Source organism: Nicrophorus vespilloides, unplaced genomic scaffold, assembly GCF_001412225.1.
Source record: "Nicrophorus vespilloides isolate i.1.1-1 unplaced genomic scaffold, Nicve_v1.0, whole genome shotgun sequence".
In the NCBI taxonomy this organism is placed as follows: Eukaryota; Metazoa; Arthropoda; class Insecta; order Coleoptera; family Silphidae; genus Nicrophorus; species Nicrophorus vespilloides.
Genome location: NW_017096297.1, coordinates 106477 through 178565, shown reverse-complemented (window position 1 = coordinate 178565; position 72089 = coordinate 106477). Strand labels below are relative to the sequence as shown.

The 72089-nt window shown below is 29.5% G+C and overlaps 1 protein-coding gene across 2 annotated transcripts; it reads left to right on the top strand.

Annotated features, from left to right (window-relative positions):
- The first annotated feature begins 37525 nt into the window (after positions 1-37525).
- LOC108556572 (homeobox protein abdominal-B-like) lies at positions 37526-41574 on the top strand. 2 transcript variants are annotated; one of them, XM_017912743.1, is made up of 2 exons: positions 37526-38404; positions 41101-41574. In XM_017912743.1, exons 1-2 carry the CDS (start codon positions 37597-37599, stop codon positions 41511-41513), a joined length of 1221 nt encoding a protein of 406 aa, XP_017768232.1. In that variant the 5' UTR covers positions 37526-37596; the 3' UTR covers positions 41514-41574. The 2 variants fall into 2 exon arrangements, with proteins under 2 accessions (XP_017768232.1, XP_017768231.1); XM_017912742.1 differs by having other exon boundaries at positions 41062-41574.
- The last annotated feature ends 30515 nt before the right edge of the window (positions 41575-72089 follow it).

Here is a 72089-nt window from a genome sequence, read left to right as displayed (position 1 = left end):
ATTATTATTATTATTAAATCCGAAGAGGAGAGTCTGGCTTTTGTACTAAATAAAACCCGCTGGATGCGTGTAATCTCGGTGTTTTTATCTTTTGGTGAATGTCGTTGCTCCACACCACACCGAGCGCGCTCGTTCAAAGTATCCAAAGAGTTGAACACATTACCCGTCAAGTGCTGCAATAATATTACAACTTTATGTGAGCGGCCTCAAGGAGGAGGAGGAGAAGAAGAAGCGGCCAGACGCAAACTATAAATGTTTGAGGATGGTGGTAGGAAAGATGAAGAACGAGAAATGGAGGAGGCGGAGGAATGGAATGCCGATGGCAGATAGCTTTTTCAGAGATGAGATGAAAGAAAAAAACTAAACATGAAGGTTCATTAATTAATACCAAACATAAATCAATGGCAATTAAAGCTTCGATTTCGGGAAATTAATTAAGCTAATCGATTCTTCCTTGAGCTTACAGTATATTTTGTTTCTTTGTTTTTTTTTAGAGCGTTTTGGGGAGTCCGTGAGGATGGAGTGAAGATTATAAATAGCCGCCTTAGTTTATCTGACATCTGCCCTTGCGTTCAGCCATCTTAGGTGAGTAGACATTTTGTTGTTCTTCCTCTTCTTTTTTTTTTGATATGTGTTTGGTTCATTCTATATCTTTTTTTGGGTTCTTCCTTTTCGCGTTATCTCGGGTTAATTGGAAAGGCAAGGCGGGGCTCCGGCCTCGTTGACATATTTATTCGATCCAGCCGGTTCTGATCCTTCGAGCCGGTTCTGGTTTCACAAGGCTTCTTTATATGTGTGTTTCTGTCATGGCCCGTCTTCATTAACTCCACTATCTAATGTGATCCTCAAAGGAGAACCTCCAATATATACAGTTTTTTTTTGACATCCTTTTTTTTGTTGCTGTTGTTGCTTGTTGGTTGGGTTATACTTGTGAACGAACCCCCATCTTTTATTCTCCGGATTCCATATTAAGTCGTCTCAAGCCCGAGGCCCCCCCGAAGATACTTAATGAGATTATAAAAATGAAGAATGAAGAATGATCGGGGTTGGCCCACGTCCATTAAATTAATTACCGCTCTTTTGTTTACGATCCGAATCTTTGTCGTACAAAATTCTTCAGTTTTTTATTTCTGTTTTCCACTTTTTGGATGCAAACTTTTCTATTTTATGATATGGTACGTTTCATTTCTCATTTAAAACAAAATATCGACAATTTTATGTGATAAATATTTAACAAAATTTATAATAAATCAAGAACAAAAGTCATATTGAAGAAACTTAAATATTATGCAAATATTCATTTGATTCTTTTTAATTTGTCTATATTTAAAAATATTTTGTTGTATAAAAATTAAACAAAGAAAAAATAATATATAGAAGACATTTCTAATAATTAGTAGTTTTTAGATGTTTTATTTTCATATTTTTCATGAGAACCTTTTGTTTTTTTCCAATTTGTGTATGGGAAAATTTAATTTCAATGTTTTCACCTTTTTGGTTTTTCAAAGTAGAAAACTTATGTATACGAAACTATTGACTTATTCATTAACTTCTCTATTTTGAATTTTCTGCATTTAAAAATCGTTTGTTTTCTGGCTTTTGCAAATTAAAAAAGTGTACTTATTTTCTATTTTTCCATTTCTTCTAGTTTTGAAACTCTCATTTTTTTTTCTTTATTGAATGCAAACAAATTTATATACGAAAACATTGACAACTTTTCTATCTTTTCGATGTTAAATTTCCCGGATGTAAGATTTTCTTTTGTCTTTTCTGTTTTCAAATGTCAAAAATAAATGTACTTATTTTCTTATTGTTTTCTTTTCGTCTTATTTTGAATCTCTCGGCTAATTCGACTTTTTTTAATTTTTTTAATATTAAACATTTGTTTAAAAGTATTCATTAATTTTTCTATAAATTTCCAGAATTTTCTAACTTTTTTCAACTTTCTGTTTTCGAATTTAAAATAAATATTATTCACTTATTTCATAGTCTTAAATTTCTTGGATTTTCAAAGTAAAACATTTCATTTTCACGTTCTAGACTTTACAGATGCAAAATGTCTTGTATCTAGAAAAAAAAACCCGAAAAGTCCACCCTTATTTTTACGACCTTCGTCGTTGATGCAAGGCTATGCATACGTATCGCTCGCTTCTTTGTTTGTCCACCCTTTTGAATATTACGCAAGGATATTTAAATGACCGTAGAGGAATCCTCTCAATTTTTTTTTCTACTCTGCCCTTCGTCCCTTTTCGGAACGACAATATGTATATAGTAGTAGGCCGGTGATTTACGGGCGACTTTCGATTTTTATTGCGCCTCAATTTTTTTTTTCGCAAGCTGCTCGATCCGTACGTACTTTTTTTTGCTCTCGAAAACCCATTTTCGTCCTTCGACGCAATTACGTGTATCAGCATGAAAAGAAACTGAAAGTTAACCAAGGACATTTCAGAAACGAATAATATATTTCTGTCTAGAAAACAAGTATAAGAGTAAATTTCTTATACATTTTTCGAATAAATTCATAAAGATGATATTTTATAAAAATTAGTTTAAAAATTTGATGAAAAAATATAGAAAAAAGTTGTTTTAAAATTAAAAAAAAACATATTGATATAAATCAAAGCATATTAATACAAATATATTCAAATCAATACTGACAATTTGAAAAATTGACCATAAAATGTATAAATTAAAGATATTTAATGATTTTTTAATGAATTGAATTATTTGATTCAAATAAACAAAGATAATATTTGTTTCTCTTTGAAATAACCAAAGACATTTTATATATTTGTACGTATATGTCCTTGGCAAAGGATTATTAATTTACAAAATTTGCATACGCTATTGAAACGTTTAATAATGTTTGTCATTACTGTGCTGGAATATGCATGAAATTAGTTGAAATTGTATATTTATAATTTGCAGTTTCTTCCACATTTATTTGTACTCAATTCTATTTTTCCATGTTTCTTTGCATATTCATTTCTTGATAATTAAAAGTGATGCTTTTTTCTTCTTAACAACTTCGTTTCTTCATTAAATGAAAAAGGGCTGAAAACTGTATGGATAAAAACCAGTTTGAATACTGTTTAATTAATATGCATATTTCGGTTTTGATACAGATGCTTTTGGGTGGTCTTTCAATTATTGCTTTTCCTTTTTTATAACTTGATTGCATTAATGGAATGTTCATCTTTTTTTGTGTTGGTTCGGGATTTTCGTGGGAGGTTTTACGTACAGATCCCTGTATTACATCACTTGTCTCTCGACTGGGTCCGAGCTCGGCGAGTTCATAAGATTTTAACGGGATGGCGCTTTTCAAAAAAAAAGTTAATGTTATATTTGAGTTTCTTTTTATAAAAATATGTTATATTTGAGTAAAAAAGATTTAAATTAAGATTTTATAAATTATCATACAATCATGTAAAACTTAAAAGAACATTACAGATGTTTTAATGTTTGATTAAAATATGGTTTTAGATTATACTAAATTATTTTATTATATATAAATTATCAATTTTTTCAGTCCGGTTTCAAACAGTGCGGAATATTGACGTTTAACCGCAGTATTCGAGGTATTGCTGTAGGTTTTTAAATTTAAAATATTTCAATAATTATTTTTTACTTTGTGCTAATTTATTATCATGTAAAACATATATTTGCGAATAATAGTAAAACAAAACTTGTTATTGTATATATTTAATTAAAGTGTGAAAATTACAGTTTTGAAACATAATAAATATTGAACATAACGACGAAACTATTCGTATTTGTTATCATAATGGAAGGAAAATATGTTTAAAGGTATTTTTTTCGAAAAATATTACAATTTTGCTATTCGAAATGATTACATGATAAAAAAAAGAAATACCAAATATTTTGCAAAACTTACGATATTTGCAATTCTAACAACGTAATAACGAGTATCTACTTAGTAGTTTTATATTGTTTTCTTACATTTTTCAATTGAAATTAGAAAATAATTGAAACAATTGAAGAATTTACATTTTGTTAATGAAAAAATATAAGAAAAATATTGAAAAATTATATTTATAGCAAATATTACATTTAAATAAAATATAGAAAATTTATTAATTTAGAAACGCAAGCAAAATATTTAGTTATTACTAAAATATAGAACATTTTTTTGGAGCAATATTTTTACAATTTTGTTACAAATTTAATTGTATTTATTAGTGTTAAAAATTAAGTTAAATGTTTAGTGTATTTATTGGGAATACATTGATTTATTGAATGTTATATATTTCTACAAACAATTTATTAAAAAAATCATATTTAATTTTTGTAAATGTTATTTGGGTTGCATATTTTTGTTTTCAATTGATTTAATCTAAAAAATAATTTAATTTGGAAAATGTAACTATTATTAGAAAATCCAAAAGATATTTAAGTTATATTATAAATTTGATGCAGAAATATATCAAATATTAGACATATTTAAATTAGTTGAAATAGTTTTAAGCATATTTTAAACTAGTATTAAACTTTTAAAATGTGTTTACATAATGTCTCATGTATTAATCATTCATTGATTAAATAATAAAAAAGCATACATAATTTAATTCGTTTATATTTTCATACAAAAAAAAACTAAATTTTATTCTACAAAACTTAATTAAATACTTAAATTTTCAATACATATAATTTGGATGTATTATAAATTTGTTATAGTCAATTTAGAAAATGCTTTATTTTCTCAAAACGTTTTGATTTTCTAAAAAAAACTTAAATTTTGTCTAGAAATTTAATTAAAACAAAATAGTAAATATGCTTGTATAAAGTACATAATGTAATTGGTTATAATTACCAAATTTATAGGGAAAATACGAAAAAACATACTTGATTCGATCAAATCGTTTGTATCTTCCTAAAAACCTATCAATGTTTAACTACAAAATCACATAAATAGAAAAGTCTGAATGAATGAACATTAACGTTTTCAAGAACAATATTTACGAGAATATCAATGGCTTTTTACATTAATTTAGCTTTTTTCATAAGAATAATTATTCTTTGCTGAAATATTTTCTTATTTATATAAAAATCATTAACAAACGCAAATATAGGCTATAACATAAAGCTTACTATACTTTACTGTATTAATGTTGAGTAAGAATGCTGAAGAAAATCTATTTTTCTTTCAAATAAAGTTGTCTAAATTAACAATTTTTTGTCATTTAATATACAGTGAAACCTCGCATAACGAGTTGAATTCTTTCCAAAATTTCCGAATTTTTACTCGTATAGTGAAACATATTCAAAAATACACTTAATATGTGTACACAAGTTTTAAAAATGATGTAAAAGGCAAGCAATCCGGGACTTCTCTTCTCATCGTTACTCGATATGTGAAATCGCTCGTTAAGCGAGTCATTTTTCTTACTATTATTTTTTCTCGTTAAACGAGATTCCACTGTATATTGAATAAGTAATAAGTTTTTTTTTTAATACAAATGATTCACAAATAGAAATAAAGGCGTCACATAAAGTCCTCTAAGTTTGCAATTATTTACAATAATAATGTGGAAATTAACTAAGCAAAAAAAAAATGTTGATTTTTCTTTTGTATAATGGAATAATTTTACGGTATTTACAAATTACGTGTCGATTTATAATCGATGCGCTGTGTAGTATATCATTTGATGACTATTTTTCAATTGAATTTCGTTTCGTTTCTCTTCGTTCACGATGATTGGAATTGAATGGTAAAGGTTGTGGAGGCATGAACATGTGGCATTTTAAAATGCGCGGCTCGTGTTAATGCACAAGGCTAAGGCCTCAAAAAAGTAAAAATAAAGTATCCTGTCTGTCTGTATGTATTGAGTCGCCTTTAGTATTATTTCAGTACGATGTTGTCAATAATATCTCCGACAATTGTTGTTTCGATAATTGCGAATCTGTCGACGCAATCGTTTTCTCTACTCCTTCATCCATAAATGGTAAACTCATTTATATCGCCTCATGTTTATTCCGTTCCTTCGAATCGAAAACAGGATACAACATTTAAAATTGAAAATTACCTTAATTGGAAATAATACGAATGATTCTATTAGTCCAGATTTGCTATAATCCGATTTGAACATTCTTCATTTATCGTACTTTTTTATTGCATCGATTAGTCCGGTTTTCAACAGTATTGTCGAAAACGATTACCCAAACCATGCGATGTAATATACTTTGTTATACAAATAAAAGATTTATAGTTAATCAAATAATGAACACGTTTTAATTAAAATCTAGTCAAAATTTAAGAAAATATGGAAAAAAAATACTTTTTTTATTTTCTTTTATATTTAATGAAATAAAGTAGTTGCAAGTAGTAATTGCAAATACAAAAATTCAATATAATAGAAATATTAATTGAATAATTTCTGTAATTATAAGGAATGACGAAAAATCATTACATATATTTTTATTTAGTGACTTATACAGTGACTTAGATCTCATTAAATAAGATGATGTAACTTTTTTTTACTTCTACGCACGATTGATGTAATTGATTCAAATTGTAGTTTTTTTACTCAATGCATTATTGATTAACATTAACATCGTTTTTATTAAAACATTTGATTGTTTTCAAGGCAATATCGATCGATTTCATTTGTTTTTTGTTTTCTGTAAAGTTCGAGAAGTTTTTTTTTTAAACTAACATCAATTAGAAACAATACAAACATTTGGAATGAATGTGCCATTATGCGAGTTAATTGTTTAAACATTTGTTCGGAGAACAATTAAATGCACGACACGTTCCGTTATCGCATCCCATTTTTTCTTTCTTTTTTTTTTAATTTTTCACCCAACTTTTCTTTTTTATTGTTCCGAGGCAAAAATGTTTAATGATACAGCAAAATGTGAAAAAAAATGGAGAAAACACAGTGGAAATTATATGTAATTATTGAAACGAACGACAACAACAACAAAAAAAATGTACGGTTGAGCGAGGAGAGGAAAACATTATTAATACGACGGACGTTGCACGTTAGAATTTAATAATTAATATTCACACGGTCGTAAATTAACTTGCAACATTGTGTTACACGTAGGTTCTCTTTTTTGTTTTTTGCTTTTTCGTGATGCTAATTAATAAATATTTAAATTTGAAAATTTTCCTTCCTCTTGCTTGGAAATTAAATTGCATTCTTTTTTTTCATTCGATGATAATTCGAGCGAATGCTTGAGTTTATGCAATAATTGGATGCTTCCTTTTGTAAGTTTATTATGATGTGTTTATGGTAACCCACCTGCAATTATGCAACAATTCGCTTGGAAATGTAGTCTCAACCTTTATCTCTTTCCTTTTTTAGAAGATATTATATGGAACATTGATGTACTCAATTATTTCTTAAGATAATTGCTTATTATTTTAAGATTATTTATTAAATTTTAATTATGACCTATTAATTTTATTTTGCAGCATTCTGTGGTTCTTAAAGCCATGATTAAGTGAAGTATTCATACTCAAAAATGTAAATTTTGTAGTCTTCTTATTATTGAGACCTTATTATAAGTCATCACTTTAAAAGCCTTTTTTGGTAATTTATATTTTATATATCTGCTTTAACGTTTAAAATATTTAATCAACTATTATACATTCTTATTGCAATATCAAAGTTTACATTATTATATATTTTTGCTTATAGAATCAATAAGTAAACAATTTTCTTCTTTATTTTTATGTTATTCTATATACAATTTACTAACTATTTTATGAATGAATTAAGTATTTCAATATTTGTAGTTTTATATATCTGCTTTAAAGTTCTGAACTTTTAATCTACTTATTATTAACTTTTATAGCAGTATTACATTCTTATATATTTTTTCTTGTAGAATCATTAAGTATTCAATCTTCCTCTTTTTTATGAAATATTTTAGGAATTATTGAAGAATAACGTAATATACTTATAAGCTATTAACAAATTACTAAAAATATTCATGAAAAATATTGTATATTATTTTTTCATCAATGAAATCAAATACAATCGGTCTTCTAGGAAGATGAAATGTTTTACATCTAGGAATAAATAGGAAACTGACGTAATCGATGTTATTGCACAATGGTGACCATTGAAGCCAGATGCCATACGATACAAGCGTTCGTTGACAGATGGCACTGTTTTCATGGCCTTGCAATGCTTACGAAAATAGTTAAGTTCGTGTGAGAGAATTGTGTTTTTCAATATATTCATTATTTAAACATATCTTTAAACAAATATAATAACATTTTTGAAATAATGTAGATTATTTACATACAAAAATTGCCCAATGTTTTAACCATAACAATATGTGTTGATAATCTTTCCAAAGAAAAAAAATATAGTTTATTTTTTTACAATTATACGAAAAGTCTTAATCTTTTCTATAATTATCTCATTGAAAACTGTTTCTTTATTGAATAATTATTGTTAAAATTTTGTTCAAAAGAACAAATTATATAATAATGTTAAATTATTGAAAAAATGTAAATTACGCATACAAAATTAAACTTTGTAGTTTAAAAGCAGAAGAAAATATAATATAGTAAATAGAATCAAAGTAAAAACAAGTTTATTAAAGTTTAGTTTCTTCTAATAAAGTGAATTATTTAAATTATTTAAAAGGTGACTTTCCTATGCAAATTACTGATTTTTTGTATATAAATTGATTAAATTGCAATTAATTAAATTGAAAACGATTTAATTGCAGTTTCAAGAACAAAATTATGTTGAAAATATTTCATTATTGTTACTGTAATGAAGAAGAGTAAATTAAAAAAAAAGTACATTTTTTGTGTCTTACTTATTCATTTATCTTGTAGTTATTGAGAATTATGTTTTAAATAATTATGAAGACGAAAATTACAAAAATTCAGCGTTAATTAAATTCCTTTTTGAATTGTGAGCAATTTAGCAAGAGTTTACGCAAGATGTGATGATTAGTGAGTAATTCGAACAATTTCAGGTAATTCTAACGCAGCTGCACGAGGTTAAGCAATGGCACACGTGAACGCCGCAAAGTTTACGTAATAATAATTCGAAGTCATGCGAAATTTCGCTAATCACGCTTATAAATCAAATGAGGCATGTTAAGAGGCCGCATCCATTTTCCTACCATTAATTGTATCCAATCTCCACGCGTGCATTGAAACGCTTAAGAAATGCCCAACAACAAAGTTGCCTCAATTAAAAGGCATTCCATTCGTTCCGTTTTATATTAATTATAATAATTATCAAACCCGTCGATGCGCCTAATTAACGGTCTCAATTAAATTATTTATATATTTTAAAACTGAATATAAATGGACGTCTTCCAGTCGCTCTTATTTATTTCATTATTTTTTTTTGTTCTCAACAAAGCAGCAGCAAGGACTTGCATAATTTAGGGCTCAGCAGTTTACTCTACTCCACGTGGAACTAATCAAAGTGAAATTATCCTTCCTTCGTCCCGAGGAACAATGTTGTAACAAAAAGCCCCTCGTTTCATCCTCTGGTCGAGCCATTTCGTGTGTTTCTCTCCGTCTATCTCTTCGCCTTAATTAAATTGTCCTTTGCCCCTCGAGGCGAACTCTCATCCCTTCGAAATGGATCCCAGGACTGCACGGATCTGCCTCTGCCCTTTCTTCGCTCCACCCCTTGGGCCAGGTGAAACTGGAAATTGTACAAATGTTATTAAATTTTCCTCTCCGGTGCCATTAAACTAATTTTATTCTTCGCGTCTCCCTCTTACTTCACTCAACGTAGCTGCAAAGCTGAAATTAACTTTTTCATCCATCTCTGTTAGATACATCTCTTCATCCTCTGAGCCAATGAGAAACATCTCCAATCGATTGACTCGTCTGATCGAAACCAATTAACATCAATCTAAAAAAAAGAAAATAATCATACTTTTACAATTACATCCACATCATATAAATTATATACAATATTATCTCGAATAACAACCCGCATTTATAAACCAGACACATCTTCATTAAAATTTTAATAAAACTCAAATAAAAAGTACACAAAATCTTTTACAATAATTATTAGTTATTATTAAGAATCTATACTTTTTTTCTTTTTGTTAGAATTAATATTACAAATAGAAAAGAAATACAATTAAATTAATTTATAATTGCTTTAAAATTGTATCAATTTTTATTCGTATTTGAAATAAATTATATTTAATCAACATTTCATAAAAATATTTCATGGCTCCAATAAGAAAAAATGTACTTGTACTTAATTTTTGTTCTAAGAAAATAATTTCTCAGTAATACCTCGCATAGTGTTACTTCGATTAGTACGGTTTGAAAATTTCAAAATACACTAAATTTTAATTGAGAAAAACACACAAAAATCTAATGTATCAGTACACAAAATTATTTTTTATACATTTTATATTTATGCAGATTATATTTATGCAGATTTAAATTAGTCCGATTTCAAACAGTGCGATATTGCTTTACTAAATTTTCTCGATAAATTTAATCCAATTTTGTTTTGAAAAATTCCACATTTATAATTACATTATTCATTTTATATCATATTTCAAATATTTACATAAGCTACTGATAATTATTGTAATTGTAAATAATGACTGATGATAATTACAAGTTCACTAAATTAACCATTTATTTCCGAGACGAATCTTCTGTACATTATAATTTTTCTTATATTTACATATAAATTATACTTATTTGCATTTTATTAATTGGACAAAAATGTAAAATTCAAAATTCCTGCGACAGATGTTTTTGAATAAACGCGTACATGGAAGATTCGCATTGGTGGAGCGCATAAAATGGAGAAACCAGTTTTTAATCAGATTTTTTTGCACAAAAAGTAAAATGTGTTGACTGTGCACATGTTCAAAAGTCAATATATTTGCTAAGTAAATTATATAACTGTAGTTTTTTTAACAATATATTTAAATACCTTTGGCAAATGTGCACATTTTCTAGTAAAAAAAACATTTCTGTTATTTACAAAATTTAGTATGATTCATTCATAAGAATAGTTAAAATTTCATAGATTAGAAATAACTTTTTCTTTACATATTTTACATAACTTTTTTTAAATACCATTGAAATAAAAATGCTGTACTTTTGAGACTCATAAATTCTTTTGATAAGAGCAAAGACATTTAATTTTTTTCGCAATCATCGTCGGAGATTTTTCACAAAAAAAGGTATTTCGTTTTATCTTTAAAGTTAAATTAATAAAGTTCTTATCTATCCTCCTTGGCTGTACGTTTTTCGTGAAGCTCTTTTAATTTTTTCTTCCTTTCCGTATCCACCTCTCGCCTTGCGGTTGTAACAATGTTACGAGCTTTACTCGATCAAAAAAAGTAACTCTCTCACTCTCCCTCAGTTCTTCTAATTGGGTAATTTTAAAGAAAAGAAATTTGCAAGGAGATATAAAAAGGGCGCAATCGAGGCGGCGGCAACGAAAAAAAAAAGAAGGAAGAAATAAAAAAAAAGAAAGGAATAACTGCAGACGAGAAGATAGCATTCGCCTGGGTTAATTGGCTCCAGCCTTTAATTGGCCGAGCAATTAAACTTTGATAATGATATTTCATTCTGAAAAGGAGCGAGAGCAGCAGCTCGCGAAACGCAATTTATTTTACGCCCTTTAATATCCGGCGTAGGGGGCGCAATTTCCGGGACGCGCAGCTTCCTGGATTAAAAACCCGGTCGTATCGTACGACTATTCAGTAGCGTTTCGATCAATTAAATTAGTTTTTTTTTTGTTGTTTTTGTTGCAGAAAAAAAGTATAGAGGGTGTAAACACCTCCGGGGCGGTTTTTATCGTCGAATCGATCATAAAGCCGGGACTTTATTGTTTTATGATAGGACCAGGTGGTTAAAGATCAAACTGCTGCACTTCTTCCACCATATTTCTCCCATATTATTATTATTTTTTTTTGCGCGCTGAAAAATTCTCTTCTTTTTAGAAGAATTACGCCCGATGCATAAAGTCGCGAATGTATTTAACGTGTGGGCAATTTAAGATAAACAAGAACATTTCGTACGCGCAAAACGGGCATAAGTATAAATCCAAGAGTTTATTACGTTTATTGCCGGTCGCTTGTTAAGGATATTAGATTGGATTTTATTGGATTATTTCGCTGGAAGGATTCGTAAGGACGAAGTGACTAAATATTGTTTAATTAAATCCTCTCGAAACAAAGATCTGGTTAATATAATGGGGCGTTCGCGTTTTTGTTTACTCACCAGTGAAGATTTTGTTAATCTTCCAACGGAAAACCGAGACTCACAACAGGCCAACTTGTTTACACGTAATGGCGTCACACTGGGGCCCAGCCTCGGATCTTTCCAGTGCAGAGAGCAAAAAAAAGAGGCTCAGACTGAGGATGTAACAGAGTGAGAGAGAGAGACGGAAAGACCACCGCATCGAAGCCATCTTTTGATCATCTGAAAAATAACAAGTGTACAAACTATCCTCTGACATGCGGTTTTTTCTTAGACGATGTTTTTATTTTTTTTTTACCCATCATTTACAGCCACTTAGGCTCGTAAATCAGACTTAGATAATATTATCTCTCTCTCGTGGAAGAAGGCATAATTCTGTCCTGATTCATCGGTGCATTGCAGCGTTTTTAGCCCCCCGATGCCACTGACCTCAATATTTATAGAAACCTCGGCTACATACGAAGATCTCTCTCTCTCCGTGGCTGCTGCTGCTGCAGCTTCAAGAGAACACAATTCTTCTTCATCAATTTCCTTTTTAACGGTTCTTCCAGTTCTTTCGATACTTTCTTCCAGCTCGCCTGCAATTAAAGACCAACGCTTTTCCTCGTCTCTCTTCTCTTGGGCTGGAAACAAAAGCATTTATTATTTTAATAATTCATCCGAAGTAGTGGTAGTTGTGCCTCCTTTTTTATTTCAGTTTCATGCATAAATTCAACGTTTTATGTATGAATCCGCACGAAATCATATAAAAAAAGGAAAAACCTTTGTGATACTATACCCCTTTTTTTTCCTTCAGTTTCGTACGACTGAATAATAATTGAAAATGCTGCATTTTTATCCTTTTCTTTCAACGCCATTTGCATTCCGAAAAACTTAATCCCAATGTCCTTGCATGTCTGAACATCCCAGACTCTACACTTTATGCATTCTTTGAAAGTTTCCCTCATACATATTTTAAGTTTAATTTTTTTACATCATTTTGTCAAACTAAAAATATTATATTTTATACGCATTTCTTACTGATAATTTAATAATTGCAACAGGAATTAATTCAGAAACGTATATTTAAATAAATAACTAAAATATTTATACAATTTTATAATAATTAATTATGTTCTAAATTTACTTGTTAGAATTAATTATTAATTTATATGAAGTAATTTTTTTTGTAAATTATTATCGTTATGTAATAATCATAAATAAATTGCTTTATTAGAAATTATAGTAAAGAGTATTAATTAGAATTCTTGACTATATAAAGAGTTAAAAAAAAACTTAATTACGCACTCGAGAGTTAGTAACCCATAGATTATCCACTTAATTGGTGAGTTCTTCATTTACTAACTAGATTTTGTTTATGACTTGCTTATTGAAAACGTTTAATTACACGAGATTTCAGCACGTAAATAATAATAATTATTATTAAACTTACTGCACTATCTTATTTCTCTTTATTTTACAAATCCATTTATGCTTATTAGATAATCAAGAAATAATAATAAATTCGCACAGTGCTGATTCGATTAGTCCGGATTTACTATAGTCTGGTTCAAAAATATAATCTACAGAATTGGCACACATTTTTTTCTGTAATATAGTTATGAAAATTTCAAAATTTTTATTCAGCAAAATAAAATCTACAAATTTAGTACTTAACATTTCATAATACCTCTTACAGTGCGGATTCGATGAGTCCAGATTTAGTATAGTATGGTTTAAAAATATAATCTACATTATTAGTACACAAATTTTGTGTTCCTAAATGAGCCAATTAAAAATGTTAACTAATAGTACACAAAATGATTGTTCTTTTTTCCTTTATGCAGTCAAATAAAATCTCGTTTAGTGTTGTTTATTTTTATAAACTCCTCGATTAGTCCTATTACAATGCAGAACCACACTATTCGAGTTATTCCTGCATTTATTTTTAACATTTAATGTATGATTTATGGGATAATATAGATATGAGCAAATTTCCCTTTTCCGCTCTGAATCTCACACAAAACCATTATATAATTATACCCTAAGGGTGCAATGAATAAAATTGCATAATAAATTAAAAGAAATATTTCGCTCGTAAACTGCGACTGAAAATGTACAGTTACAGTTGCAGATTATTTTTTTTCTCAATTGAAATTAATTGGGTTTTGAGTTACTTAAGTCTAATCAGTTTGATGGTCGAAGTTACCATTGAAGTTATCGCCGTCGATCACAATAAGTGTGACTTAAGTAAGGCGTGGGCGACTCGAATCCGGTCCATAAATCAATGCGGCTTTTTTTATATTTCTTTTTATAGAAAGAGAAAGTAAAACCGTAAGTAATTGAACGTAAATAAGAAATAATCTACTTGTTTTCCATGAGATTTTAGAAAGAAAATAATATATTTATTTCAAGTAATGCATTTTTTTAAATTTATTTCAAAAAATTTTGTTTTCATTATTGATTTTGTATTACAAAAAGATAATCAATATTTTATTATTCCATGATTATTGAATGGATCAAAGCTTAAATGATAATATTTCCCGATGTTACTAGGAAATAGTTAAAGCGGTACCCAGTTCGTGTCTCAATTAGATTAAGCAATGAATAATGTATTCAATTCGAATCTATATCAAATTTGAATTCAAACTACCAGAAACCATAAAGATTTAATCAGAGGATTGTGCTTTTCGCTACTGTTACAACTCGTCCTCACTGCATACACACACACAAATACATTCTAAATACACACACGTTTATAAACACATACAAGCAAACGTACCGCAAACCAAACATTTTTTTGTCCTGCCTGGTTTTTATTACTGTAAATTATACGTTTACGAAATCGTTAAAGAGAAAGACACAATGAGCATTGCAATATTGATTTAAAACGTACATTAAACTTCCTTCGCCGATTAACCATAGGCTTGAAAGGATATAGGTAAAAGAAATACAGAAATTACAACAAAAATCGTCCTCATTTTTTTTGTAAGAAAGGAGTGGATTTATCAGGAATTGAAATTTTACGCTTATCGTTTTGCGCGATTCGATTAATTGGAAATTCTCCATTGTTGTAAGCAGAAATGTACTAGATTGTGAAGGTTATTCAACAACAAAATCTACACACACACGTAATCTCAGTTGTTATCAGGACTCGATTTGCAATTTGCATGTTAGTTGGAAATGTAAGTTGTTTGAAGGATATATTCAAGATATAAAAATACACGTTTTTTAACTTTTAAATTAATTTTAAAGAAGTTAGTTGCTTTATTTCTATGATATAATAAGATTTTATAATAAATGTATTAATTATAAAGGTATTTTTGTTTCATTTCTTCATATTTAAAGTATGGAAGTTCACGTTTTCTAATTTTGATATTAGTTAATTGCTTTATTACCATAAAATATTTTTTTTTAAATAATTTTTTTCATTTAAATGTATGAATTATGAACATTTTTTTTGTTTTGTTTTATGAATGGTAGTGGAAATACTAGTGTTATATGTTTTTTTGTAATAAACGTTAACATCTTATAAAACAGATGTAAAAAACTATAAAATTTAGTGATCATAAATCAGCTAAATTGCTTATGAACACATTGGTAGTAACAAATTTTATTTGGTGCCATAATTTAACACCAAACATCAATTAAATAAAAAAAATCACAATTCTACAATTACGTATTTAAATACATTTAGTTATTAAGTTATAGAAAAAGTTATGTAAAATAATTATATTTATAATTATATTCTTCTATAATTATATTGTTCTTAAAAATGAAGATATTTTATACTACACAATTAAATTTTGAACCTCTTTAACTTTTTTAAGTATGAAAATAAAACATGTAAAGAACAACATGTCAATATATAATTTATTTAACTAATTATTAATTAGTTTGTATAAATTTGATAAAAATATTTAATAAACACATAAAAATCTTAATATATGTTTACTATAATCAAAGCTTTAGTTACATCTCAACAAATTATTATATCTGTTTGCTTTTGAAGACGTTTAAAGACTTTCATCGTTTACTCTAGTTGTTGATTGATGATCAAAGAAGTGACTTCAATGAATGATGAACTAATAAAAGAAACTAATAAATTATCTTTAATAAACTCTCAATTGATAAATAAAACTGTCATAAGCACTTCAAAAGACTTGAAAAAAGTCGATATTTTAATTTATTTATAAATTGAATGATTTATTTATTGAATATTATATAAATCTTGTAGGATTTATATTTTTTTAGTTGTTGTGAATTGAGGATTAGGATTAAAATGAAAACTTACCTAAATAAATTTAAAAGAAAATGGATTAGACTTTTGTAGTTGATGGTTGGACTTCCATCGTTGATTGAATGAAGATTAAAAGAAAACGATTAAGGATAAAGATTCGTTAATAAACGTAACGCAATGGAAGAAGCGAACCTGTGAGATGGAGAAAATGAAGCAAAACAGGTCTGTGTGTCCATCTCTCCATACGATCGGAATGCATTCCGTTCCGAAAGGTCAACACTTTTGTGGTCCGCGGGAAACAGAAAAAAGAAGCGCCCTCGGCATTCCGGCCGCCTGCTGCTGCCGTCGCCGCCTCCTCCAGCACCACAACCTCATCCATGGTAATTACACCGTTCTCTTCACGTTGCGTTTTTCGTCCTTCCTCCTTCCTTGCTTGCTTGCAAACGCGTGTTAAAGTTAATAAAGGAATTATCTCGGACGCTCCAGTAAATATCTCCGTGAGCCCATAAAATCGGAATTTATAGGGTTCTCTCCTTCTTCCTTGGTCAGGAAGATACGCAGAGGAGGAAGGACACACGTGACTTGTTGACAATTCCGCTCAAGCACACGCATCCATTTGGAAGTATAAATATTTCTCGTGGATAAAAAGAGGATACGAGAGACGAGAACCATCTCTGTCTGCCTTTTGTTGTTGCGCCGATCTTATTCTTGGGATTTTATTCTCTGGAAATCGCTTGACTTACAAGTAGCGAAGCCAAAATGGCCGTGAGCATAATACATATATACATTTTTTTTTATGATATTTCTTCTTTCTCTCTCTCTTCTTCATCGGAAATTCAGACAAGCAATTTATCGGTTATGATTTTTATTCGAGGTTTGGAGGGGTTGCGGATTTTTTTTTTCTTCTTCAGGGTAATAAGTAGATTGGGGAGGCGATGCCCTTATTATCATTATTATTGTTGTCGCTGTATGTATCTTTCTCTCTCCCACACGCACACAGGATGCGCGCCTCTTCTCTATGTGTATAATCCGAAACATAAAATTAGTTTTTACGATCATTTTATGATCGACTTGTCATGTCATCCGTGGACAGCATCTTCTTCAGCGCCGACTAAAAGCCCGAACAGGGGGAGAGTGAAAGAGTGAGGGAGGAGGAGGACACACATTAATACCTTTATCGTCGCCGAACATCATTTAATATTCCATTATTTTTTCTTCCTCTTTCCTCTTATTTTTTTTTAGTTTGTTTCCAAAATCCTATAGCACGTTTCTTCTTTTATTTTCGGTGGCTGTTTCACACGCCTCCATTATTTATGTGAACCTAAAAAAATACAAAGTCATTAAAAAAAATTGAAAAAAAACTACTTTTTATCACACAAACATTTTCAATATTAATTCAGCTTAATTATAATTTGAATAAGAAAAACTTTTCAATAGTAATTGAGCTCAGGTCTCAACGATGACAATTTAACGAAAAGTTAAAGATGTTTTCTCTTGATATTACTTCTTGTTTCATTAATTTTTTTGTAAAAAGTATAAACTAGTTTTGTTTATAGTAACATTTTCTATAATAATTTAGCTTATGCTGTTTGAATCTTAAATCAATTTAACAAATATTTTCATAAATTATGAAAAATTTAAGATGCTTTCTAATTTTTTTTGCTAATTTTCATGAAAAGTTTACAATATTAATGAAGCCTCTCAAGAGAATTTCTGGTCTGAAATAAATTTAATATCAAAATTCAAAATCAATATTGATTTTTTCCATTTGATTAATATCATGAAAAAATGTACAATGTATCAATTCTGAAAAAAATGTACAAAATTTATAATATCAATAATCAAGGATTCTTCTAAATATTTTTCATTTTCAGAATAAATAGTAAATTAAAAATGACCATATTAGTAGGAAACAGGAAGTTAAATTCCCAAAATTAATACAAAACATTATTTGTTGCATTAAATTATATTTATTAGAAGTTTCTTAGATATTATTAAAATAATTGTCTCACCATTAAAAGTCCGTATAATTGTTATTATTTGCGTTCCGATTTCATACATTTTTTAATAGAATTATTCAAATTAGTCAATTAAAAATCAAATAATCTAAAAAACAGTATCAAAGAATTACAGAGCCTTCTTTCCTTTATTTATTTTCTTCTCATTAATTTATAAGCTTAAAAAGTCCTAAAAAATTGAATTTTTAAAAATAAAGTTTTATTTTCGTGACAATTTCGAGCGTTTTATTTTTATTAAAATCAGCTATCAAATTAAAAGCGAAGAGAAATTATATATATGAAGGTTATAAGACAGTTATGGAATATATTAACAATTTGCGCGCCATTTTCAAACATTTTTTCAAAGCATTATTCATTTAAAACCACAAAGAAATGAATTAAATTTGGAATTATTCAAATTAAACCTATCCAATTAAAACCACAAAGAAATCAATTCTAAGTTGCCAGTCAGTTAATAATTTACGCGCCAAAGTCAAACCTCTTTTTTTTGGTATTATTCAAATGAGAGATATCAAATTAAAAAGCGCACAAAAAAATGAAATTAAAATCCAAAATCGGAATCAGAATCAGAAGATTACTGTGTCTACTCTAGCATCAGTGGGAGAAGATGAGAGAATTCTTCTAATCCTTTTCTTCTCGCGTGCAACAAAGTTGCCTTTCGAATCCGAATCATTTAGTCCGAATTGATTTATCCTCGCTGCCCGGTAGTTATCTATTTCCAGAGGAGAGGTTATTGCTTTCGGGGCCATGTGTTCCACGTTTGTTCGCTCTTGTTAACTGCGGATTAAATATTATAAATTCGCAACGCGACCCGGCCGACGTTTCAGTTGGAAATTTCGCAATTTACAGTCCGCAGGGCCGAACAACAATCTCCGGAATCTCAGCTGTAAATTAGCATTAGTGTCAACCCCTCTCTCCGCAGACGAAACAAAATCAAAAAAAGAATATATATATATATTCTTCGCCGACACGTTTTTTTTTTATCGTCACACATACACTTCGTGCCTCTCTCATCTTGGGACTGCCTGTAAAATGCCTCCTCCTCATTCTATCTCTCAACAACTTTCTTTCTCTCTCTATCCCACCATCCCTCTCCATGCATTTAAATGCTTTGCATTACCTAACAACTGAGGGTTGCAGTAGTAGCGAAAAAGGAAATTTGAAGAAACTTGAATATTTTACATCTTTTCATCTCGGCGGTTGTAAAATATTTCTCTGGGAAATTGGTGGAGTGGAATTGGGTCAAACCCTTTTTTCACGGATCACTAACAATGGCTTTATCCTGGTTTTACGGTTCGGTTTTCTCTAGTTGTTGTTTGCTTCTTAAAGTTTTCTTTTGTTCCATTTTATTTTTAGTCTTTTTGCCAGGCGGAAATATTGAATGCACTTCGAGTGGGACGGACGTGCGCCTCTAACTTAATTACTAATTATACGAAATTACTTGCCTTCTCCTCCTCCACTTCTTCTTCTTCTTCATCCTCCTTCGCACAGAAGACGTCCGGAATTTTAAACTGATTTTCTTCTTTTTTTTCCTCTGCTTCGCCGATTTTTATTTTCCTTCTCTCCGAGGGGAAACTAAAAGAAACGAAAAGAAAATCAATAGAAACACACGACTTGTTTTTGTATTATTACAAGAAAATAGAAAACTTTACATCATTATTCAAATTAAAAACATATAATAAATAAGCAATATTCTATAGACTATTATTGAAAATAAATTAACAAAAATCGACTAATTATATGGAAAATCGTTAAAGAAATTAAATAAAAGAATATAATTATGTACATTGCATAGATTGAATAAGCAAATAATTGAAATGTTTTAGATTCAAGTAAAAAATTCAGGGTAAAAATTTATTTTACAAAGTTCTAATAAAAGTTTAAATAAAGTTAAAAGTTTCATAATTTATTAGAAATAAGATAATAATGATTGGATTATATAATTTTTGGTACATGTCAATTATTTTAATTATTTTAATTGTAAATGAAGTTTAAAAAATATATAAAATCGTATGTAATATTGGAAATAAAAAATGTCTTAGATAATTCTGGCAAATATTAAAATTTATCAAATACTTTAATTGCAAATTTAAGTTATAAATTCCTAACTTTCCGTTAAATCGTGCATTAAACTGTCACAGAAATATATGGAAAAACGCGTATTGTTTTAGTTTTTATTGCGCTCGTAATTAAAGAAAAAATAAATAAATTAAACTGTTTTCTTCCGGAAAATTACGTAATCTCATCTCGCGCTTGGGGAAAAACGGATGGGGATTTGTGCGGGTAAAAATAAGAGAAGAAATAAAGAAAAAATGTAAGAATTTTACGAGTGGAATTTATTTATGCATTTAGTTGAACTAATTAACATAAAAATCGCCGTAGGGATGAATCCGAGGGGATGGCGCGGGGAGAACGAAGAGAATGCGTTGGAAGAAGAGACGACGACGTTACTTTTTTTTTGTTCGTTTTGCGTTTCGTAATTGCGACTTGCTCGGCTGGTTTCGCGAAATGCAGAACTCTTGTACGTGCATACAGACACACAAATGTGTACGCGCTTAAGTGTATATGTAAGAGTACACGTGTGTGGGTTATATCCATACACGCGCTTACATAGGCATGCCAGGCGTTCGCCTCGTGAACCACGTGACGGAAAACACGCCTCGCTCCGCGCTGTCTCCACCTCAGCGTTTCTGATCTCCTGGTACTAAGTATGTAGGAATAGATCATACACCGTAGTAGTTCCACCGTAGTTCCTCGTAGCTTTTACTAAAAAAATGAAGAAACGAAAAGAACTTTATCATTTCTTTCTTAATCAATGCATTCAGAGAAAATTGGAAGGGACAAGGAAATTCACCCTATTGTTTAAAACATGTTTTGTTTAAATTAATTTGATTTTATTTATATTTTTTGGTTTTAATAAATTAATTAAATATAATTCTTTCGTTGTTTTCTGTAAAAGAAAGAAATTCCGTTTTGTGCGTTTATTATATAAGATTATATATAAAAAAGAACGTAGGATGCGATGCAGTTTTGTATGCAACGCGGATGCAATTTTGGCGCGATTTCTGCGGTTTTCTGCGTTTTTCTCTGGTTTTTCGGCACGCAGGAATTTCGGGTTTTTCGCCGCTCGTTGCGTCCGGTCGACAGGCGTGACGTTGCGTGCGTTCGACGCAGATCGGACCACGCACTTTTCGGTGGGGGCCCAAGTTTCGGTGATTTTAGATAAATAAACAAACCGTTTTTTATATTATTTAAACTAATATACATTGCATTCTGAATATATTTCGTGACAGGAGAGCAGAAGATGGCGAGGATAGTTGGCAGCAGACTTTGTCTAGCCTAGACGAGTAGTGTAGAGTAGAGGTCGTTCGTTGCGCGCGCGTTTCCTATGCTATACGAGGCGGATAAATCGTTAGCTCCATCCTCGGCATGGATTCCGACCAGATGCTACCATCTTTTTTCCCTTACGCTTCCATTTATACCAATGGAATTACCTACAAAGCACCAATTTTGGAAATGTAAATTGTGGGGCCATTAGAATACGTGTCACTTTAGAATTTTCTCACACTTCTCCTAAGCTTATTGTTAGTTGAGTCTTGCTATAGTAAATCTGATGAGAATACCGCATTTCACGTTTCCATCCAAATCAATGCTTTTTAAAATACGACACATGTGAAAAATTAAACCAATTTAGTAATTGGTATTTTAATTTTCTTCTAATATACTTTATTCATATAATTTTTTCAAATTAACTTAATTAACTTATTATTAAATTTTCTTAATTCAATTATTTAAATATTAATATGCTTTTAATCGTGTTCAAATAAAAACTATTCGAAATTAAGTAATTTAATAAATTATAGTTCATTACATTTCTAAAATAATTGTTCATAAAAAGGTTATTTTACAAGAATTAAAATCGGTTCTTAAATTAGATAATTGAGTTTATTTCTTATTTAGAAAATATTTGGATTAAATTCTGTAACAGCTGTTACATTCACACATAACATACCGATCAAATCAATGCATTTTTTTCTCTCAAAGTTCATAAATAACCATGAACAAAAGCGTTGCACAATCTTCCTTTTGTCTTTAACATTTTTTTCTTATTTGCGTCATTCTGCGGTTTTTCTTCTATTATATTTAATTCCTTTTTATATATGTATATATGTTTACCGTGCGAAATGGACGCGAAATTGGGTTTTTTTTTTATTTATTTTCTATACCTTTTATTTTTGGTTTTCAACAAGTTTTTAAAAAAATCCATTAGTTGCTTATGCAAATGCATAAATGAAACGCGTGTCGCCGTATCCGCAAATATGTTTCAAGGTTCGAGTCAATGCATTATAAAACAATAGACAATTGTATTTTCCCCTACTTCGATAATTCTTAAAAAAAATTAATGAAATTGATTACTTTATTGAATTATGTGTTATAAACGTGTATTAATAATAAAATTTTGACTAATTAAGTAATTGATTACAATTTTTAAGGTACATTTTCTTAAGACAAATTGAAAAATGAGAAAACGATGTTAATTTATAAAGCAAAAAGTATACAAATATAAGTTGTATCCACACTGTATGTATCATGAGACATTAAGTTTTGTCAGGCTTACCAACTTGTTTGTAAACAATGATATAACAATCTGCAAATTTGATATCTATTGAGAAATTGTTGCATAATTAATTGATAATAAATAACTCAATTATAAGATTATCTTCAAAAATTATTCTATGCTTTACAAAGAATGAACCTCAAATAGACTGTGGATGTTTCTATTATGTTCTTAATTAAATCATTATGTTATAACCACATGGTCTTTCCCTAAAAGTTTACTGATCAGGTAGATGTTACCAACTATAAAAAAGCAATGAAATGAACGTTCCACACTTTCTGTAACTTGTTATAATTTTCGCAAAATATTTTATTTTTTCCAAAAGGAAATTAGGTTTCTGGTTGTAGCAATTTCCCTCTCACGCCTAATAATAAACTGTTGCGAATTAATTTCGCGCGTTTCGGTCACAGATAAAAATAACGTTGCGCAACATTGTTGCCTGTCTGCTTGCTGTAGCTGCTGCTGCGTGTGGCCCCGTCCGAGTCGGTGTGGAATTGAGTTGAAACCGGCCGCGCACACAAATCTAATTTTTATTTTAATTTAATAAATTGAAGCCGACTGCCTTTGTGGTTTATACATGCATACGCGTATCTCCGAAACGAGTGCAACGGAGACGGAAAGTTGTGTAATCGATATGGGTTGGAGAGAGACGGGATGAGATGATCCGAAGAAGAATGCGGCCGGGACGATGCTCGTTGCTATTCCGACTCTGAAACGTATACACTGAGATCTCGCTCTCTTCCACCGATGCAAAGGATCTCTTTTTCCCTCCGAATAAGATTTAATCGTAAAATGGATGCTTCGCCTCTTCTCCTCCTCCGCCACGGCCCAATCCAATCCCCCAACTCTTTACGTGTGAGTGTTTGTGTGTGTGTGTGAGCATGCATGTATGTATATGTGTGAGTGTATGTGCAGATCTTTCGCTAAGTGCCATCAGCCTTCCAATCCACTCTGGATTTCGTACCATTCTCATACACACACTCGATCCTCTTCGGTTCTTCTCTTCTCCTTTTTTCCCTCGTTGCACTCGAACTTTAAGAAGGCGAACGCGAATAAAACGGAACTAGTTTAAAATATTTATTTTCGAACCTACTTCGGCCTTATTGAACGACTCTGCTCCTTTTATCGCTTTTCCACAATCGAATGCATTTTCAACAGGAATTTAACTCAAAGCTATTACGATCATTATTTAAACCTTTTTATCCATATAATCTTAAAAATAATTAATAATATTTCTATATTAATTATTATATTATCTAAATTAATCAATTACAAATTTAGAAAATCCCAAACTATTCATTCATATTTCTTAATTTAATTCCAATCATATTTAATATTAATTATAATTTATATTATAAAATAAAATGTATAATGTTTTTATTTTAACCATATTTTTTTTTTGTAAAGAAATTTTTCATTTTTTATGTAATTTTCTTAAAAACATTAGTAAACTACATTATTTTAAATCATTGGAATAATTTTTATAGTGAAACATTTGGCAATCAATTCTTCTCAAAAAAATATTTTTTTTTCATTATTTCCTTTAAAAGTTAAAACTTGTCAGAAATTCAGGTAAAAACCAGTATTTTTCATAATCAAATAACTATAACTAAAGTTAACATATTTAATTTGGGAAATAATCATTATATTCATGGATTTGTTAAATTTTTAAAGAAATTACTATTATATTTTGTCTTATCAAAATTAATATATTTATATATTTTTTTAATAAATTGATATGAAAAACACTACAGCAATATCCTGCACTGTTTTAAACCGAATTAATCGAGTATCAAAAAGAGACTATAAATAATTTATTTTCAAACTTGAATATACTAAATCCGGACTGATCTAATCCGCACTATGCGAGGTATTACTGTATTTTTAGAGAATTCAACAAAATTTATTTAAAACATTCTTTAGATACTTCAAAAAAATAAAATAAAAAACAGTGCAATGACTCCTGCTGATTACTAACTATACCGGTGGTATTTTGTTTTTGTTCCCTTAATAATCGATGGACTCGTGTCTAACGACTCTTATTTGTAACTTAAGAACCATAAAACCGAATGCAAACATCACGACAATGTATTATGTAACGTAACGCCGCGTTCGGAATGCGGTGATTTATTTTCGTTTTTGTGGAAGAGTCGCGCCCCGACAAGGAATTTAACAGCAGAAGAAAAAAAACAAATAAATATAGACTCAAGAAACAAACAAAAAATATAACAATGCGTTTGTTTTATTGGTTCGACGCTGAAAATTGTGGGTCCATCCACCATTCGTGTATGGTCAAAAATAAAAGAAGAGGGCGTCGCAAGATGTGATTATTTCATAACTCGAAATGAGAACAAAAAAAAAGAAGAAGGATGGAAAAGAGAAAGAGCTGATGTGTGTGTGTGTTTTTTTTTTCGTTAAGGTAAAATATATGGGGTCCTAGTCGTAAAAATCGCGGGGCCTCGCATGTGTCTTTAATTAGTTTTCCGACTACAAAGTCAGGCATTGTCNAAAGAATGAAAGAACGCTCCATTTCTATTCTTTTTTTTTTTTGGACCAACATCTTCCTCTGTCTTCGCGAACCTCCGTTGTCATTATGTTATATGATGGGGCGTATCTACTAATGTTTAATGAAATGTAAAACGTCTGTGCAAGATGAATAGAGAGAGAAAGATAGAGAGAGGGATTCAGAGGGAAGCGTGTATTTTATAGGATTCGGGAAGAAGAAAAGAGAGATCGCCCTTCTCGGGGAGCGAGGATTCAGCACAATGGAATCCTGAGGAAGGGTTAAAATTAAAACGTACCCAAGGGGGTGAACGAGAAGGGCTGCGTCTTAATGAATCCGCCCTGGGCGATATTACTGAATTATCATATTCCACCCTCTCCGCGTATGCAAGGGAGGGAATATTAAAAAAAAACACAAGTAAAATGCTATTTTCTTTCCCCTTTTTTCTTCCTTCACTTGCTCATTTTTATTTACCTGGTTTTAGGATGGAAGCTTTTGTGTGTATACTTATACCCCACATATATATATAACCTGAGGTTATCGCGTGCGCAGGAAGGCTCCTACCATAAACTGGAAACGCTCGACTCTTACCAAATCCATCTAAAGCCCTCCTTTTGCATTCAGCCATCGTATAACATGGACTTATCGATGCCACCCTAAAGCGAAAACGGGATGAGAATCCATCTCTCTTTCTCCATCCTCAACGAATTCTCGATTGGAATCAGTTAATGAACTTCCCAGCTACAAGAAATCCGACCTGATCATAAACAAAGCACAATTTTAATTTTTTTTTTGCAGAATCCGGTTTTTATGCTTAAATTTTGATCATATTTTCTTTTCTCTTTCGCAGCTTTTTTTTTAATAATGCATCCGGACGTATATTAATAGTGCTCTCTGTCCGCGCGTATCGCCGTTCGAAAATCCATATTCTATAAAGTTTAAAGCGTATAAAATACATATGTTGCTTCGTAAATATGTGACCATAAAGTTCGTAAAATATGTACACTCGCGCTTATACTATACACTAAATGTAATGCATATTTATTATTTACTTCGTATCTTTCCATTTCTGCCCCCTCTACGCCTACAACAAAAACGACTCCCCCTTTTAGTTTTCATTTATGGAGAAACCGATTCCAATTTTTGTATTTTATACAATACGTTGCATCCATATCAAATCACAATATGCACTTAAATTATTCCAAACACGAACGAAATTATGGTAAAAAAAAGTTTAGTCGATTTAAATTTTTGTGTCTTTATTTGAAAATGATTATTTTAAACATTATTGTATAAAAACAATAACTTAACACATATTTTCTTGTATCAAACAAAAAATTAATCCATTTGTAAAAAAAAATAATTAAAAATAATACATTTTGTATAAATATTCAAAATTTTATTTCTGTTTTAACATTTGCTTATATGTTTTATTATTATAATCTAATAAATGCAATCAATAATAATTAGCAAAACAATGAATTTTCATCGTAAAAATATACAATAATGTATAAAAAGGAAATTTGAGACTTATTTTCTGGTACAAACAAATAATTATACCATTTCTAAAGAGAATATTAAAGAATTTTCTTAAAAATAACAAATTTTGTATACATATTTAAAGAAGGAAATGTTTCATGTTAATTTGATAATATTTTTTGATAATCAAATGATTTATTATTTTATAAATTTTCATTCTAAAAAAATCATTTAAAAAAGATTTCTCTAGAGAATGTTAAAGGAAAAATTTTAGTGAATACATATTTAAAGGTGCTGTAAATCCTCTTATAACGCGCCATGAGAGTAAGATTTTCTTATATTACGGAACAAAAGTTGTGACAACGATTATAAAACGATTTTAATGTAATTGGTATCACAATAATCGTGTTATAAGAGTTTTTACTATAATTTTTATATACAATTACAAAATAATATTGATTAAAAACATAATAATTATAGAATTAATTTATTTTGCTTTAGATTTTAAATAATTGTAAGTAACTGAATATAATTCAATTATAAATGAAATAAATTAAATTTGTCAAATAAATAAGTTTGAGTTCTATTAAACTAAATATATACATTTTTTTCTATAATTAAGTTTAGAATTTATATTTAATTTTCTTTCGTGGAAATGCAACCTACATTGTTGCGTTTTGTTTAAACCATCGATTTTTTGTATATCGTCAGTTACCATCGCATAACGTGCATTTTTTCCTTCGGCAATATTGACGTAACTCCGGGTTGGACGTACAAAACGGAGCTCGATTTGAATAACTTGAACAAAGAACATACAAGAAGGAAAATGTTTAAACCACAATTTATATTATGAAAACAATTATTTGCAATTTAATAAATTTTATATACGAATTATTTTTTCTTAAACAATTAGTTAAATATGAATTTTCTTTAGAAGCATTTAAAAATTGAAGATAAAATTGTAAAAAAAGGTAATTATTTAAATATTTTAAATAGTATACATTTTATTCAAAATTAATTAAATAATTACATAACTTTACATAATTATTAGGTATCAATATTTAATAATAAATCGTTTTTTGATGAAATTTGTATAAATTTTGTATTGAAAATGTGTATGGAATTAGAAAATATGAAAGGTTTGTGAAAAAGTGTAGAAGCATGTATTGGCGAATCGTGCTTTATCCCCCCTTTATTTAAACAAAGCGATCGGAAATTGACCTTTTAGCCAATGAATAAGTGAATAGGGGGCAGTTTTTATAGTTTCCCGACAGCGAGGGAACATGGGAAAGCTTTCGGTCGCCGCTGAGGAGGAAATTGGAAATTGTTTTTCTCTCTCCTCCTCCGCTCCGAAATGAAACGGAATTTCGTTCTAGTTTATTTATTTTTTTATCCTTTTATTTTCCAAACCTCCACTTGCTTTTCCCCCCAATAAATCATCTCGCACTTTTTATTACAATAACATTCTTATTGCGAACGATTCCCATCCTATATGGAAATAAGTTCCATATTGATTTCGTCAAAATACATTTTTCCTCTCGAAAAAACAAAGAAAAAATGGGGGAGCGACAAATATATATATTAGTAGATGTATGCCAGTTCCTCCCCCTTTGTCAGTCCTAATATAATTGATATTTGTGGCTCCGGCGAAATGAAATGGTTCTGGTCCAGTTGTGCTTTATCTCTCCCCAAGATGTCTCCATAAACTCTGATTATCCCCACGGCGTTTTTTTTTCTTCCCTCGCACCCTCATCCCTTTGAACAAATAACCCCTGGAGAAGGAACGAAAGAGAGAGAGGGGAAAAAAAGGAATAGGGATGGACGAGACGCGTATAATAAATAGTCCAATTAATAAAATTGAGTATAAAGAAACCCAAGAGTGTTGGAGACAAATACCATTAGGAAGATGAAATGGCGAAGAATGCATTCTGCTTTCTTTTTATTATCATCGAATAATTTATAAATATGATCTGTCTAATGCAAGACGTTCAATTCTTTTCAGTTGTGTCTTATAAAAATATATTTTTATTGATATTCAGTAAAATGATCTAATAAGTTTTATTAATCCAGTATAAGTTGTGTATATTAATATAATTTAAAGACAAATACGTATTTCATCATTATAATAGTATTGAAAAGTAACTAACAAAAGTTTTATAATTTATAAATAAACTTTTCATATATTGTTTTTTTTTATAATTACAAGAAAAAATTCTCATATTTGACAAAATTTAGTATATATTTAAATATGTTTATTTTTATCTTTTGTATATATATAATAACTAAAATATTATATTTATTATCTTTGTATATAAGACGAGATAAAGCTGAAGGAAGTTAACCTTGGATTTTCATTTGTATTTTTAGCCAGACGAAGAATTTCAATTATGCAGTACAGTTTAATTAATTTTAATTACGTACAAAACTTTATGATTTAACTTGATTTGTTCGTGTTTCTTTTTTTTTTTCTTCAAATTAATTATTCACATCCTTTCATTTGAATTAATAATAATATATTATGTAGATACGCCAGAAAATCTACATTTTTGTAGTTGATTTGTAACGCTTTGATGCAATATTAACTATCAACCTTTTTTATAGTCTTTTTTTGTTAAATAAATTATTAAGTCTTAATTTCAAGTAAATTAAATCATCTAATATTTTTAACGTTTTTTTTGTACTTATTTTAATTTAATTAAACATTTTTTCTACACACATTTTTATAAATTTGCAAATAATTCAATTATTTCATATATTTACACGCAAGTGTCAAGAAACTGCTTCAAATTAGGATCAATATTTAAAAGATATACTTAATGTAAATGAAACTCTTGAAATGCAAATGTGAATCGAAAATTTAGCAAATAAAAACGCCAAATAAATTATTAAATTTATAGAAGAACTGTATTTTAAGTAACCATTAAATGTTTTTTAAAGTTATTTGATGTCTATTGTATCAATTCTTAAGGTATTTAAATGCAATTAAATTGTTTCATATATATTTACACAACTTCTTCAAAACGAACATTTGAAATAAATGTACATAATAATCTAAATAAATCACGATTTTAAAAAAATCAAGTGGAAATGTACACAATTGTGTAAAAAATAAGTATCATTAATTGTAGGTTGTTATTTCTGTTTTACCTCGCATAGTGCGACCTTTATTAGTCCGTATTCACTATAGAGTGCATTGAAAATTTCAAAGCAAACTAAATTTTGATTGAGGAAAAATAAATATAAATTCTAAAATAAGTAAAGTTTATTTTTGTGTATGCAACTTAGTTTCTCGATTAGTCCGGTTTCTATATTAGCGTAACCGATTAAACGCTCTATTCAAGGTATTGCTTGTTAATATCATAATTTAAAAAAATGAAATGAAAATATACACAATTGTGTAAAAAATAATAAAATAACTAACTTTTCGTTTTGATATAATAAATATTTATGAATTATTTGTTTACTATGAAAAAATCAATACCAATGAGAATCATTAGTTGTATCTTGTGGTTTCTGTTTTACCTCGCATAGTGCGACTTCTATTAGTCCGAATTCACTATAGAGAGGATTGAATATTTCAAATATAAATGCTAAAATAAATTAAGTTTTTTTTTTGTATGCATTTAGTTCCTCGATTAGTCCGGTTTCAATATTGGCGGAACCGATTACCCGCACTATTCGAGGTTGTATATATATATTTTGGAGTACTTTGTTTAGGTGTTGTTCGAGAGGGCCATAAAAGCAAATTAATGGGGTGATTTCGGGTACGTGAACTCAAGAGAAGGGCGATAATCGCGTATCGAACACACACACACACAAAAAAAAACATACAGACACACATCACGAAAATATTTCCTTTCAATGATAACGCACCATGTTTTCTTGTTGTCAACTCCCCAATAAAGATACAACAATTTTATTTATTTGTTTATTTTCTTTTCTGTTTCAGGCTAACAAATTTTTCCTGATACCAGTTTCAACTAATGCTTCAAACTGTTCGGCGACGTGGAGCGTGTTCTTCATCCGTTCGAGTTGTCTAGCAGGTGTGTGTAAAATAAAATAGCAAAAGAAAGAAAAAAATGATTTCGTGATTTCTCTCAATCCTCGGAGATCTTCGTTACTTTATTTTTGGCGGACCCAAGTCATAAACTAGATGATATATGTTTCAAAACCCCCCCAAAATATAACAACTGTATACAATATATTTATGTTTCTTTTCTCTCCACAGACTCTCGAGAGTATTTTCTAGCGCAGCTCGTTCGGGATTCCACCAAGGTTAGTAAATATTCGGATTACTCTTTTTTTTTCTCGTTGTTCTTCTGTCTTCTTGTTTATCTGTCGTTTGGGGGTGGCGAAAACTAAATAAGCGCGCCGCAATTTCGCCCGGAATGAGATGGCGCTCGCAGTCCCCTACCTCATCCGAAAGCGGCGAATGGAGTCTAGGGGACTTCCCCGTCCAATATGTAGTTAGGCTCACACCCTCGCATCCAGGGCGGAGACGCGCCATACTGCAATCTGCACGACCTCCCAATCCGAACTCACCAAAGAAAAAAAAAACAACACCCAACATTTAAAAATTTACCTACAATTAGCAATTCATAACATAACTTTTCCAGAAAGAAAAACACGAAATTATGCAACGAAACAGGAAACGCATCTTCCGTCCACGTAACACGGGTAGCGCAAAAGATTGTTATCAAAGCGTAGGGCGCCGTCGTCAATAAAATAACGTGATCATCATCATCATCCCTTCCTGTTACCTGACAGTAGCGGTTTTTTTTTACGATCTCACCCCGTGACCAATTTTAACGGCGTAACAAGGCCTGAATCCTCCTCCTTCTACTTCTGCTTCGTTATATGGAAAGTTAAAAGTACGATTCTATCTGCTCGTTAAATTATTTATAAGTTTACATCACATACACGACGAGAGATGCGAGGGTTGAAGCTCGGCTCGAGCCCCCTAAATTGCTCAATTATACCAGAACGTTTTCTCTCTCTCTCTCCCTATTATCCTCATCATCTCCTCAAACTTTGAACATCCCTCGGAATTCTAGTATCGATTACGCACGTACATATGTTCCTGTCTTCTGCTCTTTCGATCACACTCAATTTTCGGATTTGGAGTTGTCAGAAATGGACGGATGAAATTAACGAACGAAAGAACGAGAAACGTCTGTCAGTTTACGAGTTCGGTAATCGTATTCATGGCCGACTTAATTTCATTAAAATATGCGCGAGGGCGGAAGGGCTTCGTAATTTATATTAGGTATTCGTTAATTCACTCTCAAACTAATTTAAATTTGATCTTCAAGGAAGTCTTTTGTACTTTTTTACAGTTTTTATGCTTTGCCTACTGAATTACATCTAAATTTTTAGTAGTTACGTAATAATTATGTTATCATCAAATTTTTAGACAGAACCTTAAGGAATATAAATAGAATAATAGTACCTAAATATTATTACTTATTATTACATTAAAATAACAAAAAAAAATAAAATGAACATTAGACAAAATTATTGTATTTAATTAAAATTATTTAGTCAAAGTTTTTAATTAGAAAAAAAAATATGTAATCATTGTTTCTATATACAAAGTCAAAATTATGTTCATTTATTAAAAACTAATTTACTGAAAAATTTACTAAAAAATGAATTTAAACAAATCGTTTTATTTATTTGTAATTAATTAATCAAAAACGATGATTATTTTATATATCTGAATATATATATTCGAAAATTAGAATTAAAGATTAAGACCTTAAAAATTTATTTATTTAAAATAATTCAAAGAAAACGTGGAAAACTTTGACAAATCTAATAATTTGGATTATGAATTGTTGAAATTTATTGCTAAGTAAAATGAAAAATGATGAGAGAAAGATTAAAAGTAATGTAATTAAGAGGGCTGAAGGAAAACAAGAGGAAGGATGGATGGATTATCTCGAAATGTCGGTTGTTTTCTTGGCTTTGGCACGGTTTTCTTTCTATCTATTTCTTTATTTGTTCCTTTCAGATGGGGGAGTTTTTGGATCCTCTCCTTCTTTCTCTCTCTCACACTCTGTCCGCCATCGTCTGCGAAAATCAATGATTTTACCCCACCTAGAATCGCTCCACGCTTAACTGATTGCAAAACTTGACTAAAGTTTAAATCTCCTACCCTCTCCTCTATCTGATTCACCCTTCGAACTCCACCGAAACCAATCATTTTCTCGCACAAAGTTTTATAACCAAAATCCAATTTGTTTAAAAAAACTTTTACGTAATTTCAAACAGTTTCAATTATTCAAATCCCTTGTTTCATATAATCTTAATTAAACAATTAAAATCTAAGTTATTTTACTGTTACTTAAAGTTTCGATTTTTTTTTACAAATTTACTAATATTAATAAATTAAAAACTAGTTTTTTTATAGAAGCAAAAAATGACACTTGAAATATACAAAAAACTGTGAATTGTTATTGAAACATTTGAATAAATTTAAGTAAAAAAAAACTATTTTGTAAGCAGTTGAAACTATAGTTTAAATACAAATTTTGCAATTTACTAGTATAATTATATAAACGAACGGGTCGGTTTTTCCGAGAAATCCGATGCGAATATGCAAGTATGTCAAATCTCACTTCTGTCACATATAAACATATCTTATTATACTGGATTATATTGGACAAACATCTGCTAAATATCTACATGCATGATTCATTTCAGCTGATGCGGTTTGTCCTATTTCCACGATACGCTCGTCCACTTTAGACAAGAAACCATTTTTCCTGCCTCTAGGTTTTATCTTTCACCAATGCCAGTCTCTTCTAATTGGTACAAACGTGTTACATAACAGACCGTTCGAGCCATAAATCCGTAATAATATGACAAGCAGAAGATCGAAATACCACCCCTGTTGATGATACCAAATTACGTTCTGTTTCCAAACATTCATCGAGTTTATCTCAAATTACACAACTTTTTCTTTAGAAATAAATAAGTTAATAATAGTTTACACACTTGAAATACTTCAAAATTTCCTTTATTATTGATTTTAAGACATATTACTAATAATATTTACAAACTAGAAATGCTTAAAAATTTCATTTTATACATAAATAGACAGATTTTTTGTTGTAGTGTAAATACTGACTGTTTCCAAACATTCATCGTTAGTTTTACTGAAATACTGAGCTTTTACTTTAAAATAATTAAATACTTTAAATTTCCCTTTAATTAAGAAATTTTGTTAACTATTGACTGCCTCCAAATATTTATCGAATTTTTCATAAGTTGTGTATAAAAAAAATAAATACTGCAAAATTTTTCTTTATTATTGATTTTTTAGACTGTTTTCAAATATTCATCAAAAGATGAGCTTTTTCTTTAAAGAAATTAAATATTTCAAATATTGACTGTATACAAATATATTAATCAAGTTTTTTCAAGTTGAGCTTTTTCCATTAAACATTTAAATACTTGAATAAATTTCTTAGTTACTTTTTCTCAAAGTATGAACTTTTTCTTTCAAAAAATTAATGAATTTGTTTCTTGTAACTGTTTCCAAACTCTTTCTCAAATTATGAGCTTTTCTTATAATAATAGTTTGCGCACTTGAGATGCTTAAAATGTTCGTTGATTACTGATAGTTTTCCAATGTAAATATTGAATAAACGCATAATAGTAATCGCTTTGTTTTATAATCCACTCAAAAAATTGAAACTTAATCCTAAGCTGATAAGATTTAGTGCGCTTGTTTCTGTGCGCGATGCTTTATGACCGTAATGCATTTAAGTGGAAACTAAGTATGCAGTTTAGTAAGTTATTTGCAGACAGGATGTGCATAAATATAAAATAATGGCGTTTCGGCCGACGAAAACCCGCGGATTGGAGACGACCCTTTTTTTTTCGGTACACGGTGAGGGCACAGATGACGCCTCTTCCCAACCATTTAAACTCGCACAACTATTGACGATTTGTATGCAATATTTTATGATACCAGTAGACAATAATACGAAAAAAAGAAGCGTAATACTAATTGGAAACGTGTATTAACAACATCTCCAGCTGCGTATCTTCATTTCATCCTTCTGCTTCCAATTTTTATATCTCGTCTTCAATTATAAAGAGAAACATTGAAAGAAGCAAAAAATGCAAGACGCATATGAAACATATATTTAAATGGGATCGTGCAACGGTTGTGAGTCGTAACTAGCGACGTTAATTGACTTTGATTAATACAAGTAATTTATTATTACTTCTTTTTCTTTTATTTCTTTTAAATACAATTTCAGTAGGAAAGAGAAGCGGAGAAAGGCCAGACATGGTAACGATAAGTGAATAAGAACATAAACATGATTTTCTTAATATTCCTTGAAGTTTATGTCTGCAGCAACGTAAATCATGCGCGCCTGTTCTTTTTTTTTTATTCGTTTCTTTTGAACTTCAAGACCATTTCCATTTACATATTGTTGCTTGATCTTAGAATGTCACCACGAGTGTTTTTATTCATTCCAATTTGAATATAACTGTTTCAGTCTCTTAATCCTGAAAACATAAAACTTTTTCAAGTTTAGATAAAAAAATAATTTTGAAATATTTCAATTTATAATAATGATGTTATTAATTTTGATTAATTAATTATTTAATACTTGAATCATTAAAAAAAAACAGTTTTTTTATCTTATAAAATTGATTTACAATATTGAAAATATTTATTCTAATGAAAAATTAATAAATATAAATTTTCATGATCAATACTATAGAATTTCTAGCAAAATTTGAATGTATTTATTTTCTATAAAATATGTGCGTCATGCATTTATAAGTAAACGTACGTTTACTGTCTGAATTCATAAATACTGCTTTTCCTTTGGTTTGTTTAAAGACCGACACAGCATTTTCGCACGGAATACTGCTTGAATAAAATCATGTGAAGAAAACGTAAAATAAAATTGGAAACAAGAAAATAAAATGTTTATAGGCAGGAACAAATCCAGTTTATAATTGACACTAATTGCGTGAAAAGAACGAAAAATAGCGGTAGTGAATCTTATACTTATTAATTTTCCTTACCTTATTAAAAAAATAATATTTTAATGAAAAGCTTCCTTGGCATTTAATTGAATATAAATTAGAAAAATAAATAAAATGAGAAAATTAATGTATGTGATTTTTTTTATAAAAATTAACGAATTTGCAATCAAATTAGTCAAAAAGTACAATTTATTCAAAATTTGATATTTAGACAATTTATATTATAATACTTTATAATATTTTTAAACATTATATTCGATAATGGAGAAAGCTAGTTTTAAAGAAAATTGAAAATTTGGAGATGTGGATTCGTTTTAAAAAAAAAAGTTTTTATTCATAAATTATGAGTAGTTTTTTAAATATTTAATTTGTACTAAATTGTTTTATTGTCATAAGTTTTTATTTATATATTATTATTATTTTATCATAAATTTGAAGGGTAGTTTATTAAAAGTTTGAGTTTAAAATTGGATAGCTGAATGGAACGGAGATAGCTTTAAAGAAATGCGAAATCGGGAGTTTGCAAATCGCAGGGGTAAGGACTGTGGGAGCAAAAGCTCATAGGGAAGAGAAGGATCGGGACGTGTGTCGCGTCTTGCAGGAGCTTTGGCCGAATGCGGGGCAGCCGAGCGGCGGCGGCGGTGGAGACAGTGGTTCGGGCGGGCGGCCGCTAGATCGCACGCGCGTCGCCGATCCCAGTCGACGGGCTCGAGGCGCGCGAGGAATCGCTGAACTTCCAGTACGTCTCTACCAACCTGTCCGTCGCTGTCAGTCGCCACGTACATTGTCCACACATGACATCGCGAACTTAACAAAACACAACATACAATTTCCTGGCGCTCTCGACAACAAGAAACAACTCAAAAATTATATGTATGCAGATCTATACATATGATTATAGGTATAGCTAGTGCACAAAAGTTTGAGTGTACGTATATTTAAAATTTAAAAAAATACGAATTTGTTGGTAAAAAGTTGTTTAGTACTGTTGGTGCGGTTACAGGGAAGAAGTGCGGTTTTTGTTCCTATTGGATTTTAAACGCTAGTCTAATTGGGTTCCTCCTCCGATGTGCTCCGAAATTATGTATGAATACTTTTGAAGAAGCAGGAGGAAAAGTGTTTTTTTGAACTATACCGAAGAAGTTTTTGTTTGTTTGTTGTTGCAAACCACCACCCCCACTCGATTGATACAGACAGAACTAGAGACAGACTATTTTGTTGTTTATTATACTTTGGCACCTGGTGCTTGTTGCGTTGAAGAAGATTGATTGCTAATTTTTGGGTGTTTTCTCTTTTTTTTTTGGTTTCTGTTTGAATCCAATTTGTTTTTGCTACGTGGGGTTTTCACTTGGAATTCGCTTGGGGGTGTTTTCGTTCGGCTGCGGTGGACGTCGTTCGATGCTGTGATCCCTTTTCACGTCGACCATCATCCTCACCATCGCGGACCCCGTGGCGTGCGCGGCACCCACCCTGTACGACCATGTGCATCCGCCCGGATCCTCTCCAGCCACCGGAGCGGGGACTTCCACCGGGGTAGCGTGGTGGGCCATGATGAACGGGTACGAGGAGAGCCCCCCGCCGGCCCCGCAGAGCGCCGCGACGCCCATCAGCGGCAGCAGCGGCATGACGAGTCCGGCGACGGTGGCGGCTGCAGCTGCTGCAGCCCCAGCTGCAACAACTTCGGCCACCTCGAGCTCATCACCGGCCAGCGTAACAAGCAACAGCGGTTCCGGAGGTGGCGGTCCGCTCCACATCCCTGCGAAACGTCTGACGACGACCTCCGGGTATGGGGAGTGCGCCGAGTCGAGCGTCATCAGGCATTCGCACCATGGTCAACCATGGAACTACTCGCCATCTGACAACCACCATGCCGGCGCGACAGCGTTCGAGCCGACTGTGGGCCTCAACCATCACCAGTACCCGAACGCGCCCACCTACTACAACCTCGCAGCGGATCCGACCGGGGGTCGCGACAGTCGCAAGGCCGCACCGTTATCGTTCTGGTCGCCGGCGGCGACGGCGGCCGCTGCCGGAGGCGGTGGAGGCGGCACTCCGGAGTACAAGTACTCGGCGGTGTCTGCGGCAGGTCCCAGCGCCGATCCTGCCGTCTCCTCGTGCCATCAGAGCTTCTCCTCGTCTTCGTGGTGTAACTATTCACCGTACTCTTCGGCCGCATCCAGGCATCACATCGACGCCCATCAACCCGTCCCCTATCTGACACCTGCAGATGAACGCAATCGTGTCGCCACCGCCATGGTTGCAGAGAGCGCCAGCTTCGCAGCCCATGCCCACGACGGCTACGGCCTCCGAAACTACGCATCCGAACCAGTACCATCCACCCCGTATCCACCTCCAGGTAACTATCTCAATCTATGTTATTATCTTTATGTTATGCTTCACTATCGTTCTTCCCTCCCTCCTTTACGCGACATTTCACCACAACGCGACTTCACTCCAGAGGGGGAAATAAACGTACAGTCATACCTCGTTTAACGACCTCCGCGCATTCCGCATTCAATCACGTCAAACTACATCAACACATTCATTAACTATTTTACAAATCAAAATTACTATTAATTTATTGAACTTTCTCAAAATAAATTTAAAATATATTATAACATAAATCATTTCTCGCGTCTAAATAAATCTATTTTAATTAGTCAAAAATTTAATTAGCAACCTTTTTACTATAAATTCGTACACTTCTTTTAAAAGGGGAACGAATGGTACAGTCATACCTCGTTTAACGACTTACAGTTCTCAAACCCCCTATTTTTCTGAATCATCTGCACGCTTGTAAACTATTCATTCTAAATTAATTATTCTATTTAAAAAAATACATTAATTAACTTTTTTTTTCAATAAACTAAATTTGCCAATATTGCGATTAAATTAAAAAATATACGTTAATTAATAGCAAGATATTGACAAGAAAAAATAAATTAGTTTCTTAAGTAATCACTTATTTTCTAGTCAATGACAAATTTCCATTGATTATTATTGTATAAGCAAATCAGACAATTTAAATGATTAACGGCGATTAATTAAAATCTATTGAAAACTTCAAGGTAATTTAGGAAGAATTTGACCTCATTAGGGTTTCGTTTCGTTGAGCTGAACGGACATTTAAATATCAAATTTTTGGGTACTTTTTACTTCGTCTAGTAGCTCGGATTAACGCTAGATGGCATGAGTCTAACCTTTTCGAGTTTATAGTCGTTTCTATCTAGTCTAGACGAAAATATAGCGTGACGCACACGGAGCGAGTGTGTGTGCGTGCGTATGTTTGTGTGAGGAAAGATCGAGAGGGGAACTCGAAACTCAATTACATGGAAATGCTGAGGGTGCAAGTAAAATACAAGCTATACAATCTGGCGAGAACTTGCTCTACACTCTACACACACATGCTTACACACTAATACATATATGCACAAACACACACAAAACTCGCTCACACTCGTTCTTGTTCTCTCACAAAACGTAAATATACAAGCCACCAGGCATATTTATAGCTGCAACATTTCAAAAACAAAATTAACTTACTTTTACTTTATAAATTTACAGTGGAATCTCTTCATTAAAGACCATTTTTTTTTTGAAAATACATTAGTTTATTCTAATTTTAAATAATTTTTGATGTACATCTTTCATAACAATTTTTCTAATTATTTAATTAACTCTACTTTGATCTATTAAATCAATTAATTAGATTTATATACGAGACAAAAAATACTACGTGAGCTTATATTTCGTATTTCATTTATTCTATCATTTCAAATTTAAATATTCCGAGCGACGTTTCCTACGATCGTTTAAACGAAGAAACACGTTACCAATTTCAATGGTTCAACGTAAATAATTCATTGACCATTTACGAATCACAAACCTGCTTTGAAACTGCAAACAGTATACGACAGAAAAAAGATATTTTTTTTCAAAAGAAATATCGAAATATTCTAAATTCTTTAATATAAAATATTGATTCAATATAAATTAATCAATAATTAAAATTTACTATTATTTTTTTATTTATGTAACTTATCTAAACTGTTTGTTTTTTCTTCATTTATTAATGATCATATGAACTGCAGATATGCTTTATCGAATGTTTTTTTAAATAATTAATCAACCAATTTAGATGTTTATAAATTCACTTACAAATACAACAACTTCTTTATCACAATACGAAATAAAATTGATTTTGCTAAATATAAATGAATTTATTAAATTAATACAAATATTAATTATTAAATTTAAAAATATACTAATTACTATATATTAAATATATTTCTGTATTTATTGAAGTTAGTAAACTTGGATTAAAATAAATCAAATAATTAGTTGATGATGTTCTGCTATGAATATTCGGCGGAGCCTCGGTCCAAGCAGTTGGATAGTTGTGTTTACGAGATAACAAGAATTTAAATGTACCTGGTTAACCTTGAGATTATGTCATTCGATCCTCGGGAAGAGCGTGGATGAGAGAAGGAGAGAGGAATGAAAACACGAAATTTATGGTCCACGGTCGTGCAATTCGGCGTCGGAGAAGAAGAAGTAAAAGAAAAAGTTGAAAAAAATGCGGTGGCAAGGCAGCATTTTATTAATGTCGCGTTTTTATTATTAGACTCGTAGTATTCGTAGTAGTATTTAGCACGAGAGCGGAAGCGGGATGTTAAAAATTATTTAAAGTCTATAAAACTAAACCGTTTATATTTACAAAAGCATTTTATAGACGCGCAATAATAATTAATAGCTTCATTCACGAGAAGAGAAGGAGGAGGAAGATCCTGCCGTCTCGCTCTCAGCTCATTCAATTCTCTTCCCGTTCGGATAGGTCAGTTTTATTAGCAATAGTGAAATGAAATAATAAAAATAAAAGGAGGAAAAGGAATATAGATGTGGTGGCATAACGGAGTTCTACATTCACATAGAGCTAAGCGCTGTGAGGATGTAGGCTCTTTATTTAGTTTATAGTGTATTTATTTGCATATTCGACTGGCTAATTGTTTATAGTTACGTGGGGATCTTCCCCGTCGTCTCTGTTTTCTTCAGGTTCGCTGGGATCGATGGGCGTGAGCGTGCCGTGCGGAACGGGCGGCAATCCTCTCGAGTGGACGGGCCAGGTGACCGTCCGGAAGAAACGCAAACCGTACTCCAAGTATCAGACGCTCGAACTCGAGAAGGAGTTCCTCTTCAACGCGTACGTCTCCAAGCAGAAGAGGTGGGAGCTGGCGCGCAACCTCAACCTGACCGAGCGCCAGGTGAAGATATGGTTCCAGAACAGGCGGATGAAGAACAAGAAGAATTCGCAGCGGCAGGCAAGCCAGCAGCAGAACAACAACAACAGCAACACCAACAACCAGAACCACCACGGCCATCACCATCCGGCGCACCACGTGCACTCGCAGCACCACGTGGTCAATCACCACGTGGCAGCAAACGGGACCCTCAAACATCACCAGTGACCAATGGGGTTCTCCGGGGTTGTGTTCGGCCATCCCCACGGTTTAGCAGCCTGAAGGATTCTCCAGCAACTATTTAAACTATTATTATTATTATTTCTTTTATTACATAATTATCGATTTCTTTCGAAACTTTTAAACAACAACAACAAAAAAAAAAGGAGAGTTAAACAAGACTTCCTTCCTGGTTTCTTAATTATTATTAGTAGAGTGTAGGTTTTATAGTTTGTACAAAAAAAAAACAACGATACAACAAGAAGAGGATGAAACGTCGCAAGAGGACACACACGAACTGAACAACCCTGGAAACACCAAAAAAAAAGAAAAAAACCGCAAACACACGAACACTTACTTTCTCTCTTAATTAATCTTTTAATTATTATTATTTTTGTTTGTTTTGTTCTTTGCTGTGCCAAAGAAAGGATTTCACGTGATACCCAGTGTTTATTGTTTTTTTTCTCTTTGTTTATTTTAGTTATTGTATTTTGTTTTATTTTCTCTCGAGTTAATGGACGAAGTTTATCGGACGAATTTTAGGGCTTGTGCAAGTTATGTAGTTTCGGGCGCTTAGCGCCCCCACCCAGAAAAAAGAAGATGTTGAAGAAGAAGAAGAAGAAGAAGAAGAAAAAGAAGAATCAAACGAAGTTGATCGAAGATGAAGTATAATAATAATAATGTTAAGTAAATGATGAGGAGCCGCGCGCCACCCGCCGTCACTAGAAGAAAAAAAAAGCTTCAGTGTTGGCGGCGGCGGCTCTTTCACTCACTCTCTCCTGTACATAACTCAATGTCTTAGCTGAAACTTAAGTCGTTGGTAATAAACTGAAACTTTTCTCTTGTAATCAATGTTGCCGTAGTCTGAATGTGTATAGTAAATAAATAAATTATTGCAGGCATTTAAATGTTAAAGAAAAAAAANNNTAATAACGAAAAAATCATAATAATAATATTACGAGCAAAAAAAAATACTTGCCGAGGTTTATATAAAACTTAACTTATTTTTTTTTGTTTATTGTCCACGACACTTCTCCCCCCGCCCCCAATAATAATATTTAATTAGTTTATATTTTTTCATTTATGTAATAATTGTATGTAATTGCGAATTTGTAAATATTATATTAAAAAACAACAACAACTTATTGATTAAAAAAAATATATATATAATAATAATGTATTGATTGAGAGCAATTTTAGGTACCTGTAAATCTGTGGCTTCTTTTATTTTTTTTGTATTTTTTTTTTCAAATTTTCCATATCCGGACTTTTCGTTACTTTGGTGTACTGTGACTTAATTGTTAGTATATTTAAACAAAAAAAAAATGATGAAAATCTACTTAACGCATAAAAAGATGGAAGAAAAACCTCCTAGACATCCGAATTTATTAATAATCTAAAAATATGCGAAAAAAAAACTTAATTAATAAATTAATAACTTTTCGTGTCTGTATCAAGAAAGGATTATCCCCCCAAGAAATTTGTATCTCAAAAAAAAAACTACTATTTTTTGAGAATGAAACATGTTGTAAATATTATATATATATATATAAAAAAAATTAATGAAGTAAGCTAAAAATTAATTAATTAAAATAATAACGAGTCTTGGTTCTCTTGTCTGAACGAGTGTATAATAATAATTTTAAATTTAACGTACTATGAAGATGTGTAAGCGAAGAGAAGGTGAAAGCAAGAGGATCATTCTTGATGTTTTCTAGAATACTTAAGTATTGATAACGCAATCTCGTTTGTAACCGAAAGTAAAGAACGTGTTTTTTTTACAATTATTTGTCTCTTATTTTTGTTTTTGTTTTCTTATCTATTGATTTTTCTCTCCTTGATTTAACTTAATTTGCGACGCGCGTAAACTGAAATGGGAAATGTCATGTTTTACCAATCGAACCATATTATTAATAATAATGAATTCAATTCAATGATCTCCGTGATTGGTTTTATTGTGTTATTAATGACTTAATTATTTAAGTGTTATATAAATATGTTTTAGTTTTATTATCATTATTACTTTTTGAATTAGTTACTGTGTATGTTTATTTTATTTTGATTAATGCGATTATTTTATATTATATTTTTTTTTTTTGTGAAAATTTATTTATTTATCTTTAAAAAAAAAATTGTACCTAAATATTATTATTTTTTATTATTATTTTTTAAATATTGTTGTGTTCAAACTTCATCTTGTTGTGTTATGTAATGATTGTATACACATTAATATTATTGATTAGTCTATAAACTGCGAACTTCTACCCCCCATCCGTTTCTCCTCCTTCCGCACGAGATTATTGTAAAGTAAGAAAAAAACAGCCCTTAATGTAAAAAAAAAATATGTTTTATAAACATAATTCCCTTCGTAAATAATATTTTTTTTGTCTCCCACCCTCTGTTTTTTTTATATATAAAAAAAATCTATATATATATATTGTAAACTGTAAATTTACTCTCTCGAACGGAAAAATAATTAAATAAAGCGTTAAAATAATTTTCCAGCTGATTTTTCCTGTCCGCACTTTCCTTGCGTTTTAATTTTCTCTATGTTTTTTTTTTGTTGAGGGTTTTGGTAAGTATACAAATTCCACGCTTCAGAGATTAGATCTATTGATTATGTAACACACGCATTTTCCTTGGAAATGGACACGAAAACTGAGACACGACTTCAATAAATTATTTAAAAGGAATTCCTTATTTCAACAGTCGGTGCTTTCCACTAATTAAATTGGACATTTTATTAACTGATTTCAAGTGTCAGACAACAGAATCCATGATTTTATGGCAGGAAAAAATTTGCAATACAAAACAAATCAATTCAAATACTTTTATTTTTCATATCGCTACTTGCCATGTAACTTGGCAAGTATGTTGTTATATGATACGATTTAGGCTAAAATTACTTGGCAAATACTATAGTAATGTTATTTGATAAAAAAAAAAGTGTCATTAAGTAGAAATAATTGAATAATTGGCAAGTATGAAGTATTGTGACAAGATGAAGTTAATTAATGAACTAAATGAAGTTTTGTCACTACTTGACAAGTATGAAGCTTAAATTGTGAAATTATTTAAAAATACTAAATTAATTTTGACACTACTTGACAAGTATGAAGTATTGTGACAAAATGTTATAAAATTTCTAAAATAATTGTAAAATGTACTTGATTAATATTGTAGCATAATTCTGAACTGAAAATATTTAAACAACTAAATTAATTTGGACACAAATTGGCAAATATAAAGTAATTTGTAATCGCTAAAGCAATTACAAAATGTACTTGATCCTATATTGTAATAGGTTTAATTTTGAACTGATGTTATTGATCTAAACGATTTTTTGTCACTACTTGACAAGTATGAAGTTATGTGAGCTCAAATTTTTTAAAAAATTAAAAGAATTTTGACACAACCTGTCAATTATGACGTATTGAATATTATCAATGTTCTAAAATTAATTGCTCCATTTATGCAGTAAAGCTGAAAAACTCTTTAATTGTGGAACAACGTTTGTGAAACATTTTTCCAAATAATTAAGTTTCTTTAATTTTTTTGGATATTTACATCAAAGATTTGTCATAGGTCATTGAATGAATCGTCAATCGGCAAAAGCTGATCAAAAATTGATATATAAACTATGAATGTATTTATGACACAATATTGACATATTTTGTAAATATTGTTTTTTTTTGTTGTTGGTGGACTAATTAATAATCACATTGTTGCTGTTAATTATAAAAATGCAGAAAGAATTTGTACAAAAAAATATAATTATATATTTAAAAAAGTACACATGATCAAAAAGTTACAATTTCGATTTACATGTTTGGTCAACTTACAACTTTTTTAATGTAAAAAAAAGGAAATCGAAAAGTATGCAAAAGAAAACGCGTAATTTCGTAATAATAATATTGAAAGGCAAACACTTTGTTCGTTTTGATCATAGTCAGTTTATTTCGAACATTTAATTTTTATTTTATTATTTTCTTAAACGTGTAAAAAGTACCAGGTATAATTTTTTAATTTAATTGTTTTTGAACAGTCTAAAAGCGAAAACGTGTAAAGAAAGTTAAAAGCGAAAACGTGTAAAGAAAGTACCGTGTAAAAGGAGTGATAGGTGTTTTATTATGTTCATATTGGATTTAATGGAAAATTAAGAACAATTCGAACTGATACAATAAAGAACAGATTTGTTTGTTGCAATTCGTTATATTTTTATAAGATTTCCAATTTAAACTTAATTCAAACAACAAATGCATTAAGAATTGTAGAAATTTGATGATAAAATATCATTAATTAATTTAATTTTTTTATTAAATTAATTTAAATATTTGCACTAATTTGGATGAATTTAATAAGAATCAAACACAATTTCCTAATTAACAATTATTTTGGTATTAATATAAACTTATTATATAACTTGATTTATTCATGAATATCTTTCTTACAAGGAGAATGAAGAAAATCTTATGAACTAGGGATGTATGAAATGCTTGAGATGAATTCGTAGTAGTTGTTAGTAAGTAGTAGGATATGTGCGTGTGTGTGTCTAGTGGAGAAGAGAAGGAAAGGATGTGATGAGCGCAGGACAGGTTAGGACTTCAGTTCTCCTTGTATCAGGAAAACAGGATCTAAAATGGGTCTCCGCATTCTATTTTCACAGGTGCTCGAATACGAACTACACAACTGAATTAACTTATAGCAAATTAACACATCTTCTTTTTAATTAATACATAGTCTCAAAAAAATATACAGAAATACTTCGCATAGTGCGGGTAATCTGTGAAACCGCACTAATTGAGAACAATAAATAGAGTTTTGACTGAGTAAAGAAACAAACAAATAATTTTGTTTACTAATTTTTTTGAATTTATATAAATTTTGCATTAAAATTTGGTTTGTTTTGAAAATTTCAAACCGTACTATAGTGAAACCGCACTAAAAAAAAGCCGCACCATGCTGTATTTATAATTTATAAATAATAAAAATAATTTTCACATTATTTATTATTACTTTTGCTTATTTTCTATTTATTGAATTACAGCTAACGACCATAGAAATCGATGCCAATAAATTAGAAATAGTAATTTGAACTAAGTAAATATTTATGTAACTCATACATAGTTGCAAATGGCTTTTGACCGCAGCCTTTCCGCCCCTATAAATTTCAAGTAAAATAAAATAAAATAAAATAGTACAGGAAAACAATATTTCAATGATAATATCAGCTCCAGTTTTTTTCATAATTAAATGGTGATTGTGTGCAGTTTTAATTATCTCTTTAATAGCGTAATAGTTATATAAGCGAATTTGTCAACCAGAAAAAATATAATGATTGAAAAAAATAATGATTTATTCATTTAATCCACTTAATAATTATTTTGCGTAAAATATTGCAACATTGAAGTTAATTTATTGTTAGTATGGTTCATTATTCAAATTATATAAAAATGTTCAATTAATACATGAAACTCAATTCAGTTTCATAATAATTTATATATAGTTTACTTACAATTAGTAAATAACAAAAAAGAATGAATCTAAATAAGAGAATTCTCTGTTAAGAAAGGTGTTTAGTAATGTTTTATCTATATATATAAGATTATTATATTATATTAATTACTAATTACTTCCAATAAAAATTAGTTAATCATTAAATTGTATATCTTTATATACTTTAAATTGTAAATAAAAAGAACATTTTATAAAAGTTATGTAAGAAAAAAATAGCATGAAGTAAGATGTATATATAGTTAAATACAATGTATTTAAAATTATGTTAGTAAATTTCAACTTTTCAAAACAGCAATAAAAATCAATGTTTATTATGTAACCACTGTTCTTTCTTTCCTAAGTGACTTTTGTTGTACGGATTTAATAGATACATTTGAATGTTTACAAATATTTGGCAATGGAAATGTGTCGTGTAGCAACATAAAATACATTAGAACGTTTTAATTTAAAAACAATTGGCTATCGACTTAAGTCTCAGTGCCAACAAATATATTTCATTTTCATCTAAATTTAAAATACAACAAAGAAATGTTATATATTAATATTTATTATTTCTATATAGATATAATTTTAGCATGTGTTTGTTTTATATATGATTTGTTTTTAATGATATAATGTGAAAATTCAGTTTCCGAACTTCAAAATTCGGTTGGTCCAAGAGTATAATAAATTCGGTTTTCGAACAAATTAAGTGTTTGTATTTATTTTTTAGTATTAAATTTGATTCCACAATAGGAAAACAATGATGCACGCGAAATGTACTTAGATTCGGTTTTCGAACAAATTATGTTTTCGAGGTTTTACTATAGCAAACATAGAGAAATTGCAATTCTAATAATATATAACATTGCATGAGAAACTAGTAAAAATACTGAAGTTAATTTAAAAACAATTAGAAATAACTAAATAAACTCAGCTTAGATTATCTTTCTTTTGTTTTATTATAGAATTTTATAATAGATTTGGTTCTCTTATTATGGGGAAATGGGAATATAGTTGTTTGGGTTTACAAACAAATTTTGTTTTAGGTCGAATTTGGTTCGACTACCGAGGTTCCACTATAATTGATCTATTAATTTTAAATTAACATTCAAAGTAACCCAACAAAATCAGTTTATGTTGTTTTCATCTTTATTTTTAATTATTGAAGAAATAAATGACATTAATTTATTAAATGTCATTTAACAAATAAAGTTTATTAATAAATTTACAAAGAAAATCACTGTTATATAAAGTATAATTAGTAAATGTATAAGAAAAATTGCAATATATTTATTATTATTTTTATGTTGTTATTTGTAAAATTACAAATATTTAAATGAAAAACGTTTGTTGCAGAAATGAACTGTAATTGAATTATAAGCGTTTCTTAATTACAATTAAATTTAATTGACATTCTAATCTTGTCTGGATTGTTGTAATGTCATTATTGTGATTACTATTGTAATCACAATAATGTCATTATTGTGATTACTATTGTAATGTAATCTCTATAATGAAATGATGTAAGCCTCATTCCAATGACAAACAATCATGAGTTGTGGTAGAAATATGGTTTCCTGGGTCTCTCTCTCTCTCCCTAAGGGAATCAACTATTCATAACCAATTTTGTTGCTGCAGCGGTCTGCGCTTGGAAGATTGCAGCGAGGGGAAAAGAATTAAGGAAGAAAATGATGTCCGTGAGTAAGTAATATCGTGTTCGTCTGGGGTTGGTTGCAGCAACATCCCTTTGCGTACAAGTATATATATATGTACATTTATATATATCTATATATATAAAATGTAATAACAGAATGGTTGTTCGCTTGTTTTCTGGGATGCAGCGTGAGCTAGGGGTAAGGATTTAGGGATGCTTTTATTGTGTCTGCCAGACTAAGCAGATTATCCTTGCCCTGATGCACCGCGCTGCACCACAAATACATACACGTATATATACATGTACACAGACATAAAACAAGGTTCCCGAGCACAAAGCCATACCAGCAGCATGTTTTGCAATAGGAAGGAAGGAATTGTCCGTTTCCATTTGCCAGCAGCACAGTTCATTTCATTTCGCCTCTCGTGCGAAAACCGCAAGCTCCGAAAAACAAGGCGAATAACTTTATTGTCTTTCGGATGAACGGGCACGGATTTAAATTCGACTAAATGAAATTGATGTAAATACAGTAAAGAGGATCAAATATTTTAAGGGATAAATTTACTAGATAAAAACAAATCCGAATTGTTGTATTTTCTGTTAAAGAATTATAATACTTATATTTATTGCAATAGTCATAAAAAATAAATAAATACTATAACTAATAATAATTCTTATATTTCTACTGAAATCTTTTTAGTCCTATATTATTTATGTATTTTTATTTAGTTTTATGAAAATTTATTATTGACTTATTGCCACTAACATTTGAATAATTCTGTTAATTGCATCAAATATTATTATATTAATTACGTTTTTTATGTATATAATTGATTTTCATTATATTTCTATTATGTTTTTAATATATGTACTGGAATTTATATGATCTTTATTATAAATTGTTATATCAATAAATTATCTAATTAAGTTTGGTTTCCGTTAAGTTGTTTCAGTAAATTTCCAAATTTTGAAATTCTTTATTTTTGATTAATTGTATAATATAACAAAAAAATATTAAATTTAGCATTCAGCAAGAAGCAAAGTAAAGTTTCTATACTAAATAGTGATAATGTGTATTAATTTGTCATACTATTATTAATGAACATTAATCAAAGAACTCTGGTATCGTCAACAAACACATAAATTTATATTTTAACTTAAATTTATCTTGATTCGACATATAAATAATTACAATAAAACATTTATTTTCTTATATATAGATATTTAGATATTATTATCAAAATTGTTCTACAAAATTACACTATATTATTTAGAATAGTAAGATTATATAAACTTTATGTAATATAATATATATTTCCTGAAAATTTTCTATATGATTTCATCTTATTACACTTGTTTTTTATTTATCATAATTATTTATTAACCAATTTTTTACAAGTAAAAGAAGCATCTTTTTACAAAAAAAATGGGGTCTAATAACTCGGTGTGTTTGATACTGAAGGGAAATAGTTATATATCTAAGTACTAAATTATAAATTTGAGGGATGAGAACATTAATTTTCTTATAATTGAATAGAGAAATAAGTGTAGATTATACAAATAATTATTCATTTATTTATTGTCGGATCATCAACCACAAAATTTTCAAAATATTATAGTCGGAAATTAATAAAAAATCAAAATAAAATTTAATGAAATTAATAAGACTTATTTGATTGGTTTGCATTCAAACGGAATGAATTGATAATATTTGAAATGTTAAATACAGAAAGGTGCTTAAACAATAATTATAAATTAATTCTCATTTTATATGTCACACAGTTACATCCACACTATGCGTAACATAAGACATAAATATATGTCAGACGTATCACCAATAGATATCTTACATATTGAACGATAAAATATAAAACGCACACCAAAATTTATGAGACAATTTTGAGAAAATAAAATATGTATTTCAAAATTTCTTTCTTAAAAAGATAAGACGCGTGATTTGGTTGGTATATTTGATAGACTAGTATCTATATTTTATATAATATATAGTTTAGATTCATCATATTATATAAATTAACCTTTATAGAGTAGATAACCCTACGGTCCATGTTTTATTAGTATTGTTGTGAAGGAAAATGTCTTTTTTTTTACTGTTACAATAAAGATTACTATTATTTAATGTTAGGAATGTTTTACAATTATATCTTAGAATATATCGTTATGTAATTTTCCATTTCAATATTCTGTATTATTTAGCTATTATTTTATTATTATTTATTAAACTTCAGTAAAGTTTCTAATAATAATTGTGTTAATTTGTACAAAAAGTTAAAAAAAATTATAATGTTGTATAATTTATTAGAAAAATGTAGAATGTAATTTGGAAAATACCTTGAAGAAAATACTTTTCGTATAATGATATCATTCGTGTGCTGAGCAGACGATTTCTTTTTTTTTCACGTGATGTAATCCGTGCTCGGATTTCGCATCAGCGGTGGGGATTCGTGCGTGAGATTAGGGCGTCATCAGAGGTCTCGGAAGTATAATTAGGTGCGAGAAGGGTACGGTTGCAACAATTTTTTTATCCCTCATCCCCGATTCTCATCCACCGTAAGCTTGTACATTATTTTTGCTTTGTTACCAAATTTTTTTTTACCTCCACCATTCACACAGTACGCAGCAGGGTTGGTTTTGTTGCAATTCGGTTGTGAGGAGGAGAAGGAGGGTGGGGGACTTACTGCTGCTTGTGTTTTTGCGCCCTTTGGGTTGGGTGTTGGATGTTTACGAGTGTCGGGCGTCGGGACGCCGAAGGGGGTGCAACGGGGTGGCAGTGGTGGTGGCGTAGAGAGAGACGAAGAGGTGGAGGAGGAGCGCCCCTCGTCCTTGCTTCCATCCGGATATTAGAAGAGTGTTCGGATCCGACGTGAGCCGAGGGGGGCTCGCAAAGTGTCCTAAAAGTTTTACAATCGCCAGCCTCGCGCTGTGCCGTGCGGTATACGACATGCTTGATGGCCTATCTTCCAATGTGAGTAGCGGCCATAACACTAAGATGTATACGACTGCGCTGGGCCCCTCCTATATGCTATATGCAATCCGCATGCCACATACCCATAGGTATGACCCGAGAGTGCAGCCAGGGTTGAAGCCCGTCCTGTGACAGTCATTAGTCTCGTGTTCGACAGCCGCGGGCAACCCCAGAAACAGACGGACAGATGACCGCAGAAAAATAAATTGAAATTGAAAATAATAACGAAACAACAACGGAGGAGGTGAGCCAACAAAACTAAACCAATATCCACCAAAATCTATATCATAATTATCATCATCATCATCACCATTTAATTAATTAAACCACAGTAATTAAGTAGACCAATTAACAGCACGAGTATTCTAATTATATTCATTTTCGAAAATCACGTGCTCCAACTTGCTTGTCATGTGCTCACGGATAAGCGCCAATCAATGCTAATTTAGTCGTCAGCCGTGAAATCCATTGTTGTTGTTGGTCGTTCGATGTTGTTCGTGTGCTGCTGCTGTTGTTGTTTTTGTTGCTTTTTGCAGCACACACACACAAAACGCGACCGGCGTCCTTGTAAACAACGGCGATGCATGAATGCTAATGCGCCGGCATACGGGATCCATCTTGGATGGATAGAGGAAGGTTAGGGTCGGGTCGGTTAATTGTTTACACTCATTACCCCAATAACACACTCTCGACACATCGGACACGCTAATTGCCATGACATTTATCGCATTCTTTTTCACTCCCAATAATCACTTCATTAGTTTTCTTAACTTCTTATCTTAATTATTTCTAAATTCTAAATACTTCTAAAACTATCATCTTTTTTACAATATTACTACATATTACAAAAATAATACAAAACGAAATTCACTCTTTCGTTACATTTCATCACATTATAGAAACACTATTATTTATTATTGAACCTTTTTATCCTAATTATTTCTTAAATAAAAATACTTCTGAAACTATCATTCATTATATAAGTTTATTTAATATAAATATTACAAAACGAAATTTATTCTTTTAAAATCCATTATATTTTATAAACCGATTAATTTATTTTAATTATTTCTTTTTATATTGATTTTATAATGATACTCAATATAAATTGTACAAATTTAACCTTTGCCACTTGAAGACAATATCAATTAATATTTGTAATTAATACGTATGTTATAATAATACAATAGGATACAAAATATGAAACATACTTTTATAAATATGTTATATTTTCGTAACATACAAAATGAAATTTAATTTTTGTTCATCGTTTACATATTGAAAAAAGATTGATTGATTATTGAAGTCTACATAATCATTATTGTATACTAGTAGTAATAACAACGTTTATTTTGCAACATTCATACAAAAGTATTTTTACGTATTAATTAATAATGGTTAACAGAGAAAAACATGTCAACGAAAAGTATTATTAATTGTTGATAAAGTTTCATAATCATTATACAAATAGCAAAAAAAATGTTATTGGAAGATAGTCTGTTATGAAAATACCGATAATTTCATATTACTGTTTCTGTAATACATTTACACTATAAATCATTATTTATTATTTATTTAACATAATTGATAAATATATTTACATTTTATATAATAATAATAAACCGTAATATGAAAATTATGGCCACATTATTAGTAGTATTTTTTTTGCTGTAAAAATATACTTTTTTCTTTATAAAATTGTTTTTCATTATACAATATACTTTATATAAATCCAATTAACGCCATTCACAATGAGTATTCGGTTAACGAATAAAAACGTTTCAAAGACTATATTCGCTATCCGATTTGTTCGTTAACCGAACAACAACACTGTCACTAAAGTATACGTTATGCGAACATTTTTTTTGCGAAAGTGTTCGTTCTGCGATTTGTACGCAATCCGTACTTTTAGTTAATCACCAACTGTATACGAGATTCATTGCTTAACTATTATTTTAATATCAAATATCTTATTCAATTTTAATTATGTTTTTGTGTAATTATAATGATAACAATCTTGGTATAAATGTGTATTCAAATTAATACAAAATGTAAAGCAAATATTAAAATAATTGAATGAATCGTTCTAATTGCGTTACTGTAAAAACTACGGGTTTGAATTTAAATTATTTAGTACGGAATGCAAGCCAAATAACCGTAGGTTTAGCAGCGGAGGGGTGAAAAAAATGTATATATACTAAGGGTCCTTAGTGATAGGGGAGTGTACCGACTGTCAGATCGTATTTCATTTCACATAATGGGGAGTCGCTCGAGTAGCATTTACATCACGAAGATAGGATCCATTTTTTTTCTCCTCTCTCCAGCATACGCCAAAATTTACAAATTCAATTGGAATTCTTTCAAATATCAACAAAAAATCCAATATTTTAAATGCATTTTAGTATTTATTTATATTTATAGTTAATTATTATATAATCGTATTATGTTATGGTTAAAAATTTAAATTTTGCTTAATTTAGGTACATTTTCTATAGTAAATAAGGAATCTTTAGGTTTTTTTTGTTCACCAAAATATCAAATAAATTTACTAATTAATTTTATAAATTTATACAATTATTTAATTACATAACAATAAATAAGATCATTTTAACAGTTTGTAGCGGTTTAGACAATAACATCCGAATATAAATATTAATACCTAATGTTTTTCACGTAGATTTGAGATTTTTTTCTTATCTTTTTATAGTTTAAACGAGTTTTTCTCTGTAATTATTTTTTTATGTAGTTTGAACAATTTCATTATACAAAGATATTTATTTTTTGAATATTTTCTATACTATAAATTTTTCTTACTTCTAATTAATTTTTGTTTTTAAATTGTAATTAATCAAAGTTACGCAATAACAAAATACAATTTATATTAATAAATAGAGATATGTAATTTTACAATATATAAAATATGAATTATTCAAATGCAAATTTTGCTGGAGACACACATGTGCGGCGAGCTAGTTTAATTATGCAATGAATAGGAAATTTTATGCTCCGTTTTATAAACATTGGTTGTGTGCAGCTGGGGATGAAAACACTTCCATTCCCTCATTTTCTTTGTTAAATTAATTTAATTTTCTTTTCTTTTATTGAAACCATATATAATGATCAAAAATATATATAAAAAGAACCACGATAAGAGGCTCGATAATGAAACTAACCACCATTTAAAAGTTTTCGTTTTTATTAGGATCTCTTTTAACGATCGTTTGTTATGTGACCGTCCGTTAAATAAAAGACAAAAATATATATAAAAAAAGAATTCTCATACATGTAATTAAATAGAAAAATACAAGATTTACATAGAAAACTTTAATTAAAATACATTAAAATTAGCTTTTGGTATTATTATTTTTTTTTTAATCAACTTTTTAATGGAAAATTTATAGTAAGTTTCTTTAAATCAGCATAAAATATAATGTCTCAACTATGTGAAAGATAAATTTCTATGGTATTATTACATGAAACAAATAAAAAATAATATGTATGTATAAAATAAATGTTAAAACTTAAACTTAATTATTAGTTTAGACTAGAAATATAGAAAAGTTTTCTTGAAATATGATTTCTGGTTCTTTATGATTCAGTTGTCTTTGTTTTTTTTTTATTTATTTAAGTATTTCAACAAATTATATTTTTTTATTAGCAAAATATTAAAATCTATGTACTAAAATTTTGATGAATATTTGGACAATTTGATTACAAAGAATAGACAAAATAAGAATCAATTTTATTACGAAAAGTAGAGTTTAAACAGTAAATAAAAACAAGTTAGTTCTTACTTTAGAGATTTCTTTGTTTTTTCATTGACTTAAGTATGTTTTGACCAATAAACCTGTTATAATTATATTCGGAGAATTATATCAAGGCGTTTCGAAAGATCCAAGTTGAATATTCATAAAGCATCAAGAATTAAACTCTTATTTAAAAATAAATAAATAATGGTTGAACAAAATGAGAATCTTTTTAATTACATGGAAATTAATTTTCGTCACGTGTCTGAAAGGATGCAGAATGTCCGCGATTCGTCGAAGGGAAAATTTAATAACGAGGATTTAAAAGTATAATATAATTAAAAAAGAATGAAAAAACGCAAGAAGTTTTAATCAGTTCAGTGGCAATTTCGAGAAAAAAATTAACTCTTTATCGAGTCAGTTAATGCCTCGGCAAAAGCGTCCAGACTCCGGCATGCGAATATAAAATGCAGCATAATATTATACATGCAAATCGCGACTATTTTGTACTTCTCGACGTCGGGTTTATTATTATTATAAATATAAAATAAAATGGAAACAACAGTGAGAAAGTAAAAGGAACGAGGTAAACGCATATGTAGAAAGGACGAAGCGGTTACGGTTGCTGGAGAGGTGGAGAAAAGGATGTCGTCCGTTTTATAAGGCTTTAAATTTAATCGTTTCTCGTTTACGCCTGGGCTGCTTTTCGACCAACAAACAACAAAATGCTCGGGTCGTCATTTTATATATTTAATTTAATAAGATGGCTTTCGTTACCGCAGAAGAAGCAGGAAAGAGGAAGAGAGAGAATTTCTTTACTGAAGAAGAGGGAATGAGAGAAAATGAGTGTGAGAAGGAGGAGAGAGATACGAAGGTTCAGTATTTCGCATCCAACGAAACGAATGTAATTCTTGTTTATGTAATCGAATGCAACTAAATTACACACGAATCGCCTCGATAAACTGGAAGAAGTTATTTCAGTTGGCTTCGAGGATCGTTATTACATCCAATCACCGTTTCGAAATTCAAATTCTGCACTCGCCGTTTGCGCAATCGAAAAGTTCCAATCTGCAAATAAATGTCCGTTGTTGCATTGAATTTAATACGAAATTATTGCAGAACGGATCTAGATTTCAATTTAATGTATTTATGTATACATAAATAACGCTTAAATTGGATTTTCTTCAATTTGTTTAGTATTAAATAAAGAAAGTGTACAATGTATGACTTTTTTTTAGTTTATTACTGATTTGGAAGTATATTTCCTATTTCATTGGAAAAATATATTTGTTTATAATAATTGTTATGAGTTTTATGAATGACGGATATTGTGCATCCTTTTAGACACGCGATGAAAATTAATTTACATGTAATTAAAAAATACTCATTATATTCTGTTTCAATTTTCTATAAGAATTTTTAATATTAATACTTGTTTTTTTTAATTGTCAATCAGTAGCCTTTTTGTGCATGGAAATTTGTAATATCTAAATTTATTTGTTTCATTTTTCAAAATGTTTATAAAATTATAATGATAACATTGGAAACAATTTACTCAAACCTTACTTATAAATATAAAATAATAAGTGAAAATACAGTAACTGAAGAAAGTGCAATTATAAAGTTCACCGCGAAATTTAGATTTTAAAAAGTGGTAACGTCAAATTGACCGTAGTAGTAGTTACGGGTTAAATAGTTACCATAGTTACAAAAATTAAACAGAAATCAGTATGTTTTTATAATTTAAGTTATAACAAAACTTACGAACTCCAGTACTTACGAATAAAATTCTAAAAGCTCTAACTTGTTACAAGATGATATATAATGATTTTAAAATTAACTTTCCAAACAAAAATTGTTAATTTCTTTAATAAAATATAATATTTTTGGAATATGTACTCTCTGTTTTGTTGCATTTGTTTTTTTTTTGTCGTTTTTTATTAAATAATAGTGATGTCTATAATGAAAAGTATTTGTAAGCAAGTATTTTGTTTACTTTAATCCATTTTTTTTAAATTTATGCAAGCAGTAACACGAACTTTAACATATCTAAGTAAAAACCATGATAAAGTGTGGTAAAATAAGTATATTTTAATTTTTTTTTTAATTTCCACACTTACGAACAAATTTTTGGAACGGAACTAGTTCGTAAGTGGGGGGATACTTGTATATATATTAAAAAAATAATTAGATTGTTATGTGAACTACATGTCAAGTTATGTGTCAAATATTGTCGAGTGCAGTGGTTTCCAACCTATGGGTTTATTTGGTAACGTAATATTATTAATGGGTTGCGAATTGACAACTGTCATCTTTCGTCGAAGCATCAAAAATGTCAAATTTTAATTTTTTTAATCCAGGGAAAGTCTGTTTATTTTCGAATTAAACCAATATTTTTTTAAAGAAAACTATTGACGTAATCACTTGACTTAAAAACTTGATTTTTTTTATTAAGAATTAAAAAATTAATAACGAAAAAAATTGCAATAATTATATGAAACTGTATGAATAGAACAATATTTTCTTCATATAAATTGTCTACTTTTATACATAATTCGATAAATCATTTATTAATTAAACCTTACATTACACAACAAATAATTATGTATAAACATTATCATTTTAAATACAACATGACAATTTTAATAATACAACTGTCGTAAACTACAAAACTTGTATTATCTGTTGTGTAAATTATTTGTCATTGAAGAATATGATAACTATTTTGAATATGATTTATTAAGCTTCATTATTTGTTTTCAAGAATTAATAATGAAATAAAATCTAACAGCAATTTTACAAATTGTATCAATTGAAAAACACAAAATTATTTTTTCTCTACATATGTACAAAATTCAATAAATCAATTTAATAAAACATTATCATTATAAATACTCAATATTTGTTTCATAAATATAACTTTTTTTCAATAAAATTATTTCTACTACTTCACTTTATAAATAATTTATTAAAGAAACCTTACATAACAACAATTGAATTATTATGCCGTGTGAATCATAACAAATATTTATTTTTTGTTCATTGTTATGTGTTTTTTTTTTCTTTTACTACTTCTACAATAATGTAATACAATAAATACATTATTAATTATACGTTTTATATAGAAATGGATGATAATATTGTGACCATGGTTGAATTTAATTGAGGTCGTTTATGTTCGTCCAATAAACTAATAAAAAATAATAATCTAAAATAAAATGAGAGCCGGAATCTGTGTTTGTTTGTATGTGATAGAGAGAGAGAGAAGATGATGATCATGATGAGAAAAGCAGCTTGTTGCATGCGGTGAGGAGTGTGTGTGTGTGTTTGCGCGAAACGATGGAGGGAATCTAATTGAATACGATGTGTTTATATAAAAGAGGGTTGGTCGACCAGACGTCTATACTGCGGATGGATTGTGTGTGCGTATGTGTCTGTATCCCGTTTTCCTCCGGAGGGTGAGTTTTATATATTTTTTTTGTATGTCGAGAGGGATGAGGAGATGAGATCGATGGCCGCCAGCCGTGCAATGCAACATTTCTCTCTCTCTCTCCCTCTCATCCCTCATCCAATTCCATCCCTCATCCATCTCACTGCGCCGCCATCTTGATTCACGCGCGGCCCTTGCATCCGAACGCAAACCATTCAATTCTTTATTTTTGGTTTGTTCAGTGAAAACCCTTTCGGCTTAATTAACAAACATTCTGCTCTATAAATTTTACATCATTAACACTCGTACGAATTAAATCCGGACCCGAAACCCACCAACCCCGTCACAACCCCGTAGAGCCTAATCAAAGTTTACATTACCCAGACAGTTCAGTTTTTACTTAATTAAGCCCCTTTCTCTCTCTCTCTTTGTCTCACGACTTAGACAAACGCCATTTCCAGTTTATGTAACACTGGTGAATTGCCCTAATAACCGCCCTCCGAACATCCACCAGAGACATGCAATTCAAAATCTGAATAAGTAAGTGTTACTGTTTTTCCACTTAATTAACACGTGGCGATGATGATTTATTACTTATATAATTACAGTTTTCGTTTAGCTTTTAAGTAATGAAATTTAATTAACAGACAAGTTTTTCGTTAAGTTGATTACTTCAAAAAAAGTAATGTTTTTTTAATGAATATCTTTTATTAAGCATCGTGATTCGTTTTCAAGAATTAAAATATAATAATATTAAAAACATTGCAATTACTAAGTTAAGTTTATCACTTTTTTTATTATTTGTATTGTCTACTTTTGTACATAATTCAACCAATAATTTATTAATAAAATTTTATAATGTAATTGGATCATTATACCTTATGAATCATGGATTCACCGTTGATTTTTTTCTCCCAAAATTGTATTTTTTCTTATTATTTAACAACATTTATTGTCTCATTTAGGTCCAAAAATTACAGTTTTAGTTTAAGTTTAGCTTTTCACTGCATAACTCTAATTAACAGGCAAGTTCTTCGATAAGTTGCAATTATGTTTTGAAAAAATCTATGATTTTAAATAGTAAATTCATCTAAATTATAATTTAAATTAAAGTTTTGTTATAAAATTTATGTAATTCATTTTTATTCGTACTATTAAACATTAATTTGATTTATATGTTTTACATTTATTGCATTCAGTATTTAACTTTAATTAAATGACCAAAAATCTGTTTAGGATGTTTCCTATTTTATGTATTATTGCTTATATTTATGATAAAAATAAGTTAAAGAATCTTTTAAATCTATGATTACCAATGTGTAAAAATTAGCTTAAATTTGTTCAATTTAAGTATCTCAATTACTTACTATAATTATTCTAGTCAATTACATTGTTCTAATAAATTGAAGGAGACATTTCTACTAACTTTAAACATATTTATTATTCAATTAATGGAATAGAATATATGATTAACAATAAATTAATTAATAATTTGAATTAAACTTGAGTTCTAAATCTGTATGGTATGTATCTATTCATTTCTGTAAGTTCAATAATTTTATTAAAAAATATAGCAAATTTAAAAGCAAATTGTTTTTATTTTTCTAAACTGTAACATTTTTATGTAATAATCAAAGATTTGTGAAGTTATTGCAAATTAATGGCACATTTCTTATTAAATTTGTCTGAGTAAAAAAGGGATTGTATTTTTGATAAAAACAAATTCTCGAAATTTTATTATAAATTTTTAAATAATTTTTAACTATGTTATGAATAAATATATAGAAAATGTAGTTTTAACAAGTTTAAATATAAACTAAGTATAATAATATTAGCATATTTTGCAGTAACAAAGAAAATTTGATAAACTGAATTTCGCACTTACCATATTTAATTTAACAATAAATTTGAATAAATTTCCTTATAATCTACCATAAATATCGTGTACGTTCTTAAAAACAAAAACGTTTCCCTTTGAAGCCATATCCAGTTATACTTTTCATTAATCAGATTCCACAAATCACACGCGATACAAAATTTACCGAGATTCTCAAAGAAAGTTCTGTGTTGTAACAGTTACGAATGGAAATTCTAACTGATGAAAAACCGCACCGGGAATTTATTTCTCTCCCCCTTCGCGAGGGAGTGCATCCCTCGGAAGATTTCTCTTTTCGGAGGTCAGTTCGAGCAACAAAAGCATTCGGCAGCAAAAAAAAATAAAAGAAGAAGGGAAGAAGCAGTTACGTAATCTAGGTCAACCGCTTGTTATCTTTCTCTGCGTGTGCCTCTTTTCTTTTCTGTTACTTTTTTTTTGCATATTTAGAAAGTTTTCGAGTCGTGCACCCCCGTTGTTTCGATGCACTCCTCCGGATGGTATAGGTTACTGTTACTATATAGTACGAGGATGTGATGCGACTCTCTTTGCGTCGTTCCGCACACCAGACTAGATTTATGGATCAAGATTGTCCCGTCCAACGACCCGAATTACATGCTCATATACACAACAAGAATTCATCATAAACGGCTTTTTGTTGGCCTCTAAAACACATTTTATCTCGCGATACACCACCTCCCACAACTCCTCCTACCAAACGCTGCCCAAAGGCTCAGCACCGTTACGCAACGATGAACTGAATAAAGTTTTTTTTTTTGGCTTGGAATGTGCGAATGAGCTAAACATGAGTATAATCGTTCAAACGCAACTACTTTCTTTATACATGATAACTCAAGTAGTAATATATACAATATATCAAAGTTTTAGTTTTTTTTTGGATTCTTTGCTTAAAAAAATCATATTACAATAAATTTCAGTTTAACATAACGAGTTTACGAATAAATAATACTAAATAATTATTTACTCATTAAGCTATAGTTTTTAACCAATTTATAAAAAAATGTGAATATTTCCAAGTAAAATTATAATTTAAATACTGACTTGTATAATTATAAATATTTTATCACGTTGTACGCACTTCTTAATGTTTACTTTAAAACTTTGATTTGCGTAAAATAGAATAAGATTTAATACACCATAGAAAAAGTCATCTATTCTATTGAAAGATTGAATGAAAACAATAATACAAACTAGAAAAAGAAGTAATTTTTTCATACAATTTATAAAGAAAGTTTGAATGAATACTCAAACATTTTCTTAATTACTATTGAATGAAAACATAATAATTTCAACAATTTAGATTAACATGACGCATTTTTATCATATGATAGTTTCATGACAGTTTACACAAATCTTTTGTGAAGTAAATGAGTATATTTTCTACAATTAATTATAATACAGTAAGAAAACTGCTACACTTCAAGTACTTATATAGATTTACTTGTGTAATGAGAAGTAGATTGTTAAAATATTTGTAAATCTTCTAATATATTAAAGATGAATATTGGAAAATTAATACCGAAAAAGATATTTTTTTTAGTATTTTTCTCATGAAATTCTGAATTAAAACTACTACGTTTTTACAATTATTATTGAATGAACACGTAGTATAATAATTTGTAAAATTTAGATGATCAAAACACGCTTTCATTACATATTATTTACATGACAGTTTAAACAAAACTTTAGTTTTCCAATTAAATGAGTATATCTTCTATAAGTAATTATATTACAGTAATACAACTGTTAGTCTTATATAGATTTACTTGTGTAATAACAAGTAGATTGTTAAATTGTTTTAAAATTAATACCGAAAAACATAACTTTTTTTTTCATACTTTTTTTCATAAAATTGTGAATAGTTTAATAAAGTTTTTACAATTATTATTGAATGAAATTGTACTACAATAATTTGTATAATTTAGATTATCATAACGCGTTTTCATTACATAATATTTACATGAATAACCTCTACAAGTATTTATAATAAAGTAATAAAAATACAGACTTTTAAGTACTTGTATAAATTTACTTGTGTTAAGTCTGCTTGGAAATTCACAAATCTTATAATTTATCTTATAAATTGGGCTAAAAGAAAATTACTACGATTGGCAATTAATTTCAGAAAAAATAAATTATTAGTAATTAAAATCTAAATGAAAACTGAATATTTCTTCTTTTAATTAATATCTTAATTAAGAAGGAAAAAAATCATCATTAATTTTTGAGTATTTTTAATGTTGAATCTATTCATAATTTAGATATTTTTAGAAAATTTATCTTTGGAAACGAAAGAATTAAAGTCTCTCATTATATACATAGGATATTATGTAATAGATGCTTGTTTCTATTAATAATTTTGGAGAGGGATCTTAACTTTCTCGAGACAACAGGAGGTATATTTTTGTAATACGTAATTTCCTGAAGTTATAGGCATATATTAAAGAAAATAACGGAATGTTAAAGACGAATTTAGTTGTATATGTAAAATTAGGAATTTATTCAAAATTTACTCCATTTTGTACAATAACCTCGCATAGTGCGGGTAATCTGACAATATAACGGACTCTTTGAGACAACGCTAGTCAAGAAACTACATACATATAAGAATAAACCGCACTATATAAAAAAAAATTGTGTACTCATTTTTACATTTTATTTTGCTTCATTCAAATATAAATTTCAATGCGTACTATAGTGAATCCGGACAGATTAAAACCGCACTATGCGAAGTATTGAAATACTAATCGAGAAATTAAATGCATATCAAAATTACCGCACAAAAAGAGAAAAAGACAAATATTTTTATATAATAAAAAATTGTGTTCTAGTTCATCTAAATTTTATTTTGCTTAATTAAAATTTAATTTGTTTAGAATTTTTTAAAGCGTTCTATAGTCAAGTAATTTATTAATTATTAGTATCGCAATACCTCGCATAGTGCGGTTTTATTGCGATACTAATTGGTTAACCTGAAATGAAATGTTAATTCATGTCACGCAAAGTGTTTAATAATAGAGTAATGTAATTACATAATTAAATACTCGTATTATTTGTAATTACAAATAATAAGCTATTATGAACTTAATTTCAGTAAATTAACTAATTTATAAAATTGAAATAATATTGAAATTTTTGTTAATTATCAAGCAAATCATATTTTAAGACTGAAAAATATTACCGACACAGAAAGATTTTCCAATAAAATATATATTTCGTTCTAGAAAACGAAAAAAAAAATAACCCACAGAAACCCTTTTTTTCTTCTTTAAGAGTTTCATAAAATTCATATTGGAAAGTATTCCTCCTTCCGGCGTTTTCTCTCCTCGCTGACCGAGTTTCCCTTTACGCAAATCTTATGTAAAAAAAACTCTTGTGGGAGAAAAAATCCATTTTTTTTTGCCATCCCCTTTTCACCGGGGTCGGAATCCGAAAGTGGAGAGAAACCCTTTATGTACAAACATGTCTCCTTTTTTTTGTGTTGTTGCTCGTCGTCCTTTTATCCTTTGCCTATTAAATTTCTAAAACGTACCTGCGTCCTCCCGAGATTTCTCTTCCATTGACACAAACCACCCTCTTTTTTTTGCATACCGATTTTTTTATAGCGGATTCCCGAATCCTAGCCGTTTCAGTTTAGGTCCGTATTCGGTACAGTTTCTATCTGTGTGATGTTTCATACTGTCCATACCTTTAGTAACAGTTGTTTCTTGAGGACGTTTAGTTGTTGAATGTTGTGGTTATAGAGGAAATGAAGAAAGAAATGTTTAAGGTTAGACAATGTTATTATTCAATTGTTAATTGATGTACTTAATTACATAGATACTTGCAAACGGTAATTATCTTTAATTCAATGCTTGTTTCGAATCAAGTAGCTTCATTAATGATAATCCCATGGTAACGGATTTATTAACACGAACATAAAAAGAACAATTATATTTATTAATTAATAAAACAAAATTTAATTTAAAAAAGACAGAAAGACTGCGATTTTATATAAGATACTCAATACCTCACATAGTGCGGATTCACTGTAATACGGTTTGAAAATTTCACTACTTTCCCCATATCATATCTTTTTTTGAACATAAATTATTGTTTTTTTTTTGTCCTTGTATACAATCAAATCTTGTTTTGTGCGGTTTATTATTTGTATGTTTTTAGTTTCTTGATTTGTCCGGTTTCCAATAGTATTGGTAAAACTGATTACCCGGACTATGCGAGGTATATCTGTACTCTGTTATACAAATGGAAGATTTAAACGAATTTGTGTATGTATTTAGTTCCTCGGATTAGTCCGGTTTCCAATAGTATGTGCGGCATTGATTACTCAGACCCGGTTTTAAACAATTCGGGATATTGGTGGAACCGGACATTATTCAATTTTCTTATTGTTGTAACAAAAATATAAAATACTGTGTTTAAACTATAGAAAATGCAATAGATTAAAAAACTTGTTCTATAAATGTAAGAGAAAAGTAAAATATTTAAATTGAGTCAAGGTCTACATCTAAAGACAATTATTTTTTAATTTGGAATCTAAATATGTTTTTTTTTTATTGTGACTTGAATTTCTAATGTAACCTGTTTATTTTTTTCTTCCAATCATGAAGAACTAGTGAATATGGTTTACATATAAACTATACTTTTTCTTGTTTTTCAGGTTTCATATACAATTATTAACTGTTTCTTGCAAGAAAAATGTAAAATTTATATTTGAGAACAAATATTTTGGTCCTTAGTTGTTTTACTAAACATGAAACAAAATGTAATTTGAATTAAAAAAGATAGAAAGATTGCGGTTTTTCATAATGTACTCGCTTCAATCAGTGCGGAATTCTTTGAAATAAAATAGTCCACAAGATTATTTATTTATACATAAATATCTTTACCCTTTTTTACAGCTAAGTCTCATTTTGTGCGGTTTATTTTTTTGTATGTTTTTAGTTTCTCGATTTGTCCGGTTTTAAACAGTGAACGAAAAGTTGATGGAACCGGACTATACGAGATATTGCTTTATTATCTAAATGAAAAAATATTGATTATATATTTTTAAGCATTTTATAACTGCGCCTTCCGAAAATTTTGTTCATATGAAATCCTCTTGATTCATTTCATTTAGAATAAAGTTATTACCTTTCTGGCATTATTAATTACCACTAAATAATTAAAATTACCTTCATTACTGAATTAAGTGTGAACATTTCTTCAAAATTATTGTTTATAATAGCTAACATCAAATTATCAACATTACTACAGTCAACAAGAAAAAATTAACAAATGGACTTAGGCTCATTTAATCAATTACAAGAATTGCGTTGTTTGTTATTTTTAGTCAGTTTATAGTCTATTAGAAAAATAGACATTGACAATAATTATAGATAAAAGCATTCATGTTGTAAAGTTTTGTTTATTATTCTTTTTTTCAAACTGAATACATAAAATTGATTAAATTAATTCCAAGATGGTTATAAACGATGGAAACTAAACGGAAACGTGTAGATTCTGCTCCAATGAACTGCATGAATGACAAACAGTTTTATTAATAGATCCATGATGGCATTCTATTAGACGGCTCCCCATTGATTTATTCGCTTCGATCTTTGTTATCGAAGTTTATGGAGTCTTCTCTTTTATAAATAGAATTCATAATAATTTCAATTCCAATCAACATCACATAAATCATGCTTGTATTCACGTTTCCAATTCACATTCTAATTGCAAATTACGTTGCAATTAAGTCTAATATTTATAAATAAATATGTAAAATTATTTTATTTTTATTATAATTCTATGCAGTATTTACATTAATTACAATAATTTGAGAATAATTATTATTTAAAAAAGAAATTGAACTAAATACTTAAAAATTAATAAATCTATGCATGTAACTGATAATTTCGTAAAATTATAAAATATTTTCAAACTTCAAATAAAAGCATAACATATTTTTTATAATAAAACTATTTTATTATGTTTCATCTTATATTCAATCTACTGATCTACTTTCTGTTCCAATCTATAAACTAGAATTATGTATAATTAAATAACAAAAATTCTACAAAAAATGTTTATTTTTCGTAGAATTTTTGTTTAGAGTAATATGTATTTTAAACTGATTTACTTTACTGTAGAAAATGAAAAAAAATTATTGCGTTTTATCAAAATTATGTTTACTAATGGATTTATTTTGATGCAAACTTTTATCTAAAATGTGATATTACAAAATACAAAATTCTGTGTTATAGAAAATAATCATTAAAAATGTCTTAATTTAATGAAAAATAGAACGGAATGTTTTTAATCCTTTCAAAGTATTCATACATTTACTTATTAACTTAGTATATACTGTAGGTATTCGGTTAACGAACAGTTCGGACTGCAAATAAATCGGGTAACGAACATTTATAAGTAAATTTGTAGATTTTAAATAAAGCATTTATACTTATATATTAAATTATTTTCTAGAGTTTAAAGTCTAGAGTATTTGTTTTTATTTGGAATCAGGACCAGGAACACAGGTTTTTTCATTCAAAAAATTATAATATAACTATGAAATAATAAAATTTATGTAACGAATTGAATTGAATTATTATGTAAAATGTTTATTTTAAATATAAATGTTGTTTGTTTGAAAAAAAAAAACTTAATCTATAAAACTTTTAATTTATAAAGACAATTAAGAAGTTCATATTGTATATTATATAAAGAATTTGTTTATATATAATAATATATTCCTAATTATGAATCATTTACTAATTTTTATTGTGAAAGATAAATCTGTTAACTTCTTTGAATTTGTTAAGAAATATATAAAAACTAATATTACATAATAGGAAAATCAAACTTACTTCAAAGATACGTCTATAAATAGGACTTTTTTACAACTAAAGAAATTTGCTGTTGTTATTGGAACGATTTAACTAAGAATAGGTCTTTCCTGTTTTCTTCTATCCTTCGGTCCTGACCAATTGGATGGCAGGAAACCATGGGTGTCTAATGCGGCATAAAGTTTGACCTTTTTTTTGTAACTTCTTCATCCCCCTCCTGGGGTTTGGGTAACAAAATATATATATATTTTTTAGGGTCGCAACCCGAGGGTGGGATTTGCGTTTGCATTTTAAAATGAAGGAGGACGAACGAAAGAAAAAAATATATATATGAAAACGAAACGAAATAAAACATTATGTGTGCGTTTTAATGCATCGGGTGACTTGGAGGCTTTTATTAGTTCTCTTTCGGCGACGAGCGCGAAACAAAGTGCATATAACACGCGGAGTGTGATTTCTTCGTATTTCCATAATGCTTTTATACAAAGAATTGGACGACCTTGTGCAATGTTTTTCAAACAGAATTCTTTGTTCGTCTTTTTCGTTTCTATTCAAAAATTCAGTGATTACATATCAATCACAGGTATGTAGACAATTAATTGTATTTTATTCAAACAGAATTTATAGAAATTCTATTATTTTTATCTTGGAAACATTACATGAATTATTTGGTTTTTATTTTTTGATTTTCAAATAATTGTTGCATCAAATATTGTTAATATTGAAAAAAACATAAAAAAAAAACTTAGTATTTATGTACGTGAAAAACTATTTAACTTAACTATAAAAAGTGTTTTATTACGCATATACAAAGCACAGACACAACTATTTTGTTTTACAAATAAACTCATTAATCATCTTAATTATCTTTTTTATTCTAGACACTTCTTGTAATTTCAAGTGTTTGTTTGGATATTTCAAAGAAGTTGTAAATAAATAGCAAACTCTATTTGCTTCGCTGTATTTATTTGAGAATTTCGAAGAAGATTCAAACACTTAATTAATTTAATAAGAACATTCCTTTATTATTATATGAAATTTCAATTACTATATGATATAAATTGTATTAAAATTATTTACAATACTCAAGTGCATCATCGACTTAAGTCATGTAGATTATAATAGACATATGTCAATTGAAATTAAATTACTTAATTCTCGTATACTTATTTTTCTGTTATTTTATATTTTCACTGTATATAGACTTTTGATAAATCTGCTAATTTATAAACAATTAATAAATACATAAGGATATATGTAACTATTAATAATACAATTATTTATGTCATGCATACGTTGTACTAAGTATATTTATAAAACAAACAAAAACTGTTTATAAACAGAGGAATGCGTTTGAAAATGATATAATTAAGTGCTTAAGCAGTGAATGGAGGAACGGTGAAAATACTCTTAAAAAAAGTTTGTTTCTCTCATGAGTAAAGCTTACTATTCTAAGAATATCATTATTATCTTTCTTTTCAAGAATGTATTAGTTTTTGAATTTTTTGGTAATATAAATAATACTTATTTTTCAGTTTGCATTACAAAAAATCCATTATTAGAAGTAGCATTTTTTTATTTAATTAAATATGGAAGATTTGAATTTTCTAAATTAAACTATATAGAATAGAAATTTGTTAATTAATTTATTTTAGAATCTAGTTATTGGAATTAAAATCTGAAAAATATTATTTCTTGATATAACCTAACATTTATTTAAAAAAATATATAAAATATTTATTTGGAAGCTGGAATCTAATAGTCTTAAAGTTTTTTCATATTTTTTTAAACTTTATTAAAAATAAGCTAATAATAGCAATTAATGAAAAATAAACTAATTTAGAAAACGTAATATATTTAATAAATACACATTAAATGACTTGAATCTACTCAAAGGTAGATAAATGCAAATAACAACAATTTATAGCATTATGCAATGAATAAGTTATATCTAAACATGTTGATAAAAAAATAAATCACCAATTAGGCAAAGTGATTAAGTTTTTTCTAAAGAGATTTTATTGCATAAATTGAAAAATCACTAGTATTTGTGATGATTTTAGATCATATAAAATTAAGAATAATTTTATAAATTTACATGAAATATTCACACTATTTCAAACAAATGAATCGAAGAAGTGTAAGATAATAACTGTCAATATATATCTTTGCGCCATCTGTTGAGAAAATAGTTATACTTTTGTGGTACGTGTGCATTACTTGAAACATTAACAATTAAGATAAACATTTGAAATATTTCTTAACAATGTTTAGAGGTGTTTTCGTAGCGTATTTCAGAGACGGAACAGAACAGACACCTACATCTAGCAGCGGAACGCATAAGCAGCATTTAACAAGTAAAAATCATAAAAACTTTTACTATTTGAAGTCCAATGAGACAGTTTACGACTTGTCGGCGTCTCTGTTGCGCTCACAACGAGACAAGCGGGCGGTCCTTGTTCTTTAGGGCGGAGCCACACCGGTTGCCATGACTGTATCGACCGAGTCCGCATCGGTGATTGGTCGCCGCCGTCACGTGACGACGTATCCATGATGGCCGGCCACGGACACCGTGACGTCGGTTTCAATCCCAGACGTACGTCCGCTCCAAAAATTTCGACTTGACGTCGGCGGGGTTGGCGGGGACGCAGACCGAACTGGGGGGGTTATAGAATGCTTTTTTCGCGCCGCCCGCGATTAGGGTTTTGTTGTTTGATAAGGTTGGCAGCGGGGGCTGCGCTGTAAAATGTTGGTTGGTCGGAAAACCATTAAAAAAGACTTATTATTCAGTCTAATGGCGCACTTGGATTTATAGTAGATGTATAAAATCCATCCGGGGCAGATGCACGTCAGTAGCTCCGCACCGCTCGCGCTTTTATCCAACAATTAGTGGACGGACAGTCACGTCGTTTGTTTTTTTGTTGTTGTTGTTGCTGCACACATTTCAAATAGAAACGTTTTCACCGCGTTTTTGCGGTTTCGAGCAGTGCCATCTGTATTGGGTATCGGTTCCAAAAGCTCTAATTTTAGTGGAGGGGCCGAAAAGCTATTGTCGCTCGCGCCTAGTTCGGGCTTTCGCCGCGCAGCAGCACCAACTTACGTCAGCCGAAGCTTTTAGGCCTTCTGTCTCTCTCTTTATTTTTTTTTGTTCTCCTCATTTGCTAACTGCCTGCCGCCAAACGTGCACAGGCTAGGACTACTACAACCCACATACCTATCACCTAGCTTCTTTCCCCTCAAAACCGAGTGAATTGATCAGCAATTCGAATATTAGGGTTGTAAAAACTGACACTCTTCTTCATCCCTTACATACATCTGAGCATACACGTATGCGTTTGCATATGTGGAGGAGAGTCACCTTCCCGTTGGCCATTTCGGCAAGTTACAACTGTAGGGGGTTTAAAAGCTCCGATGTTTGAAGCGGGACCCCCCTTCATATATATATACTGTTGTAAAATGAGCGTATAAAACATCCTGGCAGACTGTCTGATAGTGACGAACTCGGTCTGCACTAGTAGTCACTCGTCCTTTCCAACGTGCAACACACAAATTATGTAACGAATGCAGCATTAAAAGTGCTCAAAGTTATTTTTTTTCGAAAGGTGTGTATGTGCGATCCATTTCGTAGAGTTTATTAGAGTAGATTGCTGCCGCTTTGAACCCGACCTTTCAATGAAAGCCTTAACGATTTTATCCCTTTCGCTGATAAGGCGAGGACGAAATGGGCATAACCCTTGCACGCGCGATTCCATCTCGTCCAAAGTTCAGGAGGATTACCGTTTTTGCCCTCTCTTCACGTTTATCGCACTTTTATTTTTTTTTCCGTCTAACTTTGTTCCTCTTTATACAGTTATTTTTTTTTTCTTATTTCTCGTCGTTTTCTCTTCGACTTACCAACTCAATCGTGGAACTCGATGTAGCGTGAGATTGATTGCACGTTTTTTCGAATTTGCGCGGTAAACAATTCGTGCGGTGACCATGACGCATTCTTTGTTGTAGCAACTGTTTCCATGGTAACGACGCTAAATATTGAGTCATTAACCTCACAAAATCAACACGACGATATTGAAAACATCAAAACGCTTTTAAATAAAATATTTTTTTATATAAGAGAAAATTTAATTGAAAACGCAGCTTCGTAAATTTTATATAACGGTAAATCTCATTTAAAAAAATATATATTAATGTGTATCTTTTTGTCAATTAATTATTAAAATTTATATAAAATCACTTCAGTTAAAATGAATACAAAATTACTACAAAGAATATTCAATGTTTTTTTGAATTCGATTTCTATATTTTTTAACAATAATAATTAAGCTTAACTAATTTCAATAACATTATTATAAATACGTGAATACGTAATTTGAGTAAATGAAAATTTTTAATAAAATGTTTTGAATATCAATCATTTTTTAGTTGACGCTAATATTTTCTGTATTATTCATAATAATTGTTATGTTGAAACTTGTTTAAGTAAACAATTTAGTTATTTGGCAATATTTTATTGCAACCGTCGCGGCTGTACAAAATAAATGTGAATTTATGTTCG

What these genes read in the sequence shown, in the direction of transcription:
- LOC108556572 (XM_017912742.1), top strand. Translation starts at nt 37,597, where the DNA reads ATGATGAACGGGTACGAGGAGAGCCCCCCGCCGGCCCCGCAGAGCGCC. An exon ending in CACCCCGTATCCACCTCCAG is followed by an intron (nt 38,405 to 41,061) that starts GTAACTATCTCA and finishes AATTGTTTATAG; the next exon opens with TTACGTGGGGATCTTCCCCG.